Source organism: Heloderma suspectum, chromosome 4 (genome assembly GCF_057233095.1).
Source record: "Heloderma suspectum isolate Gila_16-S chromosome 4, 16-S_ref, whole genome shotgun sequence".
Classification (NCBI taxonomy): Eukaryota; Metazoa; Chordata; class Lepidosauria; order Squamata; family Helodermatidae; genus Heloderma; species Heloderma suspectum.
Window position 1 is genome coordinate 255,297,903 of NC_139461.1, and position 72,089 is coordinate 255,369,991.

Sequence of the window (72,089 nt, forward strand, 5' to 3'; positions counted from 1 at the left end):
CATCTATTTCTGCTTCATTGACTACGCTAAAGCCTTTGATTGTATGGATCATAACAAACTGTGGCAAATTCTTAAAGTGATGGGAGTACCAGACCACCTTACCTGTCTCCTGAGAAACCTGTACGAGGGTCAAGAAGCAACAGTAAGAACCAGACATGGAACAACCGATTGGTTCAAAATTGGGAAAGGAGTACGACAAGGCTGCATATTGTCATCCTGCTTATTTAACGTATATGCAGAGTACATCATGAGAAACGCCGGGTTGGATGAATCACAGGTTGGAATTAAGATTGCCGGGAGAATTATCAATATCAACAACCTCCGATATGCAGACGATACCACCCTAATGGCAGAAAGTGAAGAGGATCTAAAGAGCCTCTTGTTGAAGGTGAAAAAGGAGAGTGCAAAAGCTGGTTTGAAACTCAACATTAAAAAAACTAAGATCATGGCATCTGGCCCCATCACTTCCTGGCTTGTAGAAGGGGAAGAAATGGAAGCAGTGACAGATTTTATTTTCTTGGGCTCCAAGATCACTGCAGACGGTGACTGTAGCCATGAAATTAAAAGACGCTTGCTCCTTGGGAGGAAAGCTATGGCAAGCCTAGACAACATAGTAAGAAGCAGAGACATCACCTTGCCGATAAAGGTCCGTCTAATCAAAGCTATGGTTTTCCCAGTAGTAATGTATGGCTGTGAGAGCTGGACTATAAGGAAGGCTGAGCGCCGAAGAATTTATGCTTTCAAACTGTGGTGCTGGAGAAGACTCTTACGAGTGCCCTGGACTGCGAGGAGGTCAAATCAGTCCATCCTAAAGGAAATCAACCCTGACTGCTCATTGGAAGGACAGATACTGAAGCTGAAGCTCCAATATTTTGGCCCCCTAATGCGAAGAGAAAACTCCCTGGAAAAGACCCTGATGCTGGGAAAGATTGAAGGCAAAAGGAGAAGGGGACGGCAGAGGATGAGATGGCTAGATAGCATCACTGATGCAATGAATATGAACTTGAGCACACTCTGGGAGAGAGCAGAGGACAGGAAGGCCTGGCATGCTATGGTCCATGGGGTCACGAAGAGTCGGACACGACTGAACGACTGAACAACAACAACAAAATTATTTAGGGCTGAGCCAAAAGAGGGAAATTTACAAACACCATATCTTGTCCTCTTTGCTGATTTTCAAGGAGTTCACTAGGGAGTGAAAATATGGCATGTAGCCATGCCCCCCTCCCCAATGGCCATGCTTCTCTGTTCCAAACAGTACTGGGGGAAGTTAGAGAAAATGGCATGGAAAACTAACTAGGCAACAGCTATTAATTGGGAAATGAACACTTTGGGGGTTTAGATTGGCCTGCCAGGACCCAATGCCTCAACAAGATATTGGGGTTTGGTCAGTTTGCAGAGTTACCACTTTACTCATCCCTCTCCTCCCATTACCCATTCAGAGTAAGAGAACAATGTGATGAAGGAAGCATTACCCTCACTCTGAATTGGCTTTGTTTGGTCACACAATGACATCATTACATAGGCAAAGTTTATTGGCTTTGTACATAGTGACATGATGACAGCACACTCTCCATGTGATCTCTGATTAGGTGGAATAGCAGAGTGAAGCAGGAGAAGATCTGCAGAGATAGACAAATGACCTTTGCATGTAAAAACAAAAATGGAAAAGCCAACATACACAGATGAACCTTATCCACTGTAATCCTGTGTATTTGAAAAAAAGAAACCCTTATATATTTCAATAGTGCTATGAACTGCTCTGTATTTCTCATCTACAGTTCATACTAAAATGTCAGAATGTATCATTGTCATCATCACCATCATCTTCTTATACCTGCTATTTTTAAGTTGGTTTGTGGTGTTTCTGTCCTTATATGTATTTTCTGAATTTTGTTTTGCTGTGCTCCTGTTGTGTTTAGATAACTCTTTTTCCAGATCTGCAAAGTTGCCTCTTGCTCTGTGTGTGACTTGAACCTGGCAGGTTACTCTCCCAAAGTAAATGGCAGGGAGCTTGGCAAACATCAAGCAACCAGGTCTTGGAGCATTTTAAATCCCCGGGGGTATGTGTGAGCAACCAAAGACTCCCTTGCTGCAATTTCTATGGCAACAGCATGAGTTTGAGATGAAAGTTGCATTTAGAATGTCACATGCATCTCAGAAATGTAAGGAGAAGAAACAGCACTCTGTGGAGATTTTTAATTAGGTGGTACAGCCGTGTGGCTCTGTCAGGTTGCTAATATATCTTTAAATGATGGAGAGCTACATAGCCAAAAGGTGACTAAATGTAAAATGAAAAGGTGTAACAGAATCACCATTAGTGTAACAGCTAGCAAGCTGGGATTGCTGCACAGTATGCTTGCTGTTCTTCACTCCATCCCAGATAGCTGCATTCTCCCACCACGTTGCTCTTGACTACTTCAGAAAATTACTCCAGTAGACCACAAGGAAATGTTGCTCTGGGGTAGTTCATTCGCAGTTGCCTTCCATCCACAGCAACTTGAAATATCTTCTGCCAGATCTGGGGGGAAACCAAGAAGATGTCTATTGTTCAGCAACTTCTTTGATAAGGCGTACAAATGTGTAGAATTCACATGCAAATATCTGAACTCACCCTCGACAAATTCTGATGTAGAGTTTGAATGCTGAATTTATTTCAGTCATCAAAGATGGCATATGTTCAATAGAAAGAGTGTTCGGCCAGGAAAAGAGGGAGAGAGCGCTCTGATTTTTACCATTAGTCTGCTCAGTAGGTAGCTACATATTGTGCGAAATGATTCCTTTCAGATAAGTACACCCCATTCTCTCTCATCAGTCAGCAGGAGCTACCACTCTGAATAACTGATAAGAGCAGCACATGGGCTTCTGGGCCCAGTGTGAATTTTTTTTTTACCATTTTCAACGTGATCTTTCTGACCAGCACACATCCATGATGTCCACCCATCTGTCTTTGGTCTGCCTCTAGCCTTACACCTTGAAAAGCCTACACATTCTCTCAAATGCTTCTGTAATTCTTTCAGTTACATGGTGCCTGCAAGCAATATTTTGTGAGCATACCTGTTCAAGGTGCCAGTCAACCAGTCCCATCCTCTTTTGGGTTAATCTAGCCCTTCCCCATGGTTTTCTTTTCCCCCAGCCATCAGCCAGCATTCTGTGACCCCTGAGCATGCTCAGCCTTACTTACCTGTTTTGGGATCCCCCACCACACAAACAATTTAAGGTTATTTCCCTAAAACATTTTTGTATTTCTGTAAATCTTGGGGCTTCCCCAAGCCTACTGATTCCTCCCTCTTGTGTGTGTATGATGCAGTTTTGGCTGCAGAAGGATCCACATTTCAGATGATGCAGTTTTGTCAACTGTATATAGGATGACATGGATTTCCTGCAGGTTTCTTCTGGTCTCTGATCTCATCCTCTTGCATTGTGGATAGTGCATATGCCCCCACCCCCGCCGGTTAATCTAAACCAGGGGTGGTTACCACACAGGCAGCAGCCCCCACTACCTCCCAGTGCAGACCCCATTGCCCCCCAAAAGCCAGGAAGAAAAGTGGCTACAGGAGCCTACTAAGGAGAAATTTAGCTTATTTTCTATCTGATTTTTTGTTGTAGTTTCTGTGGGAGCCCAGGGGGCGGGAGAAATTGCCCACCCCACTATAAACTCACATGCAGCTCCTGTAGTTTCTCCATGTGAAATAAGAACCACAGGAAAGTGGCATAATGGGCAATACTCTAAAAACGTAGTTAGAACTTAGAAGAAACAGGAGAACCTAAGCTATACATTTAGATTTTCAAACAGATGCCAGCCACTTTAAAAATCATATGGAGTACTCACACTGCTTCAGAGCAGATCCTCTGATTTCTGTGGAGTACAGTTTCAAATATGCACATTTCCAAACTCTTCTTGTCAATTGTTATAAGAAACACACACAAACACACACACACACCCAGCAGCAACACTGTATCATTGAACAGAGTCTACAACATAGCAAGCTGGAATTATAGGTAGCACAAAGCAGATACTTCTGAGACAGAGAGAGAGAGGTTGGTGTAAAGCAGCTCTGTCTAGCTACACACACACACACACACACACACACTTCTCATAGATCTACACCCATTGCCACTTCCACCTGCTGTATTGATCACAACTAGAAAACAGCAAAAACAACACAGCAAAGAGAATCCTTATCGCGTCGGATATGGAGTCACTGATCAAAAGGGGCTAAAACAACAATGAGGGAGCAGTCAGAAAGGCACTTCAACCCAAATTTGAAGTTCCAGACAGTGGACTGGAGTTTTAACTAGGTTATTAAAACTGGGTAAAAGGGAGGGATGGAGGGGAAGAGCTAGAGAGAGGAGAGGGTCTTAAGCAGCAATCCTATACACATGTATTGGGAGTAAGTCCCAGTGAACTCATGGGATGGTGCTGTTAAGCATCCACTGAACATGACTCCTATTTTATATGACAATACTCACATTTACATTATGCTCAGTATTCTGAGCTTTCTTGAAGCTATGAGTCAAGAGAACACAGTTCGCATGATCACCATGGCTTAAACAACGGTGGCTTGTTTTAATCCCCAGGGTGTGCTGGGCACCATTCAACTTATTACCTGCCCAGGTGGCATGGCTTGTTTGAGAGGGAAACAACCCTCAAATAACCCGTTGCCTGTTGTTAGGTTACATGAGGGTTGTCTCCCCCTCCAACAAGCCATGCTGCCCAGCTTCGGATGGCACAACAAGCTACACCCAGGCAGGTAATTAGGCAAATGGTGCCTGGCATGCACCAGCATGCTCCACAGTTTGAACAAGTCACTGTGAATTGTGCGAACCAGGCCACTAGTTTGCATGGTACAAATTGCTGAACACTATTTCTTTTAAGGGGATGGGGCGCTCAATTAAATGTTATGTCTTTGACAGCATTTTTATGCCACACAATAACAAAGATTCTCAGGATGGCTTACCATACAAGAGAGCTGATACATAGGAGGTAAAACCATAAAAACGATAAAACCTGTATTTTATAAGCAAAAAACAAAAACAAAAAACAGCAGCAGAGGATACAATTCATATAATTTCAGCAGCATCTGAAATTTTGCAGGTCTTAAATTCCAGAAATGTCACAAGATCTATAGATGGATAAAATAATTTAAGATTGAAAATGAAATGTTAGAAGGCCTGAGAATTTTTTTTTTTAAAAGATCTTTACCTGGCACGGAAAAACCTGGGTGCCAGTTAAACCTCTCTGTTCCATAACTGGGGTGACATCACCCCTTCACTAGTAATCACTCAGCTCACCTTGTTTGGTGGGGGCACCTGGAAAAGGGCCATTGAAGAAGATCTTAGGGTCCAGGAGGTAGGTATGGGAAGATGTGAGTCGCTGAAGTGCTGAGCTCCAGGAAACCTGCCACAGAGATTATGAATAGTGTGTCTCTTGTCATCAAATCTAAAGAGAAAAACAGCCTATAATTTTTCCCCTTTTGGAAACATCCTTCCCCCTCAAAACAACAACAACAACAACAACAACAACAACAACAAAAGAAAATTGAAGTAAGGAAAGTGGCCGGGAATGCTGCTCCAGGCTGTTTTGCTTATGAAGGCTTAACATTTATTATTTTGCCACAAACAGTATACCCTAAAAATGAAAGTTTGAAGAAGTATGAAAGAACAAGTATTAGCCATCTCTTCCCCTCCTGCATAATTTATTTTTCAAAAACTGAGTTGCCTTATAGGCATTTTCGTATTAAGCCATTCAATTCATATGATTTGATTCTTTTTGTATTTGGTACCAGTAGGGGTGTATGAAACCCCACTTACCTGGCTCCACCGGGTTCCGCTGGGGGGGGGAGGCACTCTGTCCTTCCCCCCGGAATCCTCGCCAGGGGGGGAGGCACTCTGCGCCTTCCCCCGGAATCCTAACCGGCTGGCCGGATCCGCTCCATGGGGATTCTGCGGAGCCGCCGGCCAGCTCCACCAGCAGCCAGACATCCGGCCGCTGGCTAGCAGGGATGCAAATGACGGTGGCCGTAGCCACCGCCGTTTGCGTCCCTGTATTCAGCTGTGATAGGCTACATAAAGACTTACGTAGCCTATCACGTCTGGGTTAAAAAAAAAAACGCATACGCAAATGGCGGCAGCTACGGCCGCCGCCATTTGCGTTCCTTATTTTTGGCCGTCTTAGTCTACGTAAATATTTACGTAGACTAAGACAGCGAAAATAAGGGGGAACACAAATAGCGTAGCAGACACTATTTGCGTTCCCCCTTATTTTCGCAATATTAGTCTACGTAAAGATTTACGTAGACTAAGACGGCCAAAAATAAGGAACGCAAATGGCGGCGGCTGTAGCTGCTGCCATTTGCGTATACGTTTTTTTTTTTTTAACCCAGATGTGATAGGCTATGTAAGTCTTTACATAGCCTATCACGAATGGGGGAAAAAAACAACAACAACAGACTGCAAATGGTGGCGGCAGTGGCAGCCGGTTGGAAGACCAGCCGCCGCCGCCAAAGCCACTGCTGGAGCTGCCGCTGTCCGGAACATCTGCCCCAGGTAAGTCTCATCCCGGGGGGGATCCGTGGGGGGTGGGGAGGTGGCAGGCCATTCCGCCACAGAGTTCAGGGGACTGAATGCACTGGCATTCGGCCTCACCGAGATCCGTGGTGGAATTCTCTGACATCCCTAGGTACCAGAAGGATTGGTAAAAACAGAGTTCTTAAAGTTTTAATTAAGAAACACTATGACCGGGGCAGTGGGGGGGGGATATATAAAATGTGTAACATTTCTATTGTCAAATGTTCTTTGGTAGGTTTTATAAAAATCATTATTCTAATAAGTTCCTCGTTTTTCAGTGTAGATATTTATTTGGGACCTATTTACTTTGCACTCACAAAGGCAATTCAGAAGTTCCCAGAGTCTTTGATACAATACTGTTTGCACTGGTAGTCCCTAAGAGGCCCTGTAACAATTATGAAGCTGGAACTAGATTGTCCCATCTCAGACTGGTGTGGCCTGCACACCATCCCAGTCAAGGAAGAATGTTAGATTATGCCCAAGTACACTGAGTAATTAACCACTCCTATGTTGAACTCCTCATTAAGAAAGGAGCAACTCAGGCTGTCTTTCCCCCAAAGAACACTATTTTTCCACAGGAAATCCAAACTTCTGTTTCTGTTGAGTTTTGTTGGATTTTATGTTTATTTTTACTTTACCTTTTCCCAGTAAAGTCCAATAATAGAAATTATTCCAAATGGAAATTGTCACTCCTTTAAAAAATAATAATAATAATAAATTGCCTCAAATATATGGGAAATTGAAAGTGTACAGGATTTTTTGTAATTACATCGTTATTGAAAACATCCACTTTTAGAAACCATGGTCATTTCCAAAACAACTTTCATTGGTTTTAACACTATGCAATGAAAATATGGTTTTGAATAAAATATTCGCAAAAGTTGAATTTCAATGCACAGTATTTCCAAACAGCTAAAACCACACAGTTTTTCAGGAACAGTTTTTCAGTAGTGTTAAAAAGAAAAAAAATCAACTCCTATTTTTCCAACAATTGTGAAAATGTTTACCAGTGTGTTTATGTTTCCTTTCCACACTCAGTGATGCCATGACATAGCCAAATCTGATTGATTACGTAGCATAGTGATGCCATCCTGTTCACTACATAATCCATGATATACTGTCATCACCCATATGACTGATTATGATTTATAGCAACCCTGACAGCCTTGGAAGAAGGGCAGGATATAAATGTGAGGAAGGAAGGAAAGAAAGAAAGAAAGAAAGAAAGAGAAGCTAGGTAGGAGAAAAACTGCTATGGAAGCAGCTGAAAATAGGGGAAATAATGGCACTGAAATGGATCAGGAAAAAGTGTGCATTCATATGAAGATCTGGTTTGCACGTAACAGTGGTAAATCACTGATTAATTAACTAACCCACGATTTGCCATGTCATGTGCTTGGCCCATTCCATGGGCATTTTGAATATTCAACTCCTGATTGAGCTGACTGGGGGTTCCTACATGATTTCTGAACATGGACACTATAGGTTAATTGTGGGTTAAATAACCCACAGTTAACTACAAGTAGTAGTTAGTGGGTTATTTAGTCCACAATTAACCTATAGTGTGCAGGTTCAAGTGTCCCATAGCAATCCCCGATTGGGGGTAGAATATTCTAAAAGGCTGCAGAACGTTCTGCAGAACATTTCAAGGATGCACACAACTGATGCATACATTTGGAAAAAACTATGCACAAAAATATGGATGGATTTTCATGTGAAAAGAAAAAAACCATGCTCACAATCCAATATGGACTCAAATCGGAATGAGCTTTGAGATGGAATCCAGAGAACTCTGATGAGCTCAGGTTTTGCTCATTTGCACATCCCTAGTGATTACAAGAATATTTAGTTTGGCCTTAAGTTGTGCTTTTAAATTGAAGTTACAACGTAGCTGACACAAAGTCTTCTGTTAATGTGAGTGGGACTCTGGATGGGATTTAATCAATTTTTTCAAAATAAGGAAGGCATTCAGTAATGGGACAAGATTTTCCAATCACACCAACCAAGATAATATATCTTGTGATCATTTATATACCCTCACAAACAATCATGGGTCACAAAACCCTAAACCAGAGGCTAATGGTTTTTGAACAACATGCTCCAGCCCTTTGCACAATTTTTAATTTGCTTTTAATTTGTATTGATCTTCTCTGTTCTGTTTTGGTCTTACCAGTGTCAGCAGGTTAGAAATTGCTCTGAAGAGAGTGAATGTCTACGAAATAGCAGGGAAATGAAAAGCAAACATACTCCCATGCGTCTGCATACTTTTTGAAAAATAATTGGAAGAGAATAGCAGGAGGTCTTCTAGCAGATCATGTTAATGAACAGCATAATCCTATATATGTCTACTTAGAAATGACTCTCAGGGTTTTCAATGGAACTTACTCCCAAGTAAGTGATCACTGGATTGCAGCCTAAGCTTACAGAGGGACCCTTTGCTATGATAAGCATTTAAGAAATAATGTTATACAATGTCCATAGCTCTACACTGGTCTGTATGAATTATGTATTTGCTTCTGTGCTTAATCTATAGAGGGCCCATCATGGAAAGTCTCTTGGGGACTGTCTTCACAAATGATTTAATGCAAAGTTAGACCGGTCTGAATTCCTTCGCGACAGATGACATCATCACCAATCCGCTGCCAACCAGCTGCTTCCCTCTTGAAAAGCTGCATTGTCTGAAACTCCTTTTACTCTGACTTTTTTTTACTGAAAGTGGGTTCCTGGTGTTTTTACCACAGTTCGCCATGTCCCCCTGCCCATTAAATCTTGGGTGTGTCTCTGTGACCTGGCAGTGATGTGGTCAAGGGGGTGGGACACCCCATTCTCTCTTGAAGTAGTTTTTCCCATTGAGAAAATCCCCAGAAGCACAGCTGCGACCCCTCACATTACCACAGTAGTGGGGACACTCATTCACCTTCGCTAGTCTCCTTTTAATCTCTAACATACCCCCCCTTTCTGTGCATGTTTGCTCAGAAGTAAGAAATCTCTGTCCCTCACAGTGAAACAGTTAAAGTCTAACTTTAATAACTCTCCCTAAAGCACTCTTCTGCTTCTCCATTGCTTTTTAAAATTGCTATTGCGATGCTGTGCTTCTTTGATGTCCTGTAGATTCTCTGATATAAAGTCATTTCTCCATTGTTATGTAAAGTCCCTTTTCTGCTTTATCGCTTTATTGCAGTAATGATCTTTTGGGTTTATGGGAGCTTCTCATTGAGAGAAGGGAGAAGGGAAAAAGGAGAAAGGGAGAAAAGGCAGGTGTTGGAGCAGCGAGAAAGAGAAAGGGAGAAAGGGGGGTTTGGAAGCAACAGGCAAAAGTGCACACATGGGGAGAAATGGGGTAGGAGCAATAACTCCGCAGCAGATTGCTGGGATGCGGCAAAATTGGGGTGGGGCAGAGCCTTCAGGAGCCTTCAGATGCTGCACTGGAGAACTGGGGATTTTGGTTTCTTCAGGGAAATCTGCACACACAGGTAAAATTAGTTGCTCTCCATTCATAATGATGTAGTAGCAGGGAACCGGGACAGGAGTGGGAAGCAAGCCTCTCTCATTGGTTGAGCATCCTCTGCCAGTTTGATGATGTTCAGTTCTACTCCCCCCACCCCTCCCAGAAGTATGTTCCTTTCAAGCTCTGGAAATGCTTCAAAAGGTAGAAAGGTATGCTACACTCGGCTTATCTTAGTTCGTGTATTCCTAATGGACCAAAGCCAATTCCATGAAAATCCAGGTAATACTCCAACATGCTTCTCATTCCATTGTCGTGAAGATCCCCCCTCCCCCCGGACTGATCTCCAAAGTGGTTTAAATAAAAAACAAAAACAAAAAAACAATAACATTGATGTAGAATGGCCCCAAGCACTTAGTTCAAATTTATTTATCTAAAACATATCTTGCCCTTCCTCAGAAGAGCTCAAAGCAGTTATATCAACAAAAATAAAGATGTTCTGTGAAGTGCAACTCACCAGGAAACCAGCTTCAGCTTCTAATATTGACTACCAACATTATTGTTTGCTTGTTTGTTTAAAACCTTATATCCTGCTTTTTCATCCTAAGAGTTCAAGTTGGCTAAAAACAGGAAGTCACATAAACTAATATTTTTTTAAAAAAATCCTTTATAGTTTAATATAAAAACACTAAATGAGCAGTGGTGAATAAAAATGCAGCAACAGTCAAAATATTTTTTAAAAAACAGAGTGAAATTTAAAAACATCAGCAACCAGATTACAAACCTTTTTTTAGTAAGGTTTTTAGTAATGGCCTTCCACGTTCTGGAAGGCCATTAATTAGTATGTACCCTAATTAGTATGTATCTAGGACCCATTCTGGGGATGTAAAAAGTTGCTTTGGAGCCATCAGATTGATACAAAACATTAAATCAGAACTTGGCAAATTACTAAATGTGTAATAATCTACCTTTAGGTTGATCTATAGCTCAAGGTTTAGAGACTCCCACTTTAGCTTTCAGACCCTCTAGCTGTGCCAAAAATCCTTGTATATGTGTCCAAGACAAATGTAGCACAACAATTTCCTACCAGTTGGGGTGGGTGGGTTGGTGTTAAGGGCACATGGTGCTTTAAATTAGGGCTGTGCACAGACCCCCCGCTTTGCTTCGGATGCTGCTTCAGACCTTCCAAAGCAGCACAGCTTCACTTTGGACTGATTTGGACTCCATCTGCTCTGACTCAGATCCGAATCTGAAGCGAGATTTGGACATCCAAATCACTCCTGTTTGGTGTTTTCCCATTGACTTGCATGGGAAAACACAAATGGCCATAACTTTTTCACTTTTCATGATAAATACATGAAATCTGGGGAACTCTAACAACCCCTGGAGGGGACTCCACCTGCCAAAGCTCAGACAGTTTGGCCCAGTGGTTTTTCTGCTAGGCACCAGTGAAATTTTGTTTTTTCAAGGAAATCTCTCAAAGCAAAGAGCTATAACTTTTCACTGATTGCACAGAAGTGCATGAAAGTTGGGGATCACCCAGCCCCCCTGGAGGGAATCCCACTTGACAAATCTCAGACAGTTTGGCCAACTGGCTTTTGTGAGAGGCGCAGGTGAAATTTGTTTTTTCAAGGAAATCTCTCAATGCAAAGAGCTATAACTTTTCACTGATTGCACAGAGGTGCATGAAAGTTGGGGAATGCACAGCCTCCCTGGAGGGCATCCCACCTGACAAATCTCAGACAGTTTGGCCCACTCAGTTTTGTGCTAGGCACAGGTAAAATGTTCTGTCCTCAGAAACTCAAACCAAAGTTCATAAAGGGATAATCAAATAAGGTGCTGAAGCAGTGAGGAGGTCACTACCCCTAAACCCTGCTGTAGGTTTCTTTGAAGTGCAAATAGTACTACTTTCCTATTCACAGTCAATAACCTCAGAATCTCTTTGGCTGAATTGCCTGGGAAAACACTGGCTGGTAGACAGGAAGCAAAGCAACCCTGCCAGGTGGGCACATTGACTTGAACAAAGAGCGACAACAGTTGGCTGCTGGACTGACAGAGGCAGGAAGCAACACAGCAACCCTGTGAGGAGGGCACAGCATCACCTCACCCACCTCTGCTCCTGCCAAGACCCTGAAGATGTGTGTGTGGGGGGGAGATGATCAACTACAGTGACATTTTCTGGACTTGTAAATGAACAAACAACAAGAATGAACAGTAAACCTATTACAGAAGGGTGGGGTGGGGAGACACTATCATAGCTCTCATAGCATGAACTTTCTTCTTGGCTTTGTTCTGCCAAAGGAGAGTGATTCGTTCTCCTTCCTGCTTTCCTTTGCCAGGATGCCAACTGCTTCGGTGCCACAGCTCCCTCTGCCATGCCTGGCAGAGACTGGCTCAGTTGCTCTCAGTGGCCACAGCAGAGGCAGGATAGGACTGGAGCAGAGAGAAAAATGCCATGGAGCTTCCCTCTCAGCTGGCCCATCCTGACACCGCCACCGCCCCCACCATCATTGCACACGATGGCAGCTCGTCATGGCAGCGGGAGGCTGCTCAGTTATCAGGCAGCTCGCGCACCCCAATGGATTGTCTTGTGCATCCCCTGGGGTGCATGCACCCCACGTTGGAGTCCACTGCTCTAGCTTCTAGTCCTCTCTTCTCCAGTAACACCAACTCTCTCACAATGAGCAAACTGAAGCTGTCTCACAGCAACGCTTCCTCCCTCCTCCTCCTCTGCTTCCTCTCTCCTTCCCCTCTCCCTTCTCGTCTTCTGCATCTTCTGGTGGCCGGATCTCTCTCAAATGGATACCTTTGGAGCCTCCGCATCTTCTCACCTTCCCCCCTCCCTCCTCCCCCCGCCTCCACATGATCTTTCAGAAGTTGATACATTTTGGAGACAGCCTGTCTGGGCTGCTCAGAAGGCATAAGAAGAGCTCCGAATATACGAAGGAATGAGGCACCTCGTAGGTGACCTGCCTTGGTTTAGGGGCACCTCGGTGCTGTTCTGATCTGCCTCGTAGCAAGATGAGGCACCTCCAAATCAGCCTGCTTCACCTCATTATTTGGACTTTGGACAGCCCTACTTTAAATGATCTACAGCCTCTAGAATGTCATAATTTAAAGAGAAATGGAGAAAAAGACAGCATGTATGAATGTCAGCAAGCAAGCAAGCAAGCAAGCAAACAGATATAGTCACTAAATTGGAATGTGCAGTAAAGCTGTAGAACGAGAAAACAAGGTCAAGGCAACTGCTGGGAATAAACATATTTGATGCCTGCAAAGGTCAGAGAATGAAGTACTGAGACGGGAGGAAAAACATATTATGGTGCCAGGGGAAAAAAAGATTCTGATTGCAGCTGAGCCTATGAGTTTTGCCTGTAAGAGTCATTCTTGCCTCCTAATCCATTGTTCATGATGGACATGTTGTGTCATGTTTTAAAGTGAATATTGTATGTTACTATTGGTGGGTGAGCCTAGAGACTGGTATCTATCTTCTGACTGCAGACCAGAGACTGGTAGCCATTTTTCATACCTACTCTCCTGCCTGCCTGCCTGCCTGCCTGCCTTCCTTCCTATTTAATTGTCTAGTTCTCTGATATTTTGTTTTGGCATCGCTCTCTACTCCTGTTCAATAAAGAAAGGTCAGTTTACCGCACTTTTGATTTTCTGATGCTGTCACCAATATCAATCAAAAGTGGGATTTAGGGTCAAATCCTGTGGTTTTTCATGTCCAGAACAAACCAAAATCTATTATGCTTTTGCTGAATTCATCACATGATCATCCAGAAAGAAACCAGGATGTTTTCATTGTTTCTGTGCTTGAATAAATGCCACCACCCATTCTTGCAATTTGTATATCCTCACAGTCATGGTGAAATACACATGCACATCAGTGAATCTGCAAAAATTCTGGCTATCTCCCCATCTGTTTTGGCCCGCCCAAGCTTAATGATTGTGCGTGGATGTGAAATACTGTAAACGCAAATTGACCTACCAAAAACTCAGGGGTTGGCAGTATCTCTAAGACAGCCTTTCCCAACATGGCGCTCTCCAGATGTATTGAACTACAGCTCCCATCATCCCCAGCCCACACACCATGCTGCTGAGGGTGATGGGAGTTATAGTCCAACACATCTGGAGGGCGCCAAGTTGGGAAAGACCTCTCTAACATCCAACACTGTTTTCATGTATGACTCTTAAATAGGTTTTTGCATCCCTATTTTGCATCTGCATTTCACATATTGGAATCTAAATTGGTTCAAAGGTACATTCACTTTAAAATTGGCTCTGTTCTATTTCCCTGCATTATCAGTTTTCAGACATGCACACAAATAGCATGAAAGAGAACGAAGAGATGTTCTCAGGCTACTCAAGTTTTGCACACTTACTAGGGAATAAATTCCATTGAAACTAGTGGGTTTTTCCTCCAAGTAAATATACATATGATTGTACTGTTAAGTGTCATGTGTGAAAAAGCTTTATTACTAACCATGGATTTCTGGCATTACAAATATGCAAATCTCCAGCATTTTCTGGCTGTTTCTCTATACAAATTTTAAAATTGTCAGGGTGGACACTGAGCCCATAGAATCCCAGAGTAGTTCTGATTCGGAGGAAGAGCAGTCGCTCCTGGGAGAGGAGCGCGCCCCTTTTTCCCAGGGCCCGCAGCTGACAGAGATTCCTCCCACCAACATTCCTAGATTAGAAAGCAGTCCAGGGAGTGACCCAGCACCGATAGCAGACTGGTTGGATGCGCGGCGCAGACGCAGAGAGCGGCGCCAAATGGAGAGCGCGGAAAGGAGGCGTAGCGCCCGGTTGGCGCTCAAAGAACGGTTGCGCCCAGAGGATACAAGGAAGAAGGGGAGGGATTCTCCCTAGTCCTTATATTCAGGGGTCTGCCAGTAATTGCCTTTCAAACGGGGACCAACTGTTCCAACTTAGGGCATAGGGATGCTGCTGCTCAGATCTAGTTGCTACCTGTAGAGTTGTAAGTTATAAAAGAAGAATAAAGCTTTGAAAAGAATCCCTTTGTCTGCGCCTGGACTTGGCTACTGGATTAGACTGAGAGAGCCCTCCAAGGAGCCCTTGACAAAAATACAGGATAGGGGGTTGGATCCAGATTTCATCAGGCTTAGGGTAGACACACTGAAATAAATGTGACAACTAACTTAAGTCCCATTGATTCCAATAGGTCTGTTCTAAGCCTGACTAAATCTGGATCCAGCCCAAGAATCGTAATGCTGGAAGCAGCTCTAACAGCAACGTTGCACATTACATGCACAAAGATGCATGGAACACAATAAAAATAGTTTGTGGTTTCCAAAGTAGAATTCAAAAAATATATTATATTAGGCAGACCAACAAATTATCATCACATGTGAGCAATTTAATTTCTCATCATAACTGGCATTGACAAATTTTTAGTCCATGTCTTGAAAGGTAAAAAGAACTTTTATCCTATTACCAGCTCTCTGAGCCTTTCAGGCATTCCCACCTTAATTACCCCAAGCTTGCCTTTATCACATGCTAATAGTGCATTCATAAGCAAGTTGCTTTGGGCAATTAGATTTCTCAGTGCTAACCGGTACAGATTTCTTTTTATTATTATCTTTATTTGATCTGGCATTATTTATTAATGGCAAACTAAGTTACCCCCGCTCCCCCCTCCCCATGCACATTTCTATTACTATTCAGGCAGAAGAGCTAAACTTTCCCCTGAATTCCACTGGTATAAAATAAATCTACCATGCTGGATTCGCTGTAAAAACAAATATTCCCCCCTTTCTAAATAGTAACTTCTTTTTTTCTTCATGTCTTTTCTTTAATCACCTAAACACACATTTCCATACCAATAGATTTAGAGCTGGGTTGTCAGAAGAGGCTGTTTTGCATTGTATTCTACCAGATGCTTTTTGCAGATAGCGAGTCGTCGTTCCGCATAAACCGGTTAAATTTTTAAAATGGCTCTTTTCTTTTCACACTGCACATGCATATACCTCCACTCTATTAAAGTGCCAGGAAATGACATTCCATGCTGAGGAAGTTATTCTCCCTCAGTGGCTTCCTTAGTTAATTTACTCAATAAGTCAAGACGAAGCCTTTTCTCTCCATGTGAGTGTTTGTATGTATCCCTTTAAAATGAATGTGATGTTGCAGACAGCCCTGGAGACTGAAATGCTTTATTAATCCAAATAAGAAATACAGCAAGGGCCTAGGAATGGCCAGCCCTTCCCTCAATTTGCTCCGTTTCATTCAGCAAATTCACTTATTTCCTCATCTTCTGCTTCTGTTTGACCAAATAACCAACATTGTTCTCTTGTATGTTTGCCTTCCTTGTTGCTCAGTAAGCATTATTGGAGGACTGCATAATTCAATGAGATTTCTTCATTTCTAATGCTGAACTGGATCCTTCCACACAAAGGGCCTGAATTCAAATCTTCCCCATATTAGTGGGAATACAATGTTAGTGCAACATTAAGCACCTTCCAATGAAACTACGATACTATTACAAAACAACGAAGGTTAACATGTAATATGAAGTAGATTGCATCATAAGCAGTCCGCATGTCTTTATCAGAAGAGATGGCAGTTGTAAATTCACTTACTTAGAAGTAAATTCTAAAAATTAACAGGAATTTTTTCCAAGAAAATGAATTTTTGATGGAAGTGTGAACTATGCACTCTCACCTTTGGGTGGTTGGGGGAAATGTGTCAGGTTGTTTTTTTTTAAGGATATTCTTAAAGAACTATTTGAAAAGAATACCTTGTTGCTCATGAAGAGTAGTGAAAAAGGCAGCTCACTACAGTAGAAACTAGATGATCAAAAGTTTATAAGGAACTTCATATAAGCAAGCAAGATTAATATTTATCTCACCAGTCAACAGAATGTACAGAGGTTAAAAGATTAGCAGTATACTCCTGCCTACTCAAAAGTACAGTCCATTTAATTCAATGGGCCTTAATCCTAGGTAAATAGGCACAGGATTGCAGCTTAAATCCTCTTTCAACCTACCCTGAGATCAAAGGCCAAAGAGAAAATTACCTCAGGTTATGAATCATAATGTGACATATCCTTCCTTCCTATATTTATTGATTTAAGAGATTTATAAACCAAGTTTTAGGGCAAGGCAGTATACAAAACTTAAAACCAAACATAATAAAACAATGATAATAAATAAATAAATAAAGATTAAAAAGAAATCAATAATAGAATCAAAATTAACAATTAAAACCAGGTAACACCTTATACCTAATGACACCCAATAAACGTCTGACTCAGTTATAGGCCAAGGTAAATAAATAAGGTTTCAGGGCATGCTGGAATATGGGGCCTGGTGGACATCAATTGGACCAGAGTTCCACAAGTGAGGGGCCGCTACCAAGAAGGCCCTAACTCTCATGCCCACCAACTTAATTAACTTAACAGGAGGGGAAACAAGCGGTGCCTCTGTTGTTGATCTCAGAGTGCAGGCAGTTTTGTATGGGTCCTTTAAGTAACCTGGACCCAAACCATTTAGGGCTTTATGGATCAATACCAGCACTTTAAATTGGGCTCAGAAATGCACTGGCAGCCAGGTCAGCTGGTACAATGTAGGTGCCACATCATTTGACCACCTAGCACCTACCAACGCTCACCCAGTTGCATTTTGTACCAGTTCAAGTTTCTGAACTGTCTTTCAAGGCAGCCCCATGTACAGCACGTTACAGTAATACAGCCTGGATGTCACTAGAGCATGAATAATTGAAGCAAGGTCCATCTTCTCTAGATATGGTTGCAGTTGACATCCCAGCCTAAGCTGGTGAAAAACACTCCTGGACTCTGCTGCTACCTGACTTTCTCCAGTTAGCTCTGAGTCTGGAAGAACTCCCAAATTGTGCACTTGGTGGGAGTGTTATTTTTGGCTTTTCTACACCAGGCTGTTAATCCGCTGTATCTACTTTTGGTTTCATCGCAGAATTGAGATCCAAGCACTACACGAAGAGCTTTTCCATTTCTGCTTTTCACTACACAACCTCTAGGTGGCACTGTGGTATAACAGAATAGCACAAATACGCAAGTGGAAAAACATTTTTTTTCACTTTCACAAATAATACCACATTTTCCCTGCTCTAAAATAAACTCATTGAAAGTGCTCTTTAAAAACAGAAGTGAAACTGGAGCATTACAACACCACCTAAAGAATCTGTAAACAACTGTGAGTAGGGATGATGAACGCACAATAAATCCCTAATGTAGAAAAGCTCCCTGTCTGGAACTTGTTCCAAGCCTCCATCCGGAGTTTTTGGTTTCCTACCCACAGTACCTCCATCTTGTCTGGATTAAGTTTCAATTTGTTTGTCAAAAGATTACCTTGAAATCTTTTGAATTTTTTTAAGTGTTTTCTGACTGGGGCAGAATCTGGTTGACTGGGTGGAGCAGCACCAGCTGCAAAGATTTTTTGTTTGCTGTTGCCCCTGTGTCTGCTGCTGCCAGATGCACTGGGCTTAACCTGTGCTTAGGTTCTCGTACATGCCAAAGGAGCTATGCAGCTAGGTATGAAAGTGCAAATCTGCCTGGGTCCAATCCAGATGATTCATTCACAGGAAAATCTGGCCCTCTTGGGGCTCGACAGATTTCCCTGGAGCGCCCAGCTGGCTTGCAGATTTCATCTAAATTTCATCTAAATTTTCCCCTTTAAAAACAGCAAGATACGTAAACTGCATAAGCAATTTTGCAACTGCAATTTAAGCATGACTAAGCACTTTATGGCTGCAATTTGTGTGAACTATGCTAATTATGGTTGTAACTTGCCCAAGATATGCAAATTGCTTACGTAATTTACATGTCTTGCCATTTTGAAAGGAGGAAATGTAGATGAAATCAGCAAGCCGCTACTGCTAAGTCATCACATTCCTCTGGCTCCTCCCGTCCTCACCCCACCTTCCTTCACTCAACAGAGCCTGTGGGGAGATCCTAGAGAAGACGCACACATGGCATGAACTACACCATTCACTTGTGATAATTTTTCATTAGTTTTCCAGTTATTTTAAACAATGGGAAACAAAGTATAAAACACAGATGGTAAAAAACATAACATCAACATGAGCAAGCTTTAGGTATCTGGGGCAATCAGGTAGCAGGCACAGGAATGAGGTACAGGATTCTGATAGTAGACAATAAATAAAAGGAGGGTAGTAAATAATATAATCAAGAAAGGATGTCTCTGCTAAAGGGCTTCTGGGAATCTGCAGGAGCAGTGTTTATTTCTTTGATTTATTTATTACATTAATATCCCACCTTTATTCCTCCCCAAGGTGGCATACATGATCCTCCTCCTCTCCATTTTATCCTCACAAAAACAACCCTGTGAAGTAGGTTGGGCTAAGAGCCTGTGATTGGCCCGAAGTTACCCAATGAGCTTCCATGGCCAAGTGAGAACCCAGATCTCCAGGCTCCCAGTCCAACACTAGTATCAGTATCACCATTATACCTCAATTAATATTTGTTCCAGTATTCTCATGGAACATGTCTTGCTTTACAGCACCCTGTAAAGGTGGCCATGTGTCCTACTCTGCAGAGGATAATCCTCTGTTTGAAGGGTATCAGAAGGACAGTCCTCTATTTGAAGGCATCTTCTGTTTGAAGAGCTCCAAGTCTGGTTTAAGGATAAAGAACCATAAGAATGGAGTGCAGGGACTTTGAAGTTGCCCATCAACAGTTAGCACTGAGACATCAGACAGACCAGTGAGGCATACATGACCATCTGTGTGTCATGTGCGCCACCACCAGTCTTTTCCCACTATGGTGAAATTCATTGTATTTCTATTTAAATTATAGTAATTATTTCCAAATGTGCATGTATACATATACATATATGCAAAACTGCATCCTCTTTTATTCTATTTTTTGGTGATGTGTAAGCGGCCCTCCTACTGGCCTGATGTTAGTTTTTAGGAGAGACAGACAGGAATTCTGGCAAGCAGCCCCAACTTCTGACTTTTTACACACAAAAACTATGTTCACATTCCTCATCTTTGCAAGGAGATGCAGGGCCAATTTAATGCGGAAAGCCCCAATTTTCCATGGCAGGGGAAATTATTTTCCTTGTCTTTCATCCACATGAGCTGACATAGATCTGTATTTAAAGGCTATGCATGTGCTTTATTCAATCTGTCCAACTAAAATGAAAATGTGTACTGTCCTGATAACCTCTGTGAAATGGCTTTATTGGCTGGTACATCCTTAGCTGAAAGACTTATTAATCACCACCACAGAGGACAAACTTTTATCAACACAAGCATCTAGAATACTTTTCCTTATCAGTCCTGTCCTGGGAAGGGGATAACAATCTTGGGTCCTAGTAAATTAATTAGAAACTCTGATATGTAATTAAAAAATAAATATACAGGGAAACTGTGGGACAGTTTTATTGATGACAAAGCTGAAAAATCATTGGAAACAACCCACTGCTTCCCCTTTGTTGAGTACCGCTTGAGGGATAAAAAGTTACTGGCATTTAGCTGCCCAGAGATAAACATACTGTATTTGATACAAATCACACATGCACTAGAGATGGGGGGGGCGGGAATCTAAAATTTAAGAAGAAAGATGGAAATACTGGAAACTAGGGGTGGCCGAACTCACCTGCTGTTGCCTCACATGCCACTCGCTGGACCTCCACAAGCCACCTGACCCTACTTGGCACATGGTGCAAGCCGCCAGATGGTCCATGGACATTTTGAGTGCATCACATGGCAACCTACTTACTCACAAGCTGCCATTTTGTAGAAAACCATGAGTAAGCTTTTTACGTAAATGGCCATTTTGCGCAAAATGGTGGCCATAAATAGTGCCATTTATGCATAATTGCAGGTATAAATAGTCTAGACCATTTATGCCTACAATTTTGCATAAACGGTGCTATCTATGGCCACAATTTTGTGCAAAATGGCCATTTATGTAAAAAGCTGACTTGTGGTTTTCTACAAAATGGCAGCTTGTGGGTAAGCAGGGATCCCCAACCTTGCCCAACTCTGCAGGTGCCAAGTCGGGCAAGCACAGGGATCCACCGACTGGTGTCTGGCTCCAAATGGGAGGATGTGCGCCAGATTCTACTCCCTTCCCAGACTACTCGAAACATTAATAAAGAAGCAAACTATTCAGTGGCTTATTTTGTTTAATTTCCTTCTCCTTTTGAGAGTTTGGGGCTGTCCCCAAACAGCAGTTTTTTGGTTCATGTTATGACTTTGCACCTAAGGACATGAACATCATTCACTTGATCCAAAGAGATCAGTGTTTGCTCAAATATACACTAGGGATACTGGGGAAATCCTCAACAGATCTAAATGAGGTTGGATTCCTAAGAATCTGACCTCTGAAATCCACAGTGGACTGGCTGTCCCTGCTGGTATAGGCACTGGCAGAAGGGTGGGAGGGTTATGCACAGGGATGTCTTGAGCATCCAGTTGGAGGCTCAAGCTCAGCAGATTCCTGCCAGCTTGGCCCCCTGGACATCAGTCTGCAGACCCCTGAGCTTGCCTGACTTGGCACATGCTGAGCCAGGCAAGCACGGCTGTCCCTGCTCCTCCACTAAGCTGCCATTTTGTGGAAAATAGAAGCTCGTCCTTTTACATAAAGGGCCCTTTTGCACAAACAGCAGCCATAAATAGGCCCATTTATGCAAAATTACAGGCACAAATGGTCTATTTAGACCATTTAGGCTTGTAAAGTTGTGTAAATGGACCTATTTACAGCTGCCATTTGCACAAGAGGGCCCTTTATGTAAAGGATGAGCCACCATTTTCCGCAAAATCATGGCAGCTTGGCAAAGGAGTGGGGTGCTGCGGACCACCCAGCAGCTCACCATTTGCGGCAAACAGGAGCAGGTGGCTGATGGGGGTCCAGCAAGTGGTGCGCAGTGCGGGTGAGTTCAGCCATTCCTAGTTATGCACTGCTTGTGGATTTCGTCTAAATTTTCCTCTTTGAAAATGGTAAGACATGTAAATTCCAGAAGCAATGTGTGTAACTTGGGTACATTACAGCCATAATTAGCATATTTTATGCAAACTGCAGCCAGAAATTGCTTAGTCATGCATACATTGCAGTTGCAAAATTGCTTATGCAATTTTTGGATCTTGCTGTTTTTAAAGGGGAAAATTTAGTTGAAATCTGCAAGCCAGCTGGGGGCTCCAGGGAAATCTGTTGAGCCCCAAGAGGGCCAGATTTCCTGCAACAGGACCCCCCCCCCCAGATTGGACCTGGGCAGATTTGCAGATCCCTAATACACATATAGCTCTTTTCCATAGATGGACTTGCTCATTTATTTCAAGGGAGAGATTTCCTATAAGACATGCAAAATTTCTCATGGAAATCTTGCACACCTTGGTTGTTACTGGTTTCGTCTGGAGCAAATTTGGAAGTTAGTTTACCTGTTCAGGTGAACTATCCAGGGGATTTTCAGGAAGCTAAAAGAGTTTTGATAAGACTAACACACAATGCTTGGCTGCTGGGTATATAGCTAGGTTGGTGCATTGGAGCCATCGCTAGCATCAGGATCCCACTCCCTCTCTATGCCTTTGCTGCACACATGGAGGGGATGGTCTGAACAAACTTTATACCAGGGATGGGGAACTTTGGGCACACAGGCCTGATGTGGCATGCCATGCAAAGTTCCCCATCCAGCTTGCTAGCTTCTCCCCCAGTTCCCACTCCCTCTTCCTAGGCCACACCACCTCTTCCCACAGACCAAAACGTCTAATCAGCAGCTGATTGGAGAGAAGATATTTCCCCTGCTCCCCCCTTTCCTCATCATACTGCATTTAGGCTTTTAATATTGAATTACAGCATAGGGGGCACTGGGGGGGGGGGCAGGCTGCTGGGCAAGGGAGGAATAATTCCCCTTTCCAGTGCTGCAACTCTCTCCCCCAGGCTGCAATTAAGTTTTTTAAATTAATCTTTTTAAAGTGTAAAGGGGGGGGGGATTTTCATGGGTGCTGCTGCTGGGAAATGGATGTTTGCAAAAGAAGAATGTTTTCATGAAAGGATCTTACTGCTGGGATGGGAATAACCACCTGTGCTTCAGTGGGCCATAAGCTGTATTTTAAATTAATTTCATGTAAAAAAGGTAATAATGGAGAACTCTGGAAAAAGCAACATATAAAACCTGACACACCAGTCATGTACAGTTTACAATTTGGGACCTAAGCATCAAGAAATAGAGACAGACAAGAAATTCTCCATCCCTCCCCCTCTTTCTCATTTTATAGAAAAATGGATGTTGCGGTAGTTTGCCGTTGTTAAAGATGTGGCTTGGCCTAGCAACTTCTAACTAATGACCACATTTCTGTCTGATATGATTTGAAAAGGCTGAAAGATGGGAAACCCTGGAAGGCAGTAGGTCTGAAAGCACAAACAAACATTACAAACACACACAAGTGAACAAGCAGCATTTCAGCGCAAGGCCACGATGACTGAAGATCCTTCAACCTGCATCTAGCTGGACTGAGAGAGTTATGGTTCTCAACACTTGATCTGCAGCCACCCTGACAAAAAGCTGGAAAAGGGTCTCTCTGTGCCCTAACTTAGATGTCAGTAGTATGTTTCTAGTCAGCAATGTTTTGGTAGGCTAAAGGAGTTGTTACGTCAGTGGCTGAATGACAAAAGAAGTCACTTTTGTCACCTTGTGGTTTTCAGCCAGGGATACTCTGGTTGAGTGAGCAGCAAGGTTGGGATTTTCATGGTCCTTGTTGATAATTACTCTGCTGCAGTTGATAATGGTATGCAGCTGCAGCAATGCAAAATAAAGGAACCACACAAAATATAACAGCTGGTATACATTATCTAATTTTCACCACTCCCCCATGGCTGCTCTCCACTTGATGGGTAGCATCGAAGTGGCTTCTCTTTGGCCATTTTTCCTTTTCATCCAAGCCATAACATCTGTGCTGTTAGACCGCCAAAGAGAAGCAGCTACAATAATCCACTTCAGACCTCATGTCTAGAAGACACAGAGTTTTTATTAACCCTGAGCTCAACAGCCCTGGGTTGTTTAGTGCGATGTCCGAACACAGAACTCTGGGTTGTTGGGGGAGAGACAACCTAGAGTTGTAACCCATGGTTTGTTCTTGGGTTCTTGTTTAGCTCCACCTAGCTGCAGCAGGATTGATCAGGTATGCTTGCTCGCTCCTGCTTCTCTCACAACAACCCAAGATTTTAAACACTCTGGGCAGTCACAGCATCTAAATTGGTCTACTGTATATGAGGTAACATTATTTATATAAAGTGAAACGTCAGTGTCTCAAAGGAACACACAGCTATCTTCACTTATTCTATTTATTTATTTATAAATATGTTTATACCACCTGTCATGTACACCATATCCAGGTGGTTTACAATAATAAAACTACAATACAAATATAAATTAAGATAAGATTATCACTATTTAGGGATGTGTGAACCCACCCCTGTCTGTGTTCTCTGGGCATCTGCCCAGCTCCTGCCCCTGCTTGTTAGTCCCCAGACCATTCTCAAGCCCCTCCCGCACTCGATGAGCAGCCCACACTCACCCCAGCAGCCTCGTCTAGCTCTGCAGTTGCCATTTTTTTAAAAATAAAAGGATGATTGCAAAATGCGCATATTTGCTCATGCGTGAAAATGCACATTTTTGTGAATATGCATATTTGTGTACATACGGAAATGAGCATTTTTGCAAAAAAAAATTATCAATTTTTTTAGAATAAAAAAAAGGTGACTGCAAAGCTTGACGAGGCTGCCGGGGTGAGTGCAGGCTGTTCGCCAAACACAGGCATGAGGCAAGCAGGGACAGGGGCTTGGTGAGCAGGACTCGGGGGTGTGGGTAGGGGTGGTGCCACCGGATTTCCAGATGGAATCGGGCACCTGCGCCATCCGTATCACTATTCAATAAAACCAGCAACCATGAATTAAAAATCAGAAGTCAGCAGCTAGATCTACACTAGTGCTTTTATTGGTATTGAATAACTGTTGGGGCATGTTACACATCCTTTATACTGCTTTTCTAGTGTTTTTTTCCTGTTTTTATTCTGTATTATCCAAAATACCACAACAGATATCATTGTGTGTGCTATGAGATATAGAAGCGCAAAAGGGATATAGCATCACCATGACAGGATCGTATTGATATGGCATGAGGTGTAGATCTGCTGAAAGTTTAAAGATCGGCAGATGCCAAAGTGAATTTTGAAAGTTTCATTTCCAGGGGAGAGTGGGCACTACCATGGAAAAAAGCCCTTTTCCTGATTGTCACCAGAAAGATATGCAAGATGTGGCACAACCAGGAGAGCCTCTGGTGAAGATCACAGTGGTTGGGCAGAACTATATAGGAGAAGGCATTCTTTCAGATATCCTGGTCCTAAGCTGCTTAGGACTTTACGGGTTAATACCAAAACCTTAAACCTGGCCTGGTAGCAAATTGGCAGCCAGTGCAGTTCTTTCAACAATGGTGTTATATGGTAGCTGCTGGGCGCATCACACGTCAACCTTGCCACTGCATTCTGGACCAAGAATAAGGGCAGCCCCATATGGTGTGCGTTGCAATAGTTGAGACATGAGATTACCAATGTATGAGTTACCATGGAGAAACTATCCCTGTCCAGGAGAGGGACATTAGCCAAAGGTGGTGAAAGGCACTCCTCACTGCAGCCATTTGGTCCTCCAGTGACTAGGTGGCAAATTCTGTAGACAAGCAGACGAGAAGGTGGAAAGAAAAACTCTCAAAACAGAATGCCATTCAGTATGCTTGCCAACAGAAGTCATGTTCCACCTTGCCACATTTAAAAATGTAGCCTCACCATGGAATTCTATCCTAAAGAAAATAAAGCAATCTTCCCTTGATCTGAGGTTGCCACTCATCCTGCACAAATTCCTTTTACATTGGCTCCCAGACAGATTATTTTGATTGGGAATGTTGGGCAACAGGAAATGTTGGAGAAGGTGAAACCTTGACTTAAATGTTTGGCTCCTGCCTGATAATACAGCTGTTCTGGAGGGAGGTGAAATGGAATATCAACTTTGTGTTGGATTAAATTTTGGTATTCATAACTCTTAATCTGGTTCTCAGTTACATACCTCCTAAATGGAAGCTTGAACACAGGTATAGATGTTGGGTTCTGACAGATGCTGTATCCAGGCCCAGAAGGCCATGATCTCTCCTCATATTGACTCCTGGTCAGAAGAGTTCTCAGATAAAATAGAGAAGAGGACAACCATGTGAGCTACTTTGGTTCCTTTGCAAGAGGAAAAAAATGGTGGGATATAAATGTAATAACAAATAAAATAAACTGTAAGAGGGGAAAAAAGCAGGAAACCGGCATCTGGGAGGTATTGATGTATTTCATCCTTATTTCTTGAGCTGTTTGAATCATAAGTGCATATTGTATGTTGTAACATTTCCCTACTGTACCTGGTCTGGAGTCTCACTATTACTTCTGCTTCTTTCTTTCACTCTGACACTCCCCCTTTTCTGTCTTCGCATCTAGGTGTGTTTGCTGTTGGGAAGTGAGTCATTTTATATATACACAATGAGAAAAGTGGTGGTGATGGTGAGTAGGAGTGATATGAAAAGGATGTTGTGGGAGGGTCATCAGACAGTGTTCTTATTGTTCGGCAAAAACTCAAACCTTAGATAATAATAAATGCAGGATTAGTATGTGTGTATTGATTATTTGATGATGATGATTTATATGCTTCCTCTCTGTCCATAGGGGACTGTCAGGGGAATTCTTAAACAGTTGGATACAGAATAAAACAATCTAGAATACCATAAAATAAGTAAAGACATTTAAAAAAAAAAAAAGAAATTCAGTTTCACAAAGCCATTTTAAATTGTGTTGTGTGCTCTCTCTCTCTCTCTCTCTCTCTCTCTTTGTCTCTCTCTGACACACACACAACACACACACGGGGTTGGACTCAATGGTCTTGTAGGCCACTTCCAATCCTTTGATTCTATGATTCTATGTCTCTGTGTGTGCATGAATAAAAAGAAGTATTTGGGGAGGAATGTTCAGATGGAGAGTCTTCATCAGAAATTTTAACCTCCAAACACAGAGTGAAGAGATGCAGTCCTGTCACCATAGTAACTGGGTAACAGACATCTCCTGAGCTGAAACTGCCACTCACATTAAATTGGGCTGAATCATCTGTCTTGGTTTAGTGACAGGGATAGGACATGCCTAACACAGTCCATGTAGGAATAAGTTATCCTTATTCATGATTATCATTTGTAGTAACTTAAACTTTGGGTTCTTTGTAAACACAGGGCTGGCCCAAAAATATTTTGGAACTTGAGATGGAAAATCGAAAGGGTGCTTCCCCCATGGTAAGATCACAATGATACATAATTGACAACTTAATGACACAATGCCTTTTAATGACACAATCTGTCACCGGAAGTGGCTGCCTCCGGGACAGGGTTGAATTAAATGTCACTTTTAATATGTAGCATTCAGCTACATCTGTTCTTTTTTCTTACTCAAAGTAAGTGTGGAGGACCTGATCTGGATTGGGACCCTAGCATGGGTGGTGGTGATAAGAGGGCTTTAACACTTTGGCCTTCACTGTGGCTCAGTCCAGATAACACACGCCCTGCGCCTGCAGCTTGCATAGAAAAAAAAGCCCCCCAACAATTCACTCACTCCCAACATCTCACTCTGGATGAGCGAGTGGAAGAGCACTCACCTTATGGTGCATCTCCTTTGCACAGCAGTGTGTGAACGATGAGGTTTGCTCTTGTTTAACATTTTCTTCTCTTGTGAGGAACTCAGAAATGCAGTTTTCCTAATAACGTTCTATGGAATGCTTTCTGACAGAAAACATTAGGCTAAGTTTCATTCCTGCATCCACTTCTGCTTTGTTTAATGAAGTGCAGCACCCTCTCCCTTAGCTTGTCTAGAAAACCATTCCTTGAGAGGAATTAAAGGGATTCCTCAAGCATTCCTCAAGAGTTGCTGTTGATTTTTGTTTGACGGGAATACTTGGATGAAGTGCAACTCCCTTCCCTGCAAGTCCCCACCCCAACCCCACAAAAAGCCTTAGTTTAGAGAAGGGGGGTGGGTAACACACAGCAACAATTTGAAAACTACAAGCCCCATGATAGCTAGCAGGAAGTGACACTCCATACTTCCTTTCCAGCTAAGGAGAGGCCCTGCAAGTTCTCTGCTGTGTGGTAGTGAGGCCTCTCCACTGTGCTGCCTCCTTCCTTTAAGCTGCCATGAGATGCCCACCAATAAGGGTGTGGCACCCCCTTTTCCCCAAGGCACCAATGAGTTGCCATTTTCTACCACTGCGTCAAATCACTCATTTACTTCTGCATACCATTATCACATCAATTGTCCTGTGAAAGGTGGGAAAAGTCAGCTATATGAATTCACACCACCATCAGTTGTCCTGCTATTTCAGCCTTGGACTTCTCCATCCATAAATAGTTGTCATATTAAAAACATCTGACCTAGTAATTGCCAAGGTGTGACATGAACAGAAAGGACACAAGCCTTCTAATGTTTTATCTATATAAAGTCCCAAACTTTCCTTTAACCCACACTTTGCCAATCCCTTCATAGTTTTGAAACTGATGTTCAAAAAACAGTGGAAGAATATCAGGTTTATTCATTGATTTAGACAACACAAAGACATTACATAGAAATCAAGAATGTGTTTCCATGACAACGGAAGAAGAGGCTAATGGAGGAGTACTGGATTTTAAAAAAGGAATCGGCTTTACTGTGAGCAGGGCTCCATGAGCAGATTCTTTGGACCAGTAAAAACTGCTTCACATAACATATTTCTGGGGGTTGGAGTGAACGTCATCTGACTGGCAGGGGCTGCTCAACCAATAAGAGAGGCTTCCTCCCTCTCCCCCAATTTCTCCTTTCCCCTGAAAATCCAGATGCACCTACATTTCAGGAGCAAGCCTCATTGAGTACAATGGGAGTTACTTCCAAGTAGACACACAAATGCTTTGCTGGGAAAGAGGCGTGTGTGGTGGAGAACACAAAGACAGAAACTCGCCCCCATTTTAACCCGCAGGACCTCATTGAGCACAATGGGAGTTACTTCTAAGGAGACACTAATGGGTTTGTTGTGGGAAAGAGATGGAAACCAGCTCCCATTTTAATGCACAGGATCTCTATAAGGTAGCTGTGAAGTAGTTACTTCCTAAGGCAATGAATTGGAGCTTTGAGATGGTGCTTAATCGCACTTAAGGAATTGGGCTTTAAAATGTGCCATGTCAGTTGAGGGGCTTCTCTGTAATTTCTGTGGGCATTCAGAGGGCAAGCCTCATTCAGCACAATGGGAGGAAACACCTCTTGATTGGGGTCATGGTGAAAGGCACACCCCTGAGCAGGGCTGGCATACCTGAGCTAAATGCAGGGGTTGAGGCATACAACAACTATACCCAGGAGGACTCGACTTAAGGAAAAGAATCAGACTTTAAGCAGTCTCAGGAAATCTGTTTTTTCCCTGATCAGCTCTGGGGTGGCTGTTGGATGGCCACAATGTCATCTATCCCTAACGACTTCAACACGCAGCCGGCTCGGAGTAAATCACTGGTGGAAACACCCTCCCAAATTTTGACTTCTCTGTGTTTGCCTTCTGGAGTCCAGGCTTCTACTTGTCCAGTCAACCTTATATTTTCTAAAAGAAAGGCTAGGTAGAAAGTACAAATGCTGAAATGTTTGCAATTTGTCATAAGCGTTGCAATCTGGGGTCTGCAAAAATGAAAGAGTACTTCAAGCTAGTCAGCAAATTGGTCTGGCATCATCAGGTCATGCTGGGTTGTAGAAATGCAAGGGAATGTGGCACTTGCATTTGACCCATCTGCTTTGAGTACCATAGTCTAGACATCTTTTTGCAAATGGGTGAACTGGAGTCAGACTTCTAATTTAAGAATCCCATTCAACCATTTATCTTCTAGGGATGCTGCAGAACATATATAACCATTGTGCTGTTTTGACTCTGAAGAACTTGCAAAATACTTGGCTTTAAACTGCCAAATTATAATGCTTTAAAATGATACTAAATACAGCCCCTGTTCCTGGTAAGAATGGGTACCAGAGTCAGGCCCTTTCTGCCAGAAACTTTTGCTCCAGCTTCTGGTATCAGGGAAACAAAGGGATGGTTTAGATGTGCTAGCAATATCAGGTGCTGTATTGGTGCTCCAAGAAAGGCTGGATGGGCAGGAGATTCATAGCAGCAAAGAGCAAGAACATCCTGATGCTACTGCCTGACTTTTGTGCAACTTGACCTGTGTGTCCTCTGTTGTTGTTCTTCAGTCGTTGAGTTGTGTCCGACTCTTCGTGACCCCATGGACCATACCACGCCAGGCCTTCCTGTCCTGCACTCTCTCCCGGAGTATGCTCAAGTCCATATTCATTGCATCGGCGATGCTATCTAGCCATCTCATCCTCTGCCATCCCCTTCTCCTTTTGCCTTCAGTCTTTCCCAGTATCAGGGTCTTTTCCAGAGAGTTTTCTCTTCGCATTAGGTGGCCAAAATATTTGAGCTTCAGCTTCAGTATCTGTCCTTCCAATGAGCACTCAGGGTTGATTTCCTTTAGGATGGACTGATTGGACCTCCAGGGGGACTCATAAGAGTCTTCTCCAGCACCACAGTTCGAAAACATCGATTCTTCGGTGCTCAGCCTTCCTTATAGTCCAGCTCTCACAGCCAAACGTTGCTACTGGGAAAAACATAGCTTTGATTATACGAACCTTTGTCGGCAAGGTGATGTCTCTGCTTCTTACTATGCTGTCGAGGTTTGCCATAGCTTGCCTCCCAAGGAGCAAGCATCTTTTAATTTTATGGCTGCAGTCACCATCTGCGGTGATCTTCGAGCCCAAGGAAGTAAAATCTGTCACTGCTTCCATTTCTTCCCCTTCTTTATGCCAGGAAGTGATGGGGCCAGATGCCATGATCTTAGTTTTTTTAATGTTGAGTTTCAAACCAGCATTTGCACTCTCCACTTTCACCTTCAACAAGAGGCTCTTTAGATCCTCTTCACTTTCTGCCACTGGGGTGGTATCATCTGCGTATCTGAGGTTGTTGATAATTTTCCCGGCAATCTTAATTCTGACCTGTGATTCATCCAACCCGGCATTTCTCATGATGAACTCTACATAACAATTAAATAAGCAGGGCGACAATATACAGCCTTGCCGTACTCCTTTCCCAATTTTGAACCAATCGGTTGTTCCATGTCCGGTTCTTACTGTTGCTTCTTGACCCTCGTACAGGTTTCTCAGGAGACAGGTAAGGTGGTCTGGTACTCCCATCTCTTTAAGAATTTGCCACAGTTTGTTGTGATCCACACAATCAAAGACTTTAGCATAGACAATGAAGCAGAAATAGACATTTTTCTGGAATTCTCTTGCTTTCTCCATGATCCAGCGAATGTTGGCGATTTGATCTCTAGTTCCTCTGCCTCTTTGAAACCCAGCTTGTACTTCCGGTAGTTCTTGGTTCACATACTGCTAAAGCCTAGCTTGTAGGATTTTGAGCATCACCTTGCTGGCATGTGAAATGAGCGCAATTGTACGGTAGTTTGAACGCTCTCTGGCATTGCCCTTCTTTGGAATTGGAATGTCAACTGACCTTTTCCAGTCTTGTGGCCACTGTTGAGTGTTCCACATTTGTTGGCATATTGAGTGCAGCACTTTCACAGCATCATCTTTTAGGATCTTAAATAGCTCAGCTGGAATACTGTCATCTCTGCTAGCTTTGTTGTTAGTAATGCTTCCTAAGGCCCACTTGATTTCACTCTCGAGGATGTCCGGCTCACGTTCAGTGACCGCACTATCATGGCTATCAGGGACATTCAGATCTTTCCTGTATAGTTCTTCTGTGTATTCTTTCCACCTCTTCTTAATCTCATCTGCTTCTGTTAGGTCCCTGCCTTCTTTGTCCTTTATCATGCCCGTCTTTGCACAAAAACGTTCCCTTGATATCTCCGATTTTCTTGTAAAGATCTCTAGTCTTTCCCATTCTATTGTTTTCCTCGATTTCTTTGCATTGTTCATTTAAGAAGGCCTTCTTGTCTCTCCTTGCTATTCTCTGGAACTCTGCATTCAGTTGGATATATCTTCCCCTTTCTCCCTTGCTTTTTGCTTCCCTTCTTTCCTCAGCTACTTGTAAAGCCTCATCAGACAGCCACTTGGCTTTCTTGCATTTCTTTTTCTTTGGGATGGATTTCGTTGCTGCCTCCTGTACAATGTTGCGGACCTCCGTCCATAGTTCCTCAGGCACTCTGTCTATCAGGTCTAATCCCTGAAATCTATTCCTTACCTCCACTGTATATTCATAAGGGATATGATTTAGGTAATACCTGAATGGTTTAGTGGTTTTCCCTACGTTCTTCAATTTAAGTCGAAATTTTGCAATAAGAAGCCCATGATCTGAGCCACAGTCAGCTACAGGTCTTGTTTTTACTGACTGTATGGAGCTTCTCTATCTTTGGCTGCAAAGTACATAATCAATCTGATTTCGATATTGACCATCTGGTGATGTCCATGTGTAGAGTTGCCTCTTGTGCTGTTGGAAAAGAGTGTTTGCTATGATCAGCGTGTTCTTTTGGCAAAACTCTATTAGCCTTTGTCCTGCTTCATTTTGTACACCAAGGCCATGCTTGCCTGTTATCCCGGTGATTTCTTGACTTCCTACTTTAGCATTCCAATCCCCAATGTGAAGAGGACATCTTTTTTTGGTGTTAGTTCTAGAAGGTGTTGTAGGTCTTCATAGAACCAATCAACCTCAGCTTCTTCGGCCTCAGTGGTTGGGGCATAGATTTGAATTACTGTGATGTTGAATGGTTTGCCTTGGATTCGTACTGAGATCATTCCGTCGTTTTTAGATTGTACCCCAGTACTGCTTTTCCCACCCTTTTGTTGACTATGAGTGCTACTCCATTTCTTCTGAGGGATTCTTGCCCACAGTAGTAGATATGATGGTCACCTGAATTAAATTCGCCCATGCTTTTCCATTTTAGTTCGCTGATTCTCAAGATGTCAATGTTCAGTCTTGCCATCTCATGTTTGACCACCTCCAGCTTACCTTCATTCATTGCTCTTACATTCCAGGTTCCTAAACAATATTGTTCTTTACACCATCGGACTTTCTTTTCACCACCCACCAGACACATCCACAGCTGAGTGTCCTTTCGGCTTTGGCCCAGCTGCTTCATTCTTTCTGGCGCTACTTGGAAATTCCCTCTGCTCTTCCCCAGTAGTATATTGGACACCTTCTGACCTGAGGGGCTCATCTTTTGGCGTCATATCTTTTAGCCTTGTGATACGTTCCATGGGGTTTTCTTGGCAAGAATCCTCTTGGCAAGAATCCTCGAGTGGGTTGCCATTTCTTTCTCCAGTGGACCATATTTTGTCAGAACTCTCCATCATGACCTGTCCGTCTTGGGTGGCCCTGCACGGCATAGCTTATGGCTTCACTGAGTTACATAAGCCCCTTCGCCACAAGGCAGTGATCCATGAAGGGGTTCACATATCTAGTCAGCTCTAAAATTTGAATCCACAGCCACTCAAGGAATACAGCTGAGATACTGGCACTCCTGTAATCTGATCACATTTGATCAGGGTGAAGGAACAGTCATGGTATTTATTACCTCTTAGCTTTTCCAGATTGTACCTCTGGAGGTTTTACTACTGTCCTTGAAAGAAATGATGCTCTGAGAGGTGTGTGTGTGGTGGTGGTGAGGTTTTTTCCTGCCATCCAGCTTCTGGTTTTCCTACAGTAAGTATCATTTGCAACTCACTAGCTTTTCTTCATATTACTTATCACAACTTCTGTCCCATCCTTATATGTGTGTCCTTCAAGTGTCATCACCTCATTAAACTTGCAGCTTCCTATCTTCCAACAGTTGTTGGATCCTGCAGTCTCAGTCCATGAATTATGCAACAGCAGCATTGTGGCCAATCAGTTAGGAAAGAACTTTAAGAGAAAAATGCTGATTTTAAGGGCAGCTTTCCCAGTGCCATTTGCCTTGGGCTTCTCTTGTCCTGGGATATTGTGAACTGGCCAGGAAATTTGGGTTTCACCCAGAGAAGGGATGGCACTTCTAATAGATCAGAGGTGAGCACACTGGGCTGAATATTCTGCAGTTTTGGTTATGGGATAGAAATTAATTTTCATGGGGTGAAAATTCTTATCTCACCCAAGCCCTCCTCTTAGATTGTGCAAATAATATTCCCTGTGTTTTGTTTCTGATTCTGAAAATATCTGGCCTTTTCCCCATCCTGTACATTGTCCTGACCTGAACAACTAATATGGCTAGCCTCACCTCATCTGAGTTGGAGTCACAATCCAGGCTGCTGCTCAGGTTGAGGTTCATGACAATATTCTAGGTGGTGCTGCATTGTCCTCCCCTGTTTTTCTTCCTCCTTCCAAGATTACTCACATGTTGAGTGGGTTATTCCACCCAGTTGGGGATCGTGCAATGAATAGGATGACTTCAAAACACACTAGAATATAAGGAGATCATTAGAACATCAGACTAAAGCTCTGTCTCAGAGGCAGGCACCCATAATCTAGGTCTGTAATGTTGTGAAAATGACTTCCTTACAGCTGCCATTTGAGCAATATTTGATATACGGAAATAGATGGGTCACCATTTTAAAAGAAAATGGCAACTCCCTTGAAGAGGCCAATGGCTGTGGGTGCTTGCGATGGGTCCAGGTAAGAGTAAAAAAAATAAAATTAAAATGTTTAACTCTTTTATCTTGGTGGTTCATTCTTTTACCTTGTTGTTTCACTGCTCTGAAATCTTCTGATGTGGAGCGGTATAGAAATATTGTAAATAAATAATAAACTGTAAATAATAAGGAGCAGGGGGCTCACGCGGGTCAGTGCATGGATCTTGTGCTCATTGCACACCTTGTGCACTTGTTGGATGCATTGGGGCACCTAGATTGGTCCGAAGCAATTCAAAGTGATTCGGATCAATTCGACTTGCTTCGGACCGCTTTGGACCGATTTGACCCATTTCAGATCTGGACCGATTTGGTTTGAATCACCCCGCTTCAGGTTGGAATTCAGATCTGGATCTGAAGCACTGCACATCCCTATGGCAAACCCAAATTGGATCGAACCAAACTTTACAGAATTTCATATTCCTAGCCCCAGCCCCATCAGCCCCAGTGGGCACCAGCTGCCAGTGCTTCCTTTCTTCCTACTGCCTAACAGGACATTTTCAGTCTTTAATATCTGAATTATCACAGCATTCCTGTGATCTAGGACCTCCTGTAAAATCCCACAGGGCATTTACACCATCACACAACTCAGCCTGCATCTGCAAGTTTCAGATTACTCCCCTGAGTGATGGTAATATCTCTGGTCAAAGGAGGTGGACTGAGTGGTCCATTAGAGGTAGACTGTTCTGCCCCACACTGATTTCCTTCACCAGTGGTATAGTGGTACATTTTGAAGTGCTGGAGCTCAATCTGACAGCCCCCATACCCACACCCCCAAGGAGAATCTATAGTCACACTTCCAGAATATACATTTCCTGATCATCACCAAAAAAAGAAAAGAAAAAAATAGGATGAAAGGGGACATATATGCTAATTGATATGCTAATGCATATGCTAATTTATAGGTATAGATGTGCATTTAGAATTAGAAATAATTACTGTAACTTAAATAGAAATAGAACACATCTCATGGTGATCACGTGATTTATGTGCCTACTCAGTCTGCTGTCTAGGGGCTAACTGTGGATGGGCAACTTCAGGATCCCAGCTCTCCCTTCTTATGGTTCTTGATCTTCAGACTGGACTTGGACTACACATTCCTTTGAAAAGAGGACACCTGCAAATAGAGGACTGTCCTCTGACATACCTGCATGTTATGCTGTGTCGGCACATTAGTCTTACATTGTTGATATTATTGTGATTTTATTTGTAGTATTATTGTTGTAAAACACCTAGAGATATTTATTTTATGAAGTAAAATTTAATTAAATAAATAAATATTGATGGGCAACTTCAAGACCCTTGCTCTTCCTTCTTATGGCCCTTATCTTTGAACCGGACTTGGACTAGACAGCCCTTCAAACAGATGCTGCATGGCCATCCTAATTTAGACTCAGTTCCATCATAACACACAGCTATCCAAAAACAAAAACAAAAACATGCCACTAATGAAATCTCATAATTAAGTTTACAGGGCATGACTGGAATCCTATGCATAGTTACCCAGGAGTAATCTCCATTGAATTCAGTGGAACTTCGTAAGTTCAACTTGTAAAACACATCCATCTTTAACATAAGATCTTCATACAGTTAAATGCAACTGTCAGCTTTTGATTAGAAATACAAACTAATCTTGCAAAGAAATGTTATTTAAACTTGTAGCATGAAGGACGAAATCCATCAAAGTGAAGGAAAGAAGTAACCATCCCCTGCTTGATTCTTTTCCTGATTCCTTGACTTCCTGATCAGATTTCCTGATCTGTCATTAGAAAAATATTAAAGCTTGAAAGCTTCATTATTGTCTCATTGAACAAGGAGGGCCTTTCAATTACTCTGGCACTCCAGCAGATGATGTCACCACTCCTGTTCTGAAAGACTCTCAGAACTGATTCCCCTCCACTACACTGCTGACCATATGTCTCCACCACACACTCTTGCAAAGAAAAGTAAACCCTTTAGCACTAAACCTGGATTTCTCACCACTCGGGGAAGTGGAGAGTTCTTCTTGACAACTTACATTGCACAAGTGGTAAGGAGCAGGAGCCATCTTAAAAGACATGAAAGGGATGTCAGACGTTAGAAAATCTGGCCCTTTTGGGGCCCAATGGATCCCCACTGCATGCCTGGCTTGGCTTCCATTTGTGAGCCAAGCCACAAGTTTTTTCCTGGAATCTGGGAACTTTTCTCCAGGGGGAGGGGGGATTGTAAAAAGAATTTTGCACAAATTGCAGTGGCAAATTGCATAATTGGCCCAAATTGAGGCTGTAATTTGCGCAAATTGAGCAAATTGTGGTTGCGGTTTGCATAAATTATGCAATTTGCAGCTGCAAATTGCACAGAAATTCATCTTTTTATGAAAAAACTCAGAAAATCTGCAAACTGGCCCAACTCAATGCACACCCCAGATGGATTTCTCTGACATCATGTAGGGATGTACGAAAGTCACTTACCTTGCCCGAAATTTGATTTGCGGTGGGGAGGAGGCGCCCCGTCCCTCCCCCTGAAATTCTGGCCGGGGGGGAGGCGCCCCGTCCCTCCCCCCCAAATTTCTGGCTGGGGGGGAGGCGCCCCGTCCCTCCCGCCACGAATCCTGGCTGGCCAGGAACGCAAATGGCGGCAGCCATAGCCGCCGCCGTTTGCGTCCCTGCAATCAGCCGTGATAGGCTACGTAAACATTTACATAGACTACGGCGAAAATAAGGGGAACATAGCATCTACGCTATTTGCGTTCCCCTTATTTTCGCTGTACTCTATGTAAATGTTTACGTAGACTACACGTGCCAAAATAAGGAATGCAAATGGCGGCACCCATGGGCGCCGCCATTTGCGTACGCGCGTTTTGTTTGTTTGTTTGTTTTTACTCGGCCGTGATAGGCTACGTAAACATTTACGTAGCCTATCACGATATTTTTTTAAAATCTAGCCGTGATAGGCTACGTAAATGTTTATGTAGCCTATCACTTTTTTTGTTTTTTTGGTTTTTTTTACTGGAAATGGCGGCGGCGGCAGCCGGTCGGAAGACCGGCTGCCGCAGCCGCCACCACCGCACCACCGCTGCACCGGAGCCGCCGCCGCCAGGGACATTCGCACAAGGTAAGTCCCGTCCCGGGGGGCGGGGGGGCAGACCGTTTCGCCACCAATTTCGGGGGGCCAAATGCGCTGGCATTCGGCCTCCCCGAGATTCGTGGCGAAAGTCTCTGACATCCCTATGAATATGAGGGTTAAACTACATTACATGTTACATTAATTACATAGCATGTAGCTGCCCCCTCTCTTTGTTTTTTACTGTGGTATAAGTGCTTCCCTGTCTGGTGTACTGCTGTCCTGATCCAAACTGAGGCTGTGTGTGGTAACACTAGAGTAAAAAACAAAGAGAGGGGTCATCTACACACTGTGTAATCAGCATATGCATTATGTACTTAAAGTAACACATAGATTGACACTGAGAAGAGATTTGAATGTGGAATTGGGCCAATGACTTGATCTTATGAACCACATGCATAATTCATAAGCCATAGATTGTATCTATCTTATTCATGAAATTTTAAATAGGTCTATTACCACTGTTGACCATTAAAAAGGTATTTTTCTTCAGTGTGTGCATATTGACATTTTCACATTCTTGGAAAAAGGATTTTGATCTCCTGAAGTCATCCAGCTTTTGCACCTGCAACATATGTGCAGCCTGATCCTGTGCACGCTTACTTATAAGAATATGAGAAAAGCCCTGCTGGATCAGACCAAGGTCAATCTAGTCCAGCACTCTGTTCACACAGTGGCCAACCAGCTGCCCACGGGAAACCCACAGGCAGGACATGAGTACAACAGAACATTCCCAGTCATGTTCCCCAGTTACTGGCGTTCATAGGCTCACTGCTCTGGTACTGGAGGTGGAACATAGCCATCAAGACTAGTAGCCATTGATAGCATTTTCCGCCAGGAATTTGTCCAATCCCCTTGTAAACCATTCAAATTATTGGCCATCACTACATCTTGTGGCACCCCCCCCATCACAACTGTGCAGCAATGTGGCTTCCAAGTAGCATCTCCTGCGATACACTCGTCATTTACTGCGCGCTTCCCTAACAGACTCGAGTGCCCTTTTTTTTGCCATTATACTTAAATGCGCAGCTGTGCAGACTTCATTGTCCGTTTTGTATTTTAACAGTTCTGTTGTGTCTTTCCCTCCCTCATTAGTTAAAAATTGGTTGTTCTCTGCTCCTTCATTTCCATGCCATCTGTTTGTCAGTTCCCCAGCCCGAGACTCTCGCGATGGTTCACACTCACAAGTGTGAATGGTATGTGCCTACCCATTGCTCTGAAATGGAGGTCAGAATGAAGATGGTCCTCCCCGAAGACCTCCCCCCGTGGCCCTTGGGCACTGAGTCCAAAAGAAAACCTTTCAAAGATACGAAGCTGCAAAAATGTGTGAAAGTGTGATTAAATAACTGAAAAAGCCTCTCTCTGCCTCTGTAACTGCAGTGCAAAAGGATGGGGGGGATAAAGGGGTGTCACAGAGTGATGCAAGCACTATGCATGCCTACAACATGCCCATCGCAAAATGCGAAGTCGGTTCGGGGAAGGGACAGATGGCCCACAACCACGGGGAAACCCACAGCAAACCACCCAAATCCCAGCAAAACGCCATCTCGGAAATCCGCAGTTTCTGGGAGAAAACCACGGATGGCTGTGAAGTGGTGACTGCATCATCTATCCTGAGGAACCTCAATTCACAGTTGCTCCAGAGTAAAAGGCTCATGTAGATGGGGCCCAGATGACTGAGCAGTAGTCTGAATACCGTGACTGGAATTTGAAAATACTCTTGATGGTTTTATAACAAAGCACAACTCAATTCTATGCATTTCTACTCAGAAGTAAACATTAGGGTCATGTGGAGAGGAGGGTTTCTTTAGCTGGGAAACCCCCTTCTTTAAATACCCCTTTAAAGAGGAGGGTATTTAAGCTTCAAAGGCTTTTGAATTGCTCTTATTTCCAATTACTGATCAGAGCTAAGAGCAGGTTTTCCCTGTTAAGCATTGGAGAAAACCTGGCCAAGTGACCTCAAGTTGGATTGCTGTTCCCATAGCAGGTCACAGTGTTCCGCCCTCCCCCCGGACCCAACCAATCAGCTGGGTTGCAGGGAAAACTGAATGGGGGCTGCATTTCCCACAGCTGAGGGTCTCATATGGCCTGTGGGTCATGGGTTGTGCACTCCTGATCTACATTAAAGATGTAATCCTATGCATGTTTAGACAGAAAAAGGTCATACAACTCCCAGCATTCCCCATACCGGCTGGGGAAAACTGGGAGTTTTAGGACTTTTTCTGTCTAAACTTGCATAGGATTGTGCCTTAAGACTTTCAAATATTCTTCTTGCTTGTCAACATATCTTTCTGAGTACCCAGAATAAGCAATTCTGTTTCTTCACAGGCATTTATTTATTTATGTATTCATGTAAAAATGTTTTATAATGCCACCCTAAAAAAGGCCCCCAAGGCAATTTCCAACAATTGAAATATCTTCACAATCTTTATAATGAATGGTCTATCTATCTATCTATCCATCCATCCATCCATCCATCCATCCATCCACATGTTCTTCACTGTGCAATTACCTTGATGTCAAACTGAGGCTGAAATCCTATGCAAATTTACTTGGGAGTAAGGTTTATTGAACTCAGTGAAAGTGACTTCAGAGTAAGCATGCATAGGATTGCACTCAAGAGTGAATTAATTGATATTATCAATAGTGATTGAGCTCTCTGCTCCTGTTTATGTTCTCTAGTGGAACACCTATTATCTGTATCTGACTACTGTAATGTGAATTTATCTTCAAACTGAAGACACTGAAGTCATGGACTGCTCTTTCAAATGATTTTCATCTTTTTATAGGGCCATAGAAAATATACCTGAAGTTATATGACATTTAAGTAGTGCTATCCATGTCTCCATAATGAATGTGGAAGCCTTTAATTTCCATTAACCATTGAAAAAAATGCTGCCAGACGTTACCAGAGACTGGAAATATAATTTAAAAAATTGCATTTTTCCCCCCATGGGCCTTCCCTTTGATGCAAAACTGCCTTATCATTACCTTCTAAATGTTGACAAATGAAGAGGTAAAGAAGACATCCTTAATGTTTAACTCCAATGATGTTTGAACTTAATTTCAAGATCTAATATTGAAGTTTTACCTTTAGTAGTTTTGGTCCTATTTGCTTCTTGGCTAGGAGGATGTAGAATCAGGCACTGCTTACATTCCTGTAGTGCCAAACATCAGGCTTTCCTTCCCCCACCCTCTCTTATTAAAACATTTGAGAGCAAGCAAAACAAAATCTTGTCTGGAAAGGATAGAGAAGGCAGTACATTTAATAAATAATTGGAAGAACCTGGAAAACGGGATGAAATGGAAAGACATCTGTAGGTTATATTAACTTCCCTCTACCTTCTTTCTTGCACAGGTAGGAAGATCAAATCTTTCTTCATCTGATGTTTACATGAAGAAAATCAAGACCAAATGTGAACTGGACACTGCTGACTGTACCAGATAAAAAGACAATTACAAGCAGAAAATAGACTTGCTGATAACATGCAGGTTTCACATGGGATGTTCCGTTTACCTAATGGGAAGAGAGAGACAGGGGCACAAATATCTAAGAGTGGAAAGAAAACTAAACTTTTGTCAGCCTTAGTCTCTTGCTACAGTCCTGCTGACTCAAGCGTAGCACGGCTCCTCAAAAACATATGTAAAAATGTTTGAGAAGCTCATTTTGAACCATTTGCTCTTCACTTCCCAGTTCTCATTAAAATAATCTGTTCAGATTGTCTGTGGGAGTTATTTTTTGCTCTCCTAAGTGGTTCGGAAGAGAGAGGAGATTAGAACAGATGAATTGCTAAACCTGAAAGTTTACTTTTCTACTGGAATCAGCTTCAAGTTCTATCCATAGGAAGCCATATAAACATCAGAGACAAGAAATGACAAAAGCATCTGGCACATGCTGGGAGGAAGGATCTAACGGTCCAGCCTACAGAAGTGACTGTCACACCAGAGGTAACACTGCTGTGAAGTCAGGATCCCATGCACCCCTGGCAGCCCAGACAAAAGCACAAGAATAACCTTAGTAACAAAAGCACGTGAATCAATACCAAAAGCCGTCTCCACAGCATTCCTCATAATTTTCTCACCATCTAATAATTGTGACAGTACTCACCCTTGATGCAGTCTTGATACCCATAAATGGGAAGAGCCAATCAACATGTGGCAATGCCCCCACATTACCCATATGCAGAAGACACAGTTCTACACATGGCAATGGCAGGAACACCAAGATGACACCCATTCCAACACAATGCATGCAAATGTTGTGCCACATATAATTAGAAGGTTTCCATAAAGAAACTGTAGGGTCCCTAGGAGAAAGATTTGGAATTAGGGATGGATAGACTCACCCACTTTTTAATGGGCCTTAAAAAGCATTGCTAATAGCAAGGCAGCAGGAGATGATGGTATCCCAGCTGAACTGTTTAAAATCTTGCAAGATGATGCTGTCAAGGTGATGCATGCCATATGCCAGCAAATTTGGAAAACACAAGAATGGCCAACAGATTGAAAAAAATCAACTGATATCCCCATACCAAAAAAGGGAAGCACCAAAGAATGTTCAAACTATTGAACAGTGGCACTTACTTCACATGCCAGTAAGGTAATGCTCAAGATCTTGCAAGGTAGACTCCAGCAATTCATGGAACGAGAATTGCCAGATGTACAAGCTGGGTTTAGAAAAGGCAGAGGAACTAGAGACCCAATTGCCAATATCCGCTGGATAATGGAGAATGCCAGGCAGTTTCAGAAAAACATCTATTTCTGTTTTATTGACTATTCTAAAGCCTTTGACTGTGTGGATCATCACAAATTGTGGCAAGTTCTTGGTGGGATGGGGATACCAAGTCATCTTGTCTGCCTCCTGAGGAATCTGTATAACGACCAAGTAGCAACGGTAAGAACAGACCATGGAACAACGGACTGGTTTAAGATTGGGAAAGGAGTACGGCAGGGCTGTATGCTCTCACCCTACCTATTCAACCTGTATGCAGAACACAACATGCGACATGCTGGGCTTGATGAAGCCAAGGCTGGAGTTAAAATCGCTGGAAGAAACATTAACAATCTCCAATATGCAGATGATACCACTTTGATGGCTGAAAGCGAGGAGGAGCTGAGGAACCTCATGACGAAGGTGAAAGAAGAAAGTGCAAAAGCCGGGGTGCAGTTAAACCTCAAAAAAACCCAAGATTATGGCAACCAGCTTGATTGATAACTGGCAAATAGAGGGAGAAAACGTGGAGGCAGTGACAGACTTTGTCTTTCTAGGCGCAAAGATTACTGCAGATGCTGACTGCAGCCAGGAAATCAGAAGACGTTTACTTCTTGGGAGGACAGCAATGACAAATCTTGATAAAATAGTGAAGAGAAGAGACATCACACTGACAACAAAGGTCCGCATAGTTCAAGCAATGGTATTCCCCGTAGTAACCTATGGCTGTGAGAGCTGGACCATAAGGAAGGCTGAGTGAAGGAAGATAGATGCTTTTGAACTGTGGTGCTGGAGGAAAATTCTGAGAGTGCCTTGGACTGCAAGAAGATTAAACCAGTCCATACTCCAGGAAATAAAGCCAGACTGCTCACTTGAGGGAATGATATTAAAGGCAAAACTGAAGTACTTTGGCCACATCATGAGAAGACAGGATACCCTGGAGAAGATGCTGATGCTAGGGAAAGTGGAAGGCAAAAGGAAGAGGGGCCGACCAAGGGCAAGATGGATGGATAATATTTTGGAGGTGACAGACTTGACCTTGGGGGAGTTGGGGGTGGCGATGGCTGACAGGAAGCTCTGGCGTGGGCTGGTCCATGAAGTCACGAAGAGTCGGAAGCGACTGACCGAATAAACAACAACAAAGACTCACCCATGTCCAGCTTTATCGGGCGCTCACCAAGCCGCCACTGCCACCCTCCCCTGTTCAAGGTGCTGCACAAGCTTCTGGATGGCCTGGTGAGTGTCTGACAAGCCATGGGGCTGTCTGCCTTCAAGCTAACATTATGCATGGCTCTCTGGGAAGGGAGAACACATGGTTGGAGGGCGACTCCTTCCTTCGCTGCCTGTCAGGACTTCACAGCTTCCTTCATGCAGCTGGAGGAGTCCCTGTGGCTGCATGCCAACCACTTGCCATCTCCTGCTTACAAGTGGTTGGCGCACAGTGATGGTGACTCCAGGAGAGGTCAAGCCACCATTTTGTGCAGAATGGCAGTGGCTCACAATGAGGGTGAGATGCTCCTGGGTGTTCACCGAGCCCTGGGGTGTTTAGCAACCAAGTTTGTCAGCACCCCATGGCTCCACAAGTGGGGGTCTGGGTGGCAGATGAGGGGGAGTCCGCAGGACTCCCAGACCCGCCTGGGTGCTCATGACACCCCTATTTGAAATCCTGTTTGGTTCCATCACCAGAGAATATCCCAGCCCTGGCCCAACTTATCTTGGTGCCTAAAGTAAAAACACATGTCAACTCGAGCCCCTTCCCACTCCTGCCTCATACCCCTTCCTGGTTGTCAGGCTCTTGCAGGAGCTTGGCGATGTCCCATGAGAGTCCAGGCACACTTTTGTGAGGGTTTGGCTGATCTCTCACAGGGCCCAACCACAGCTCCAGTAAGGGGAGGTGGGGGGTGCACAACGGGCAGAAGGCTGAGTGCTCCAGAGAGCCCTGCCACCCACTCTCTCATTGTGGCAAAAGTCACAGTGGAAGAGTGGCTGGTAGGGCTCTCTAGAGCACCCACTGGAGGTGGTGGGGAAGAAGGTTGTCCTGCTGCTTCTCCCGCTCCACTGCCTGAAGCAGGATCATCAGTCTTTGTTATGGTAGAGCCAGCCCTGGAATATCCATGAAACGTAACACAATACATTTGCAAGGTTTTCTGTGTGTAGTGTGAACAACAATTTTGCAAGGAATGGGGAAGGAGTAGGTCTATTGTAAAGCTACTGTGCTATACTGTACTATCATTGCACATTCAGGACAAAGCCACCGGAAAAATGCTTTGCATTTCAACAGGGAACAACATATTGGTGTTGGGAAAATTAATTTCCTACCCAGCTACTGCAGGAATTGCAGCTAAGCTCAGAGGGAACAGGGAATTCTGAGTGGGGTGGCAGATGACATCAGTGTCCCTGCTAATAAAATGTGCCAGTGTTGCTTCCCTGAGAGATCTGCCTCCACTACACCACTGATGAATAAGAACCGTGGGTTCAGTTCCTGGCCCTAAGATATGTTGATGTGAGTTCTATAAGACAAAGCCTACCTTTTGAGTGTCCTGCTGGTGAAAAGAGGGATGGCAGTAGACCTAGAATTCAGGCTTCTCACCCACAGAGTAATACATTAACCACAAGAAGAGACAGAATAGAGAGTCAAGGTGGGACTTCTTTAGTGTCCAAGGCACCATGCACATGACCTGTCCTCTCTCCTACCTCACCCCATGCATCTGATATAAGACTCCCTGTCTTAGGTACGGAGTTTTGCCAAGTGGGTGTAGTTAAAGGAGAAAGGTTTGGGCTACAAGATGCTAAGCTGAAAAGTTCCCATGTGAGAAATTTCAGTTCAAAATGGGTAGGAAGTGGTGGTGGCATGATTTGGACCCGTTTGAAACCAGGATAGCTTGGGGGAGCACAAAATTATTAAAATGTCTGTGAGGGGTAGGGCTCGCCATGCTTGAGGCAAAGATGGCAGTCCTTTTTTTGTCGTTTTAAATTTAAACTTGGCTTTAGCTCCACCATGTGGCTTTGGTGGTACCCACCAGCTGATGGCAACCAAGGAGTGCTCTGTTGCTCCCACCTCTGGTGGTGGAGCTAAAACAAAGTTTAGGAGTGGCAGGGTGAGGTGGGGGGCTTTTTCATGCAGCCCTACTATCAACTAGTACCTGGAAGAGGTTTTTCCCCCCTCTCCTTCTGTTTCCACCATAGATTTTCATCCACTAATTATAGACTATTTGCCTGATGCCTGCAGCTTACTGAAATTAGTAGAGAAGCTGGAGACTTTTTTATTTTTGTAAGTTTGATTTTGAAACTTCTGAGTAAAACAAATGTGAAATGCATGTATGTGTCATATACGTTGGATCCAGAGAAGTCATACCTTGAGTCCCAGTGATTTCAGTGGAATTACTTTCACAATCCAACCCATAGATAGATGATGTAGATAGATATAGGTCTATGCAATTCTTACAGTAACATTTCCATTTAGTCATTTCTGGTAAATATGGGAGACACCGGCCTTCCGAGTAACTGAGAAATATCACAGTAAACAGTGTTTATTAATCCAGAAGGACCTCTCATCTTCCGTTCCTTCCTATGTACTAGTCTGTTCCTTTCTGGTAAACTGGATTTTCATGATAACCCTTTTGGTAATGTCCCAATTTATATGAAAATAATTTCTGGGAAGGCTAAATGTGTCATCTTAGTAGTCAAAAGAGAAATTTATGATGCTTTGTTCTGACCTTTATTAATAATTTAACAGGCGAGGCTCTCTTTGCTTCTTAGCCAATGAGAGGAAAAGGATGTAAACTAGGGCTGTGCACTGCTTCAGTCTGAAGCCTGAATAATGAGGCAAAGTGGGCTGATTCGGAGGTGCCTCATCTTGATAAGAAGTGGATCAGACCAGCACCGAAGTGCCCCGAAGCGAAGAAGCTCCTCCACGAAGCTTCTCGTCCTCCTCAGAGATTTGTAGCTCTTGTTATGTCTTCTGAACAGCCCAGACAGGCTGTCTCCAAAATGTATCAACTTCTGAAAGATCACATGGAGGGGGGAGGAGGAGGAGGGAGGGGGAAGGTGAGAGGATGCAGAGGCACCAAATGTATCAATTTGAGAGAGATCCGGCCACTGGGAAGGGGCGGGAGAAGGGGAGAGGAGATGGAGAAGGGGGGGGGGTTGCTGTGAGTCAGCCTCTGTTTGCTCACTGTAAGAGAGGTAGTGTTACTGGATAGGAGAGGACTGTCTGAATGTTATTTGGCTAGAGCAGTGGTCTCCAAAGTGGGGTGCACACACCCCAGGAGGGGTGCAAGATGATCCATTGGGGTGCGTGAGCCGCCTGATAATTGAGCAGCCTCCCACTGCCCTGACGAGCTGCCATTGTATGCAGCGATGGTGGTGGGAGCTGCGGTAGTAGCAGGGTAGGACCGGAGCTGAGAGGGAAGCTCCATGGCATTTCTCTCTTTGCTCTAGTCCTATCCTGCCTCTGCCACAGCCACCAAGAGCAACTGCGCCAGTCTCTGCCAGGCATGGCAGAGGAAGCCTTAACCCTTCCCATTCTGTTTTGGCAGAAGGAAGCCGAGAAGAAAGCGCATGCTATGGCGACTGGGTAAAAAGAGGATCCATAAAATCAAAATGGGATCCTCATGATTTCATATGGTTTTTAAAGGGGAGACCCACAAAGCCATCATCCACTCACAGAGCACATCTGCCTCTGTGGACTGAACCAGAAAAATCATGGATCCGCCACTCATGGGTGTAGCCATGACAGGGTGCAAAAATATGGATCCTTGGCAGGGAGCCTCTTGATTTCATATGATTTTTCACACCATTTGAGGTGAAGCAGAAGATCTGGGATTTGCTGGGAAGCAGCAGATCTGGGATTCTTAGTGTGCATACTTGGACAAAGATGAGTTCTGTGCTTTGAATGCAGGGGTTGGGCAGGGGGGACCCAATGTAAACATTCAGAGGATCCATATTGAATTGGGCATCTTATCCATGGCTTTATAACATGACGGTGCTATGAAGCCCCAAATCTGTTTTTTGTCACTTAATCCATGGGGATAGATGTGTTCTGTGATATGATAGTGTTTTGAGGTATCTTTCTTGTAAAAATCAAGAGGATCCCTAAGGATTCCTGCCTTGAATTGAAGTTTTTCCACTGTGGCTGCACCCACGAGTGGCAGATCCATGATTTTTCAGTTTCAGTCCATGGAGGCAGATGTGCTCTGTGATATAATGGTAGTTTGGGGGATTTGCTCTGTAACAATCATATGAAATCAACAGGATCCCTGCCCTGGTTCCCTGTTTTCACTCTGTGGCTGTGCCTACGAGTGGCAGATCCATTATTTTTTCTGGTTCAATCCATGGAGGCAGATGTAGGCTGTGATATTATGGTGTTTGGGGGTATGTTGCTTATAAAACTCATAAGGATCCCTGGGGATCTCTGCCTCAGATCCCTGTTTTTGTACTGTGGCTGCACCCTTGAGTGGCACATCCATGATCATTTTTCTGGTTCAGTCTGTGGAGGCAGTTGTGCTGTGTGATATGATGATGCTTAGGGGGATTCCCAGACAATTCAGCCAAAGTAACTCTGAGGTTATTGACTGTGAATAGGAAAGTAGTACTATTTGCACTTCAAAGAAACCTACAGCAGAGTTTAGGGATAGTGACCTCCTCACCGCTTCAGCACCTAACTCGATTATCCCTTTATGAACTTTGGTTTGTGTTTCTGAGGACAGCACATTTTACCTGTGCCTAGAACAAAACTGAGCAGGCCAAACTGTCTGAGATTTGGCAGGTGGGATGTCCTCCAGGGGGGCTGAGAGGGGCCCAGATTTCAAGCACTTCTGTGGAAATAGTGAAAAGTTATAGCTCTTTGCTTTGACAGTTTTTGTGGAAAAAAATCAAATTTTACCTGTGCTTAGCACAAAACCTTGTGGGCCAAACTGTCTGAAATTTGGCAAGTGAAGTTTCCTCTAGGGGGGCTGAGAGGTCCCCACATTTCATGCATGTATCATAAAAACTGAAAAGTTATAGCCATTTCTGTTTTCCTGTGCAAGTCAATGGGAAAATGCCAAAAATGGGTGATTCAGATGTCCAAATCTTGCTTCGGATCTGGATCCGAGTCTAATTGGAGTGGGTCTGAATCAGTCCAAAGTGGAGTGGGTACGCTTCAGAAGATCCAAAGCAGCATCCGAAGTGGAGTGGAGGGGTGTGTGTGTGTCTGTGTACAACCCTAATGTAAACTTGCTAGTTCCTTCCCGTCTCACAGCTTCCCCTGCTCCTCCCTGCCTCCACTTGCAAAATTTCTGTCTTTTAATGCTTGTATGAAGGTACACATGCCTATCAGTCATGCTCGTTTGAAATTGTTGCAGAAAATTTTAATTGCTATGCAGCTTGCCATAACAATTAGGTAATGGACCATCTGTTAGTATATGTAATATTTAGTTGTGGATATAAAGAACACCACTACCATCATAGTCAGAGCTGATGGCTTGTTATTTTTTAGGGATGTGTCTGACAGCTTACATGCTTCTGTAGAGAGGGCTGGAAAGAATAAGGTTCACAGATCAAAAAGAGGAAGGGACCAGTTTGCTGCCTCACTAGGTAATTCAAGCCAACAGCTTTTGAACTACCCATAGGTCACAGGTTTTCAAGACCAGAAGCTTAACATTTTGGAACCACTTTTCCATAAATGATCCCAGCAACCTATTGAGGTCCCCATGTTCTACCCATGCAAACAAGATGTGTGCATATGCTATGTATTATGTTCTGATGCTGAAATCTAACTACAGATTAGAGCATGTGAAAGATCATTCCCAATATAAGAGCAGCACCAGATTACTCCCATGAGAACTGCTTATGATGAAACACATTTCCTATGAGCATCCTGGAGCATTGGAGTTAAGGTAACTTCTTGGTAAGAATGTAATGTGCTGTGCTTTAACTAAGACCACCTTGATTGTCAGAGAAGCAGATCTCTTTGGCAATGGAATTGTTAAAAATTAGCAATGTAACTCAGCCACACTACATGGTCAGAAATAAATATCATATAGTACAAATTGGTAATGTATCACACTACATGAAATATAGAAATATCACATCGTATAGTTTGCACCACATCCTAGAATGTGGAGCTAACTATGCAAATATCTCTAATAGAACTCAGACACTTTTCTTATTTAAAGGGAGAAAAAACTAACTTTGGGAAGGAACAATTTTGATCATAGAAGCAGCAGAAAGGAGAACTTAGCCCATATCCTGCCATTTATCTGTTTCTAATTGAGTCCCCCAAGTATCTCTCCCTGTGGGCTTCAAAATCTGACAATGTGGCATAGCTGCCTGAGGTTCCACCTTTCCCCCAGCTTCTTCCTCAGAGATTGAGAACCAAACCCCTCAGGAATGCCTGCTTCACTTTGGGACAGCTGTACCCACTGTCGCACAAGCTTCAGCCCTTTTACCCTCTCTGGGCTCCAGAGAAACTCAATATGCTCAATTGGTTCCCTCAGCCCACCACAGGAGAAGTAACAAGGAAACAGGTATAATAAAGGTAGCATAAAATCAAATAACAGATGGGAATTTGGATGTTTAAAACAAACAAAAATTATTTAACACAAGAAGAATTATATGTTATTATTAGTCATTAATACTTGGTCCTACCTTCCCTACCTACTCTACCCCTTCTAAAATCCTAAACACAAACCCCACTAACTAGATGTTGTTTCCATGATCCCTAAGGCCCCATCTGACTGACTAACTGACAGCTCATCCTTTATATAACCTCAGAATCCTCACACACACTCATGTTCCTCCCACCTTTCACTCACTCTCTGGCATATTAACCCTATCTTACCTGGGTTAAATTTAACAGTGCAAACACAAACACTCCACGGAGCCGCCGGCCAGGTGCATCAGCATGGCAGGTCTGAGGACGCAAATGGCGGCCTGCGTAGCGGCCACCATTTGCGTCCCTTCATTGAGCCGTGATAAGCTACGTAAATATTTATGTTGCCTATCATGGCAAAAGTGGGGACGCCATTTGCGTCCCTTCACTGAGCGGTAATAGGCTACGTAAATATTTACGTAGCCTATCACGGCAAAAGTGGGGATGCAAATGGCGTAGCGACTGCCATTTGTGTCCCCGCTTTTGCCATGATAGGCAACATAAATATTTACGTAGCTTATCACGGCTCAACGAAGGGACGCAAATGGTGGCCGCTACGCAGGCCGCCATTTGCGTCCTCAGACCTGCCATGCTGATGCACCTGACCGGCGGCTCCGTGGAGTCGCCGCAGAGTGGAGCCAGTTGGGGTAGGATTTCGGGGGGAAGTACGGAGCGCCTCCCCCACACTGCGAATGTCACCCTTCGAAAAGGTAAGTGACTTTCATACATCCCTACATGCTACTTCTTCCCAGGGCCAGTTAACTGTTTGAGACTGTACAACTTGATACACTAGTAGATAAGCCTCTGGACAGATCTCAAGGTTAGTGTGGGTTGTGAGAGTAGGTGGGATTGTCATACCTATGTTGGCTTACTGCCAGACATTCTTGAAGTCATTGGAATAGAACTAGGGATGTCGTGAGAGTACAGTCGGGGCTTGAGCTCAGTGATTTCTCGCCAGCTTGCCCCCCCTCCCCCAGACATCAGTCTGTGGATCTCCGCACTTGCCCAACTTGGTGTGTGCCGAGTTGGACAAGCACAGTGTATTGCCCCTGCAGTAGGCCTCTTAATTTAGAGGTACCAAGATAGTGATAAGTCAGATCCAGGTTTGCTTTCAAGGAGCACTTTATTGAGAACTTACAGCATACAAGAGTACCCAATGTTTGGATCAGACAGCTTCTCTGAACCCAGAGCCATGTGGTAAAATGGGTTTTATGGCATACTTGTTAGCAGTGAGGCAGCTTGACAACAGCAAGCATTATTTAGCATTCATCTACAACTTCCTGAGCATAGGCTAACAGTGCTTGGTCAGAAAGGAAACAATCACAGCTTTCCCAGCATAGCCACCTGCAGCTTTAAGGCAAACAAGCTTCACTTCCCAGGCACATCCTGATAAGACACTCCAGTTCGTTAGTATGGGATGAGTGCAGCCCGCTATTGATCTTTGATTCATCCTGGTAAATCAAGAGGCCTGTTAGGGAAAACAGCAGCCAACTGAACCAAAGTCAGAGAGCATTATGGACCATCTAAGCCCCTCTAAAACTACCGATAGCTTGGTTCAGGCCTGAGGCCTTACACACAGGGATCCCCATTGCCCGCAAGCTGCCATTTTGCATACAAATGGTGGCTCGGCTATTTACGGAAATTGCCATTTGCATTAAATGGCAGCCATAAATAGCTCCATTTACACAAAAATACAGGTGTAAATGGCTTAATTAGACCATTTAAGCCTGAAATTTTGCATAAATGGAGCTATTTATGGCTGCCATTTTATGCAAATAGAGATTCCTATACATAGCTGAGCTGCCATTTTTATGCAAAATGGTGGCTTGTGGGATGAGGTGATACCACCTGCCAGGCACTTTCAGACCATCCCACAGCTCGTGTGGCACACCAAACAGGGTCAGGTGGCCAGTGGGGGTCCGGCGAGTGGCAGGCGAGGCAAGTTCACCCATCCCTAAGTAGAGCTTGAGAATAGGGATGGGATTGCTATGAGTATAATAGTATATATGAATCCCTAAGACACTCCCAGGGTGGGACTTGATGCAGCCCAGTCCGGAAAGGTGCTGTGTGTTTATGGCCATTATGGGAGTCACTTCCATTGCCATATTTTGACTGTAGGGATGTAAGCTTATAACCTTGCTTTGTAGTGTTGTGCTTTCTTCTGCTTTGATAATTTGCTCCCACTTAATAAAATCTTTCCTTCACCCATTAGTGTTAGTGTATTCTGAATCCTGAAAAGAACTGTTGTGTCTTCGCAACACACTGGGCCAACAGGAGGAATGGACTGCTGGCCTTTGAAGGTGGCTGTGCCTCCTCCTTCCTCCTGCAAAACAATAACACTCCCACCCTCCTTGTGTCATGGTAAGGGATTATCCAGTTGTTCATGAGGGACTGAAGAGGTATTTTGGGGGTGTCTCCTGATTGGTCTTGGAGTCATCTTCTTTTGCCTACGCCTTACCACTTTGACACTTGGGGGCTTTGTCCGTGATTTTGCTAATTGGCTTCCATCCTCGGGCACAATTGGCAGGTACTGCAAGCACCGAAGCAGTTGAGCTAGTTTACCCTGGCAAGCACCCTAAGGCACCAGAGGTATGAGGCGGCTAGGCCAGCCTAAACCTCATTGCCTGCCAGCTTGACAGGAAGTGGGTTGAGGCCCCTCTTAGACCCTGAAAGCTTTGCCTCAGCAAACTCTGGCCAGCAGGGTTGAGGGGAGCAGCCAGGGACCCCTCGCCTGCCTTTGTGGTGGGCAGCTGATGGAAAATATGGACCTGACAGACATTGGATCCACTGCTTGGAGCCAGGGTGGAATTGCCCAATGGCTGTTGGTGTCTCTCTTGCTGCTTTACATAGGCAATGGGTGTCTATACTTGCCCCGTGCTATTATTGTTTCAGGTCCTAAGTTATTTCTTTAATAAAGTTGTGACTCTTTGGCCCAAACATACTGTATCATGTCTTTCTTTGGGGGGGGGGGGAAGACAAGTAAGCCTTACTTACCATGACAGAAGACCTTAATATCTAAGGCAACCTTTTCTTTTCTTTTTTACAGATCAAAGGGCCTGGCTCTTATTCCTGGGTCTCAGCCCTTGGGTTGTTATAAGTACATAAAACTGTCTCTATTTTCATATGTATGTGAGATGTTGGAGGTTATACGCCGTGGTACAGTGGAAAGGCACTGGTGTTTATTGGTCAAGAGTGACTTTCACTATGCCATGGGCAAGAAATTTTGAGGGAAAAGGTCTGTGGATCAGAAAGAGGGGGGCAGGATTATTTCCCTTGTATGTTTATATACTGCAAGTTTTTCTGTGTGCTTAAATGTCTCATTCATTCCTTTTAGGAATAATAGTCCTTGAATGGCTGCCGGCTGTCTGGGTGGTCAGTAGCCTTTCTAGCAGGGCAGACAGTTGCCAGTTCTTGCCTTGTTGTAGGGAATAATAGTCCTTTTGTGAAATATTTCCATTTTATATCATTAAGGCTCTTCTCATCTAAAGCTAACCCAGTTTATGTTCCCTCATCTGTTACCTTCTGTTAGAGTCAATAAAACCTAATAATCTCTTAAGAGCGTCCAGGGCATTTGCATGCACCAATCATTGGCAATAGTCTCTTTCATGAAATGAAAGGGATGATACATGAGGTTTAATGAGAAGAAGATATATTTTCGGTTCTTTATTGGAAAAGGGGGGGGGGGAGGCAGAAGAAGAAAAACAGAATCTGCAACAGCCTTCTCTCCAGAAGTCACATGCATATGCAAAAGCAGCCTAATTGCCCTCTTTAGAAACTAATCATTCTGAGTTTTACAAGCTGCATTATAGAACCTGACATGCTTATTTTCTTCTTCTTCATTCTATTATGTTTGTAAGCAGTGATCCTTCTGAAAAGAAAATCAACCCCTATTTTTATCTGCTGCAACCATCTCCCTTTTCTCCTTCAGTCTCCTTCCCCCCTTCCCCTGGCTGCCCTTCTATCAGCCCAATGGCACCACATTTATGTATGTATTAATTGCCCTGTAAAATGCACTCGAAGTCATTATACTTCCCCATTCAAAACTATTATCTTGGGCCATTATGCCTTTGCATTATATTTATTTAAATGCAGCTTTTTTGAATTAGCTCATTTTTAACAGCTAGCCATGCCTGAAATATTGTTCCAGCCTAGGTTGCTCACAAACCTACCTTTTTAAAAAACCAAAGCCAAAGCCAAAGCCAAAATCCTTCACAAAAGCTTTTGGTGTTATTTTGCACACGATCAAAAGATTGGGCTCATAATTGTCTGTCTTTATTTTTAAATTATTTTTAAATGTTTAATGGATGTAATCTTTGGAAACATTTGATATGCTCCAGATCCAGTCTAAAAAAGAAGCCCTTTCTTTCAAGAGATTCTCTACATAGATATGTAAGCACAAAAAAGACAGGCTATGCAGACTTGCCATTTTTATTAGGTTCTATTGAAGTACTGGATTTAAGTAGCCTAACCATCAAGAATTGCAGCCCATGTGGCTACAAAGGTCATCTCTCCACATGACCTCACTATTCTTATTTGGCCATTTGTGCCAGGATGGCTGCAGGAAGCTAGTATAAAAAGCAATACCCACCTTTGGTCTTCTACAGTTTCCATCCCTGTGTTTTCACTGAAATAATGAAGGTTATACTTGATAAGCTCTTCTTCCACTTCCTGGATCAATTCCGTGGGATGGGCAGTGAAGGTTGCAGTGGTTCTGTTCTTACTTGTGGGGTCGATTTCAGAGAGTAACATTGGGTGACCATTCCTTACCCCTTGGCAATTGAGATATGGGGTACGGCAGGGTGCCATCCTGTCCCCAGTGTTGTTTAATGTCTATATGAAGCTGCTGGGACTGGTAATGAGGGGATTTGGAGCCAAGTGCCATCAGTATGCTGATGACATGCAGCTCTGTCTCCCTGTGACATCTGAATCAGGTGAGGCTGTGCAAGTCCTGCATCAGTGCCTAGACACAGTAATGGGCTAGATGAGGGCCAGTAAACCGAAACTGAATCCTGGCAAAATAGAAGCCCTGTGGATGAATGGTTCCCAGGTCCAGGAGATAGGCTCATTGACCATTCTGGAAGGGATTGCACTCCCTCTGAAAGATCAGGTTCATAGTCCAGGGATACTCCTAGATTTATCATTGTGGCTGGAGGCCTAAGTGGCCATGGCAGCTCAGTATGCCTTTTACTAGCTTCGACTTGTTCACCAGCTATAGCCTCTCCTGGACAAGGATAGCTTGGCCACAGTGGTACAGACACTAGTAACCTCAAGACTGGATTACTGCAATGCACTCTATGTGGGGCTGCCCTTAGGGCTGCTCCAGAAGCTGGTGTTAGTGCAGAACTCAGCAGCTTGGCTGTTATCAGGAGCTGCTCCATTTCAGCATGCAACTCTTTGCTGAGGGAACTGCACTGGCTGCCTATTCACTACCAGGCCAGGTTTAAGGTTTTGGTACTAGTGTACAAAGCCCTAAACAACTTGGGACCAGGAGACCTGAGAGAGTGCCTTCTCCTTTACCAATCTGCCTGATCACAGAGGTCATTGGAGGACATGCTCCCGGTGGTTCCACATGGACCTATGTCCTGACTGGAGTCCACCTGGAGAAGAGCTTTCAGTGTGGTGGCCCCCTTCATATGGAATTCCCTGCATCTGGCGGTCAGGCAGGTGCCAACATTTTTTTCAGCACCTCCTGAAAAGAGCTACTTTCCAGGAAGCCTTCCTTGGTTGACTAATCTCAGTCTGGTTGGCACTCTGGTTTTTCTTAAGAATAATTTTAATACCATGTTTCATTCTTTTTATCTTTTGTTCATTTCATATTTTGTTGTTCCGGAATCTGTTTAGATATGAAGCGGTATACAAATGTTGTAAATAAAATTGCCAGAGCTGGCAATTCTGTCAAGGCCCTTGTCACACTATGGAATGGCAAAATGTGAAGGGCCATTGACACAATCACTCCTGAGTGCCCTTTTTGGTACTGTGGAACCTAGGGATGGCACGGACGCTTGGCTGAGTCTGGGATTCCAATGGACTGCCCCCCACTCAGACCTCCAGGCTGCACTCACTGAGCTACTGCCCCTGCTTTCGCCCCCCCCCATGAGCCACCTGTAAATGGGCCACTTACACCTGTGCTATTGCATAGATGGGGCCCTTACAGCTGCTATGTGTGCAATATTAAATTTATGGAAGTTCCCGAGTCACCTTTCCCCCCCTCCCAAAATGGTGACTGTGGGAATGATAGCAACTCGCAAATGGCTCAAGGTAGGTATGGGCAGCTTGGCGCATGAGTGGGTGCAGCGGCTGGGTGGGTGCAGCCCGGAGAACCCAGATGGGAGGGGTTCCTCCATCCCTAGTGGAGCCCAGAAGGCTCTCTGGTTTACTGGGGAGCTCCGGAAAATGAAACAGGTCAGAAAACGGCTGGAGCGTAAGTCTTGTTGTGAAAGTGATCAAACACATGTAAGAGCATATAATCATACCTACTGTGTTGCAATGGCAGGAAAGAAGGCTTACTTTGCCATCCTTGAGTAGCTGTCCAGCTGAGCTTTTCTGAGTGGTTCAGGGGTTGCTTACATCAAACCCAGTGAATCCAAAACTGGAACCCTCAGAGCCCTACTCTGATGAGTTTGTAAGACATTTTGAGAATAAAGTTACTCACCTTCATGCTGACTTGAACATCTCTGCTGATGAAGTATCTGTTGAAGTGTCCAGTGCATCATCTTATTCTGTTTTGTGGGATCCATTTCAGGTTTTGGAGCCTGAGGATGTGGACAAAACACTCGCATCTATTTGACCCACCACATTCTCTCTAGATACTTGTCCATCATGGTTTATTCATGCTAGCCAAGGAGGCTGACCAGATGGATCAGGGTGGTGGTGAACACATCATTGCATGATGGTGTGGTCCCTACTGCCTTGAAGGAGGCAGTGGTATGACCATTCCTGAAAAAACCTTCCCTTGATCCAGAGATCTATGCTAACTATCGTCTGGTCACAAATATCCCATTCCTGAGTAAGGTGCTTGAGGTCATCTCCCAGCTGCAGGTACTCGTGAATGAAACTGATTATCTGGATCCATTCCAGTCTGGGTTCAGACCCAGTTTGGAGATGGAATAGGCCTTGGTCATCCTGATGGATGACCTTCTTCAGGAGAGGGACAGGGGGAACATGACCCTTCTTCTCAAACTCTCAGTGGCTTTAGTTGACCACAGAATTCTCCTGGACTGCCTCTGTGAGGTGGAGGCATTGTTCTACAGTGGTTTGACTCATACACGCAGGGTCAGTTCCAGACAATAGCATGGGGTGACTGTACCTTTGCCCATGGCAGTCTAACTGTGGGGTGCCACAGGGCACCATCCTGTCCCCAATGTTATTTGATATTTATATGAAGCCGTTGGGAGTGGTCATCAGGAGATTTGGGGCAAGGTGTCACCAGTATGCTGACAACACCCAGCTCTATTTCTCTGTGACATCTGAATCAGGAGAGGCTGTTCCTGGATGCAGTTATGGCTTGCATGAGGGCCAATAAACTGAAGCTGAATCCCAATAAGACAGAGACTTCATGTGTTGACAGTTCCCAGGTCTGGGAACTGGGGTGTTTGCCTGTTTTGGATGGGGTTGCACTCCCTCTGAAGGAGCAGGTCTATAGTTTGGGGGTGCTCCTGGATCCAGCTTTGTCACTGGAGGTGCAAGTGCCTTGGTGGCCTTGAGCGTCCATTAGCAACGTCAGTTGCTATGTCAGCTACGTCCTCCTTCGTGTAGTTCAGGAGGATATCAGAAAACGTGACATCTTTCAAATGCCTCCTGAAAACACACTTGTTCACCCAGGCTTTCCCTGGGCTATAAGTAAACAAATTATGCTGTTCCATTTTACTGCTCCTTGATTTTTACTATAGTTGGAAGTGTTTTAATGCTGTGTTTTAATGTTGTATTTTTAATATTGTGTTTTAATATTGCGAACCATTGAGAGATTTTATTATATTCAGTATATAAATGCTGCAAATCAATCAATCAATCAATCAATCAGTAAGTAAGTAATTACTGAACCACATGGGGGGGCATGGCTCAGTGGCAGAGCACATGCTTTGTATACAGAAGGTTCCCGGTTTGACCCACAGTATCTCCAGGTAGGACTGGGAGAGACCCCTTCCTGAAACCCCAGAGACCCGCTGCCAGTCATTGTCAACAGTACAGGGCTAGATGGAACAATGGTCTTACTAAGTATAAAGCAGCTTCCTCTATTTCTGTGTTCACGGATTGATTCTAGACTTAGTCATGCATAAAACTGTTATGAAGTACCCCCAAATTCTGCTGATCTGGGAAAATGTGGCCTGTATCTGGACGGGGACTAAAGTTTTTTGGTCTTGGAGAAGGGCAGAAAAACAGGTCCCATAGGATGTTATGGCCTTGCAAAACCCAAGAGGAGAGGCAGACTTCTTACATAAACTTTCTGGCCAGCCACTGTGCTCTGATTGCCTTAATTTCTCAGTTAACACTTGCAAATTTCAGACCTTGCCTCAAGACAACAGCCACAGAAGCCCTCACCATGAAAATATTTTATGCTGATTTCTAACCTTCCTGTTTAAGCCAAATAGAAGGAAAAAAGCAAGCATGCCTATATGACTCTTTTGTCACCTTTGCTTAAGACCATCAGCAAAATCCCCCTGGCTATCTTGCTCACCTGGACCTGTGAAAGCCAGAGATATGCACCTGTCAACTCCCATCCTTTCCTCCCATCAAGAAAGAAAGAGAATCCCATTGTCTTCTTTTTTCTTTCAGAGGATTCATTTGTTCTTTTTAGAAAATCAAAATTCTTCAGAAAACCCTGAAGTGTATTTAATTAGGAAAAAGTGTTTGGGAGCATTGTCTGGTACTGTTCCTCTAACAATCAAATAAATTTTAACCACCAGAATTTCATGAATGCAATCTATTCAGGGCTTAATGCACAAACTAGATTGGCTATGGGAAACATTGATCTTCAAGGGATGACTTGGCAAGTCCTTTTGTCTGCTGTATGCCAAACAAGAAAACCCCATGGAACATAACACAAGGCTAAAAGAGATGACACCAGAAGATGAGCCCCTCAGGTCGGGAGGTGTCCAATATACTACTGGGGAAGAGCAGAGGGTATTTCCAAGTAGCGCCAGAAAGAGTGAAGCGGCTGGGCCAAAGCCGAAAGGACACTCAGCTGTGGATGTGTCTGGTGGTGAAAAGAAAATCCGATGCTGTAAAGAACAATATTGTTTAGGAACCTGGAATGTCAGATCAATGAATCAAGGTAAGTTGGAGGTGGTCAAACATGAGATGGCAAGATTGAACATCGACATCTTGGGAATCAGCGAACTAAAATGGACAGGCATGGGCGAATTTAATTCAGGTGACCATCATATCTACTATTGTGGGCAAGAATCCCTTAGAAGAAATGGAGTAGCACTCATAGTCAACAAAAGGTTGGGAAAAGCAGTACTGGGGTACAATCTTAGAAACGATAGAATGATCTCAGTACGAATCCAAGGCAAACCATTCAACATCACAGTAATTCAAGTCTATGCCCCAACCACTGATGCCGAAGAAGCTGAGGTTGATCGGTTCTATGAAGACCTACAACATCTTCTAGAACAAACACCAAAAAAAGATGTCCTTTTCATCATAGGGGATTGGAACGCTAAAGCAGGAAGTCAAGAAATCACCGGGATAACAGGCAAGCATGGCCTTGGTGTACAAAATGAAGCAGGACAAAGGCTAATAGAGTTTTGCCAAGAGAACATGCTGATCATAGCAAACACTCTTTTCCAACAGCACAAGAGACGACTCTACACATGGACATCACCAGATGGTCAGTATCGAAATCAGATTAATTATGTCCTTTGCAGCCAAAGATGGAGAAGCTCTATACAGTCAGTAAAAACAAGACCTGGAGCTGACTGTGGCTCAGATCATGAACTTCTTGTTGCAAAATTTCGGCTTAAATTGAAGAACGTAGGGAAAACCACTAAACCATTCAGGTATGACCTAAATCATATCCCTCATGAATACACAGTGGAGGTGAGGAATAGATTTCAGGGATTAGACCTGATAGACAGAGTGCCTGAGGAACTATGGACGGAGGTCCGTAACATTGTTCAGGAGGCAGCAACGAAATCCATCCCAAAGAAAAAGAAATGCAAGAAAGCCAAGTGGCTGTCTGATGGGGCTTTACAAGTAGCTGAGGAAAGAAGGGAAGCAAAAAGCAAGGGAGAAAGGGGAAGATATATCCAAATGAATGCAGAGTTCCAGAGACTAGCAAGGAGAGACAAGAAGGCCTTCTTAAATGAACAATGCAAAGAAATCGAGGAAAACAACAGAATGGGAAAGACTAGAGATCTCTTCAGGAAAATCGGAGATCTCAAGGGAACGTTTTGTGCAAAGATGGGCATGATAAAGGACAAAGAAGGCAGGGACCTCACAGAAGCAGATGAGATTAAGAAGAGGTGGAAAGAATACACAGAAAAACTATACAGGAAAGATCTGAATGTCCCTGATAGCCGTGATAGTGCGGTCACTGAACTTGAGCCGGACATCCTAGAAAGTGAAGTCAAGTGGGCCTTAGGAAGCATTACTAACAACAAAGCTAGTGGAGATGACAGTATTCCAGCTGAGCTATTTAAAATCCTAAAAGATGATGCTGTTAAAGTGCTGCATTCAATATGCCAACAAATTTGAAACACTCAACAATGGCCGCAAGACTGGAAAAGGTCAGTTGACATTCCAATTCCAAAGAAGGGCAACACCAAAGAGTGTTCAAACTACCGCATAATTGCGCTCATTTCACATGCCAGGAAGGTTATGCTCAAAATCCTAAAAGCTAGGCTTCAGCAGTATGCGAACCGAGAACTACCGGAAGTACAAGCTGGGTTTCGAAGAGGCAGAGGAACTAGAGATCAAATCGCCAACATTCGCTGCATCATGGAGAAAGCAAGAGAATTCCAGAAAAACGTCTATTTCTGCTTCATTGACTACGCTAAAGCCTTTGATTGTGTGGATCACAACAAACTGTGGCAAATTCTGAAAGTGATGGGAGTACCAGACCACCTTACCTGTCTCCTGAGAAACCTGTACGAGGGTCAAGAAGCAACAGTAAGAACCAGACATGGAACAACCGATTGGTTCAAAACTGGGAAAGGAGTACGACAAGGCTGCATATTGTCACCCTGCTTATTTAACTTATATGCAGAGTACATCATGAGAAATGCCGGGTTGGATGAATCACAGGTCGGAATTAAGATTGCTGGGAGAATTATCAACAACCTCCGATATGCAGACGATACCACCCTAATGGCAGAAAGTGAAGAGGATCTCAAGAGCCTGTTGTTGAGGGTGAAAGAGGAGAATGCAAAAGCTGGTTTGAAACTCAACATTAAAAAAACGAAGATCATGGAATCTGGCCCCATCACTTCCTGGCATATAGAAGGGGAAGAAATGGAAGCAGTGACAGATTTTACTTTCTTGGGCTCCAAGATCACTGCAGACGGTGACTGTAGCCATGAAATTAAAAGACGCTTGCTCCTTGGGAGGAAAGCTATGGCCAACCTAGACAGCATAGTAAGAAGCAGAGACATCACCTTGCTGACAAAGGTCCGTCTAATCAAAGCTGTGATTTTCCCAGTAGTAATGTATGGCTGTGAGAGCTGGACTATAAGGAAGGCTGAGCGCCGAAGAATTGATGCTTTCGAACTGTGGTGCTGGAGAAGACTCTTACGGGTCCCCTGGACTGCAAGGAGGTCCAATCAGTCCATCCTAAAGGAAATCAACCCTGACTGCTCATTGGAAGGACAGATACTGAAGCTGAACCTCAAATATTTTGGCCACCGAATGCGAAGAGAAAACTCCCTGGAAAAGACCCTGATGCTGGGAAAGACTGAAGGCAAAAGGAGAAGGGGACGGCAGAGGATGAGATGGCTAGATAGCATCACCAATGCAATGAATATGAACTTGAGCACACTCCGGGTGAGAGCGGAGGACAGGAAGGCCTGGCGTGCTATGGTCCATGGGGTCATGAAGAGTCGGACACGACTGAACGACTGAACAACAACAACAATGCCAAACAGCTGACTTATCCTGGGAGACTGGAGGTTTAAAGAAACCCACTCCCAAGGGTCCCCTGCACACCATTACTTGTACAAACAATGGTGCCCACTCAAAGGTTTTGCCTGGACAGAATGCCTCCAATAATTGCCAATCCCCCCTGCCTAACAGAAACTACCGAAGGTCCCAAGAAAACAATAGAAATTGGATAGGAAACAACAGCCACCCCAACCCTGCAAAAGTTCTACATCTGGGTCCTCTAACAGACCCAGTGTAGATCCCTTAAGGAATTACATTTTGGCAGGAACTGTGTAATATGGAAGAAAATATGGATAAGTACTATTTACAGCCCACACATGAGCTCATGAGTTCACTAGCAGAATTACAGAGAGAACAAGCCCTTAAGGCTCCAGCAGTTAGAAATCCTTCTCCATAGCAAGAACATGATGAACAGCCTTGTTAGGGATGCCGGGTTTCCCTTGGATCTTTCCTAAGAATTCCTAACCATGGTATTTTGGGAAGATCCACTTTGAGGGCTTCAGTGGGAGATCCGGAGAACCTAGCCCAATTAACAATCGAGACAAATGCACTGATCAAGAGTTTTAAGTTCAAATTGGATTTTGAAAGAGAAACCGAGCCAGCCCATCACAAATGTCCCTAATAAAAAAACTCCCATCCACAGATAGAAACAAGAACAAAAGGAAAACCTTCCTTAGACAGTTTATAATCTCATTGTTGAGTCTAAGAATGAACTTGCCTTTCAAGTTCAGAGTAAAAACCTAGTGAGTAAACAAGAACCTGCACATGCAAATATAGACGCAAGTTCTGTGTCTACTAGCCAAATACTGTCATTGCAAGTAGAAGGTTCTACTAGAAACAAAAATCAAGAACTCTGTGTAATTCGAAAATCTACACCTCTGAATCCAAGAAAAGAAAACAATAACTACTGTATATTGTTCCTCTTATGCTTACTAACAAACAAGTTCTCCAAGCTGCTAATGAACAGTTTAATTTGCTTGCTAACAAACTGTTTTTCTGTACAAGAACAATTCCACATGTAGAGCCTCCAGCTGCAAGAAATGGCTGCCTGAAACCTGAATTAAGTTTAAAAATTAACAGTGTTTTCTCCCTACACCAGCAAGTAATCTCAGATGTCATTCACAAGAGAATAGACAAAGATCTAGAAGCCCAGAATCCTATGCAACCTGTCTGTGTGAACCCAAATCTTGCTAACACTAAATTTTTCCTTTTAGATGCCAGCACCAAACAGCAAAGTGCTAAACCAAAGTGCACCCGTGACATAGGTGTACAAACACTAATGTTTTTGCACAAGTGAAAAAGAATCCAGAGCAGTCTGTTTGCAAACAGAATGCTCACCTATGAAACTCCCTGCCACTGCAGAGCAGGCAGTAAAAGTGTTACTGAATTACAGTGTACTTGTGCTATTAACATTCTTTTGTTTTGAATGCACAGTAAAGAAAATCCAGAGAAAGAAAAAGCAACAATCAATTGAATTAACAACTTCTTCTCCCTCTAATGCTGTACTTGGAGTCCCCAATTCGGATGCATTACAGGAAGAAGATCCAAGAGCTGAAGTGCAAGCAGCAGCTAGCAAAGATCCTACATGCAGACCCCAGATTCAGAAATCTAAAAAAGTTTGCAAAGCAGTAGCTCCCAATAGCTACAGACAGTGGCAAGCCTTTAGTAAGGCACGAGAAGGCCACGACCATATGGTGCACCAGTCAAAGCACCAAGAGAAGCAAGAAGATAAAATCAAAAGTTGGTGGCCCAATAAGAAAGCAGACAAAGATGCCTGTCACCGTAAAAGTCATTCTTGTGCCATGGTGAAGGCCCAAATACACCTACTAAAAGAAAGGGAGGGAAACTGGTCCAGGGACTACAGAAGCAAGCAAGCTCCCAGAGAGCGAGCGACCAGGGGGAGCAAACAGGAGTTGGCCAGGGGAGTTGCAGTGGTAGAAGAGACAAAGGAGACAAAGGAGACAGAGGCTAAGAGGTAAGTGGGCTGCAGGAAGCCCAGGGAGCTGTCCTTTATCCTTCTGAGTGGCTGTGAGCTCACCAGGTGCTTCTGAGAGCTCCAACTGAATTGGGTGTGTGTGGCCTGAGTACTCCCAGAAGCTGAGTGGGTGGGCAGCTTCAGTCTGTTTCCCGCCTCCCAGCTGAGCAGAGCAGAGCAGAGCAAGCTGCTCCAGCTGGTCCAGGGACTACAGAAGCAAGCAAGCTCCCAGAGAGCGAGCGACCAGAGCGAGTGGACAGGGGGAGCAAACAGGAGATGGCCAGGGGAGTTCGGCAGGGGAGGTCAGGGGGGAGGCCCCTAACATTTTTTAAAATTATTTTTTAACTAACTTTTTTTCATTTATTTGTCTTGTAACACACACTTCCACACCAGTGGGACTCTGCTTTTAACCTCTACTGAGTAGAGGAGCAGGCACAGGCTAGTCTAGAACAATCACAAAGCTAGACACAAAAAGGGAAAAGAGGCAATGGAAGGACAGGACTCTCCAGTGGTGATGACCTGCAAGGTGTGTGCAATGTTTGTTTTCCTGCCTGAGAACAACATGGCCTACACCTGCAACAAGTGCAAGTTGATCATGCTGCTGGAAGAAAAAGTAAGAGGACTGGAGCGGTGACTGTCGACCCTCCGGGGAATAAGAGAACATGAAGAGTTCTTGGACAGAATGGGGGAACTACAGCAGCAAAGGGAAGACCAGAAGCTTGAAGAGCAACAGCAAGATGAGGCAGTGGGAAATGCTGAGGTGAAGAAAAATGGAGTAGAGGATACTCCTTGGAAAAGGGTGACAGTTAGGAGAAGAAGAACTAGATGCCACTCTGCACCAGTGGAAGCAGTGGAGCTGTGGAACCAATTCCAGGTACTTGCGGATGAGACTGGAGGACAGTCTGCAGAGGAAGAATCACAGGTTAACCTACATGAAAGTGAGCAAGAGGCTGAAGGTCAGTCAAACAGAGGCGATGAAACCCAGGCCTACAACAAGAAGAAGAGAAGAGTGGTAGTAGTGGGAGACTCCTCGCTGCATGGGATCGAGACCCAAGTATGTCGCGAAGACCCGTGGACTCACCAGGTATGTTGTCCCCTGGGAGGATGGAATAGAGATGTGACTGAAAGGTTGCGTACACTCATAAAGCCCACTGACAGGTATCCCTTTCTTCTCATCCATGTGGGAACAAATGATCCCGCCAAGCGGAGCTACGAAGAAATCACATCAGACTTTGAAGCTTTGGGAAGGAAACTCAAGAACTTTGGGGCCCAGATAGTTTTCCCATCCATCCTTCCAGTAGTTAGAAGAGGGATAGAAAGGGAATGAAAAATACTCTGGGTGAACGACTGGCTACAAAGGTGGTGCCGACGAGAGAGATTTGGATTCTGGGACCACGGGCTATACTTCCTGGAAGATGGGCTATTGGTAAGGGACGGGTTGCACCTCACAAAGGATGGGAAGAATGTGTTTGGCCACAGCATGAACAACTTCATCAGGAGAGCTTTAAACTGAAACCTACGGGAAAGGGAGATGTAAAGTTGGGAGTAACAATGGATGTAGGTGCAAGCACTGCAATGGAAAGAACAGCTCTAATAGTGCCCAATAATAGTCTTCAGACACATGTAGGAAGAAAACCAGACTATGAAGCACATGGTCTTCGATGTCTATATACTAATGCCCAGAGTATGGGAAACAAACAGAACAAACTTGAACTCTTAATACAGGAGGGAAATTATGACTTGATAGGTATAACTGAGACTTGGTGGGATGACTCTCAGGACTGGAATACAGCAATTGAAGGATATAACTTGTTCAAAAAGAACAGGAGGAACAGAAGGGGAGGTGGGGTTGCACTGTATGTGAAAAATACATATCTCTGCACAGAAATACAGGAGGATGAGCTTGGTAGCCCCATCGAGAGCATCTGGATCAAAATAAATGGAGCAAAGAATAAAAGGAACCTGGTGGTTGGAGTCTACTACCAACAAATAGCCACCCAATCAAGGAGAAGGCAAGAATGAAACTTTTGAAAAGCAAATAGCCAATGTTTTAAGGAAGCATGATGGAGTAGTAATGGGGGACTTCAATTTCCCCAATATTTGTTGGGAGACAAATTCTGCAAAACATGGCCCCTCCAGGAAATTCCTGACTTGTGTGGCGGATAACTTTCTCCTACAGAAAGTAGAGGAAGAAACTAGAGGATCAGCTCTCCTTGACTTGATCCTAACCAACAGAGATTACTTAGTGGATAAAGTAGCAGTTACAGGAATTCTGCGGGAAAGCAACCATGTTGTACTTGAGTTCTTGGTTCTAAGGGAAGCAAAAGCCGAGTGTAGTCAAACACGTGCCTAGGGATGTCGGAGAATTTCTCCACGAATCTCCGGGAGGCCGAATGCCAACGCATTCGGCCCCCCGAAATTGGTGGAGAAATGGTCTGCGCCCCCCACCCCCCCGGGATGGGACTTACCTCGTGCGGCGGCGGGTCCCGGCGTACGAAAAAAAGCACGTACGGATAATGGCGGCCCCCATAGGGAGCCGCCATTCCCGTTCCTTATTTGGTCGCTGTAGTCTACGTAAAGATTTACGTAGACTATGGCGAAAATAAGGGCAACGCTATTTGCGTTGCCCTTATTTTCGCCGTAGTCTACATAAACATTTACATAGACTACAGCGACTAAATAAGGAATGCGAATGGCGGCTCCCTATGGGGGCCGCCATTAGCGTACGCGCTTTTTTTTTTTTTTAAGTCACCCGTGATAGGCTACGTGACGATTGATGTAGCCTATCACGGCTGACTTTGCAGATCTAGCCATGATAGGCTACGTTAATCGTCACGTAGCCTATCAGGGGGCGTTTTTTTTTTTTTTAAACTTTCGCGTTCGCAGCCGGGCGAGGCGGGAAGCCTCCTCCCCGGCCTGAATTTCGGCCGGGGCGAGGCGGGAAGCCTCCTCCCCGGCCTGAATTTCGGCCGGGGCGAGGCGGGAAGCCTCCCCCCCCGGCCTGAACTTCGCAGGGGGAGCAGCGAAGCTCCTCCCCCCCACCGCGAACGTCCTTCGAAGACAGGTAAGGGACTTTCGTCCACCCCTACATGAAGAGAGACTGAAAGAAGTGGGCATGTTTAGCCTTGAGAAGAGAAGACTGAGGGGAGATATGATAGCGCTCTTCAAGTACTTGAAAGATTGTCACAGAGAGCAAGGCCAGGATCTCTTCTTGATCATCCCAGAGTGCAGGACACAGAATAATCGGCTCAAGTTACAGGAAGCCAGATTCCAGCTGAACATCAGGAAAAACTTCCTGACTGTTAGAGCAATATGACAATGGAACCAATTACCTAGGGAGGTGGTGGGCTCTCCCACACTGGAGGCGTTCAAGACAAGGCTGGGCAGCCATCTGTCAGGGATGCTCTGACTTGGATTCCTGCATTCAGCAGGGGGTTGGACTCGATGGCCTTGTAGGCCCTTTCCAACCTTACTATTCTATGATTCTATGAAAGCCCTCTGATCTTGCTTCCCCTTTAGACATATTGGCCACTACATGTTTTGAACCCAGGGCTCCACTGTCCTTAAGTATAAGTACCCCAGTTGGGATACAACGGGGGGAGGTGGGGAAAACAACATCTCTTTCTGTTTGCTTCCTAGCAGGTGCTCCCTACGAAAACTCCATACTGTTGCAGATGAACGTTAGAATAAAAGTGTGCCACAGACAGATGCTTTCTGAGAATAATGGCTGAGCCATGATACCAAGACCACAGCCCATAAAAACTTTAAAACCTGCTTTCCTGAAGAAGAGAACATGAGAACCAGATTACTGTGCCACAGATGACAACATGTCTCCACATCTGCAAAACAAAAGAGTTAATTATAGCATTGCTTTGCTTATGGACCATAACTTCCTATAAGACTGGCAACAAAAAACCTCAAAATATCCAGCTCCCAAACAATAACGTTTGTAATCACCAGTAAGAAGAAACTACACTGGAACCATCAATGTAAAAATATACAAATTGTAAAAAATAATAGTTTTCAAACTTGTGAAAAAATGTTTTTCTCCACAACCTGTAAACAATTCTCATTGTTCTTGTAATGTGATCCAAAAAGAAGATATATGTTACTATGTTAATAGTTGTTTTTTGCAATGTTAGTTTTATGCAAAGAAGTGATTTTTCTTTCCGTATATCTATATAGACATGAAAGTATATCCCTCTCTTTTCATCAACCTCACTCCTGTATTTCTTAGTTGTAGGATCCCTATCCTTAAACCTTCTTTCTCACCCTTACAAGAGGAACTACTTAGAGTAAAGGAATTAAGTACTCAAATTTTAGCCAAGGTAGAAACAACTGTTAAATGTTCTTGGTGGGAAACGTTTCTTGATTGAAGCTCCATGGCAAGTAAAAGGCTTTTTTTCCCATTGCATTACACCCCATTGTGGTGATATTGGCCACGGAAGTGACTTTAGGAGGATGTATGATATACGTGACCTGCTAGATGAAACACCAAATGCACAAACTCCACGACATAGAAATGCAAATGGCAGCCACCAGAAAGATATTGGAGCATTGGGAGTGAGTTCTATGCCCTCACGCCAACAACGGGGCAGGGGGGGGGGATTGTTACGAAGTACCCAAAATTCTGCTGATCTGGGAAAATATGGTCTGTATCTGGATGGGGATTAAGGCTTTTTGGACTTGGAGGGCAGAAAAACAGATCCCACAGGATGTTATGGCCTTGCACAACCCAAGAGGAGATGCAGACTTCTTGCATAAACTTTCTGGCCAGCCACTGTGCTCTAATTGCCTTAATTCCTCAGTTAACACTTGCAAATTTCAGACCTTGCCTCAAGACAACAGCCACAGAAGCCCCCACCATGAAAATATTTTATGTTGATTTCTAACCTTCCTGTTTAAGCCAAATAGAAGGAAAAAAGCAAGCATGCCTATATGGCTCTTTTGTCGCCTTTGCTTAAGACCATCAGCAAAATCCCCCTGGCTATCTTGCTCACCTGGACCTGTGAAAGCCAGAGATATGCACCTGTCAACTCCCATCCTTTCCTCCCATCAAGAAAGAAAGAGTATCCCATTGTCTTCTTTCTTCCCTTAATGTATGACACCTAAAAATCCATTTTCCAACATCCTTGAGTAATCTTGAAAGAAAGACTTGTTTGTTTTATTCTGATTAATGCCCTAACCCCGGCGCCAGCTTGTCTGGCTGAAAGGGGGGGGGGCATTGAGGGTGGGTGGGGTGCCAAGACGTAGGGGCCTCTGATTGGTGCACCCCAGTGGCACCACCATGCAAGGAAGGGCAGGCTGAGTTGCCTTAAACTCAGGCCCCTCCCAATCTCAGCTCTCTGGCTCGACGCAGCTGGAGAGAACGATAGCTCTGCCTGGAAACGAATGAAGGATACCTGCCTGCTGGAGATCGTCTTCGTCTTCGTTCCAGCCTCCCGGACTCTGAGCGCCTGCCCGCTTGTTCCACCTCCTCCTCCGGTGATCGCGGCGTGCGAACGCCGCCACGCCCCCAGGGTGCCGTCACTCATGGCAGGGCGCGCATACTTGGGCGCCCCTCCCTCCTTGTCGGATCTTGCCGCACCTGCATGAGCGCTTCTGACTGTGCTGGCGGCGCACATTTGGGAGCGGCGCCTGTGTCCCGCTCCCCGGCGGGGGCGCCGGTGCTTACGGCGGCAGCTCGCCCACTCCCCCCCTTCGTTGCACCTCCTCCTATGGCGGTTGCGGCGTGCCTACGCTGCCGCAGCCCCGGGATTGACTTGCTCGTGGCGGGGCGCACATGCTTGTGCGCCGCCCCTCTGGGCCACGGATTGCCGTGCCGGTGGGAGCGCTGGCCTTTGTAGCGGCAGCGCGCGCTCGGGTGCGGCGCCGGTTGCTGCCAGCGTTTTCCTGCCTGCGAGGCCGCCGGCGCTTACGACGGCAGCGTGCCCGCCCCCCCGATTCGCCAGCTCTCGCTGCCTCCCGGGAGCCCAGAGCACTCGCAGCGGTGGCACGTGCACCCCCCCCAAGACAAAGCAAAACACACACACACACCAAAACAAAACAAAATAATAATAATTATTAAAAAATAAATAAATAAAAAAGAGGGAGGGAAAGGTGAGGGCCCTTCCCATGCCTTTTGGGTGCCAGTTCTTGCAACAGACGATAATCGCCCCCCCCCTCCGCGCCACTCACCTCTTTAGCCGTTATCTGCCGCGGAGTGTGGCCCTCCTATCTGGAGGCGCTCCCCACTTCCCATCCCAGGACTCTCTGCCTTAACTTGATCTCGGGTCCGCGGATCTCGAGGCCTGGGGGGTGTTGCCTGTTGCCCTCGGAGTCCAGTGTGTAGCCTCCTGCTGCATTTACTTCTAGGGGTGCTGGTTGGAGTGTTGGACTGGGTCCGGGCACCCGGGCCCTTGCCTCTTTCTTGCCAACACGGTAGGGATGTACGAAAGGGACTTACCTTGTCCCGCAGCTTTTTTTGTGGTGGGGGGGAGGCGCTTTGCTTCTCCCCCCGAAGTTCAGGCGAGGGGGGGGAGGCGTCCCGCCTTGCCTGGCCGAAATTCAGGCCGGGGGGGGGAGGTGCCCCGCCTCGCCCAGCCGCAAAAGAAAAAGTAAAAAAAACCCCAAACCCCGTGATAGGCTACGTAACGATTAACGTAGCCTATCATGGCTAGATTTCCAAAGTCAGCCATGATAGGCTACGTTAATCGTCACGTAGCCTATCACGGGTGACTTTGGAGAAAAAAAAAAGCGCGTACGCAAATGGCGGCGGCCCATGGGTGCCGCCATTTGCGTTCCTTATTTTGGCACGTCTAGTCTACGTAAAGATTTACATCGACTACGGCGAAAGTAAGGGAACGCTATTTGCGTTGCCCTTATTTTTGCCGTAGTCTACGTAAATCTTTACGTAGACTAGACGTGCCAAAATAAGGAACGCAAATGGCGGCGCCCATGGGCCGCCGCCATTTGCATACACGCTTTTTTTTTTCCAAAGTCACCCATGATAGGCTACGTGACGATTAACGTAGCCTATCACAGCTGACTTTGGAAATCTAGCCGTGATGGGCTACGTAAATCGTCACGTAGCCTATCACGGGTGTGTGTGTGTGTGTTTTACTTTTTAATTTTGTAATGGCGGTGGCGGCAGCCGGTCGGGAGACTGGCCGCCGCCCCCGCCCCCGATGAAACGCCGCCAAAACGCCGCCGAAACGCCGCCGGGACCCACCGCCGAGACGGACATTCGCTGAAGTTAAGTCCTATCCCGGGGGTGGGGCGGGGGGCTGGCAGAGAATTTCCCCAACACTTTCGGGGGGCCGAATGCCTCGGCGCTCGGCCTCCCGAAGATTCATGGAGAAATTCTCCGCCATCCCTACAACACGGTGCCAAGCTTAACCCACTTTCTACATCATGCCCCCCAAGAAAGGCCAAGGTAGAAAGAAAGGGAAGGGTAGGGCCCCGCCTCCCCTCCCCAAGAGACCGCTGCCAAGGCCCGATTCTGAGTCTGATGAGGAAGCACAGCCGGTACTGGCATCAATTCTTGCTCGTTTGGAAGCCGATGAGTGTTTCTCGGGGATCTCTCCCCCTCCCCTGGCCAGGCCTTAGAAACCCTCGGCTGTCCAGCCCAAGCAAACATGACAGCAGACCCAACGCTCGCTACTACTTTCTATTTCAGCTCATCTGGACGCTGTTGAAGCCTCCACTTCTTCTTCATTAGCTCTTCCGGATGGCTCACCACCCACGGTTGAGCTCCTCCCTTCTGCAGCCTCCTCTTCCCTGAGTGCCCAAGCATCAACATCCAATTTTCCAGTCAAGGATCAGAGCACAGCCACACTGGGTGCAGCTCGTCTGGATGCTATTGAAGCCTCCA

The 72,089-nt window shown here is 44.4% G+C and overlaps 1 protein-coding gene across 2 annotated transcripts; it reads right to left on the minus strand.

Annotated features, from left to right (window-relative positions):
• Window positions 1-1,519: 1,519 nt before the first annotated feature.
• Window positions 1,520-27,916, minus strand: LOC146348546 (uncharacterized). 2 transcript variants are annotated; one of them, XM_084848347.1, is made up of 4 exons: window positions 27,705-27,916; window positions 26,097-26,207; window positions 5,296-5,401; window positions 1,520-2,521 (listed from the first exon to the last, which is right to left on the minus strand). In XM_084848347.1, the coding sequence occupies exons 1-4, from the start codon at window positions 27,764-27,766 to the stop codon at window positions 2,429-2,431; spliced, it is 372 nt and encodes a 123-aa protein (XP_084704473.1). In that variant the 5' UTR covers window positions 27,767-27,916; the 3' UTR covers window positions 1,520-2,428. The 2 variants fall into 2 exon arrangements, with proteins under 2 accessions (XP_084704473.1, XP_084704472.1); XM_084848346.1 differs by having other exon boundaries at window positions 5,296-5,443; window positions 27,705-27,892.
• Window positions 27,917-72,089: the final 44,173 nt, after the last annotated feature.

Bases quoted from the DNA above. Each gene is read 5' to 3' on its own strand.
- LOC146348546 (XM_084848346.1), bottom strand. From the start codon at position 27,766: ATGTTAAACAAGAGCAAACCTCATCGTTCACACACTGCTGTGCAAAGG. The intron at 26,208-27,704 runs GTGAGTGCTCTT...ATTTTATCTGAG, and splicing joins CAAAGGAGATGCACCATAAG to AACTCTTCTGACCAGGAGTC. The intron at 2,522-5,295 runs GTGAGCTGAGTG...GTTTCCCCCCAG, and splicing joins AGGTGCCCCCACCAAACAAG to ATCTGGCAGAAGATATTTCA.